The following is a 63,205-nucleotide window of genomic DNA, read 5'->3' on the forward strand; positions in this document are numbered from 1 at the left end:
CCTGTCCTGTCCAGCATCATAGCAGCAAAATGATGACCTGGTTGCTGTATCGTGCTAAACAAATTTGCTCTGCCAAGGGGAGGCCTATGGGTACCGCCATCCCCAGCCACCCCCCATCACCTCCCACCCAGATGCGGCCGACGGGGCATCCCCCAAGATCAGCAGCCCCTCATCAGCGCAGCCGCCCCAGTTTCCGGCCCCCAGGGCAACCACCTCCCCTACCCGCCCCTGGCGGCACCCTGAGGAAGAGGGGTGTGAGGTGTCCCCATTGTCCTCCTCCTCCTCCCCGCTCATGACTGTTTGTAGTGAGTGTGCTTTTTGCAAGTAAAACTGGGGAGCAGTGACCATATTGTGCTGGGAGCAAGGTCATGTTAGTAGTCCCGCCCTCCATCCACCACATGACACGCCCCCCAGAAGTTGTTTGTGTGTTATGTTGGTGTTTTGATGTCTAAGTGTAATTTAAACCGAGAGGCGAGTCACCACAGGGTGCAGCTAAGGAAGCCACTTGCCCCCCCGGCTAACATATCCAATAAAGGGGCTAGAGGTTTGTCTATGAATCTCTTGTACAAATCTACAGGAATGCCGTCAGGCCCTGCTCTTTTTCCAGATTTCATGTTATCAATGGCTTGTCCAGTTTCTTTAGAAAATTTGTGAATCTAAGTTTACACAGTTTTCTTCTGGAATAATGGGTAGCCTATATCTATTTTATTTAAAAAGATTTTTATATCATCCAATGAAGTTGTTTGTGTGGTGTATAATTCTTTGTAATAATCCTTAAAGGCTTTGTTGATTTCTAATGGGTCTACGAGAGTCTGCTAATTTGATATAATTGAGGTGATTGGCGATTTAGCTTCTAGCTGTTTTATTTGCCATGCCTGCAATTTGCCTGCCTTATCACACTGTTCGTAAAAGGTCTGTTTCAAACGTAGAAGACTTGAGGCAGCCCTAAAAGCAGAGTGTTTATCATATTAAGCTCTCAACATTAATTCTTTCTCCAACTGTGAATTATTATCATTATTATTATGTATTGTTGTTTGAAGAGTTTTTATTTTGTTTTCCAACTTTAACCTAATTTCCTGTACCTTTTTTTATTTAGAACCTATATAGCTGAAGATATGATATGATATGTTCTACATTTGGTCCATAAACATTTGTTATGTTAAGTGTTTCTGACAACAAAGAACCTTGAAGTATTACCTTCCTCTTTTGTCTTTAATAATATTTTTAATTTGAAGTGGAACTGACTCATGAATTAATGTCATAATCCCTCTGGCTTGGGATGTAAACAATGCCAAATACACAGTCCCCCTCCACCTCCTCTTTACTCTTATATTGTCATTGATAGGATGAGTTTCCTGCAAAAGTACAATTTTAGCATCCATTTCCTTTAATTTATTCATAACCTGTTTTAATTCTTTGAAGACGTTGCAAACCCCTGCAGTTCCATCCATCCATCCATCCATTTTCTGGCGCTTATTCGGGGTTGGGTCACGGGGGCAGCTGCCTAAGCAGGGAAACCCAGACTTCTCTCTCCCCGGCCACATTTACCAGCTCATCCGGAGGGATCCCGAGAGTATCTAAACCAACATGGAGTAATAACGCCACACAGTGTGCTGGAATGTGTTCACCAGCTTTGCATCAATCCATTATTAAACCAATCAGGCGTCAGGACCCGCCCACTGACTTTGATGGACTAGGTTAACATAAAATAAATTCATGATGCTCTGCAGCACAGGACCATGAATAATTAAATAGTGAATAATTATATATGTTTTTACATACATTAATCAATATTTTAATTAATTAATGATACATGTAATAACACATTAATGTATTTAATGATCATTTTAATTAATGAATGAATCATTTAAGGAAGTATTTAATGATATATTAAAGCAATTCATTGTGTTACTTTACCTCTTCCATAGTTTAATCTTGACACTGGTTAGATATCTGAACCTGATCCATCTGGCTGTGTTACGACCAGCAGATGTTACAGCTGTCACCAGCAAACCTCAGCTGATAAATCATATAAAATAAATGCAAACAAAAGGCTATCTAACTGAAACGGGCTAAAGTTTTGCATCAACATCTTAATTTAATTTCCTCCTCAACATGATCCGAAACAGCTGACCTTGGAACGCTTCCCACTCCCTTCCACTTCCAGACAACTCAAACTTTCTCTAAAACGTTCGGTACAATACATTTAAATAAATGAGGAAAGACTTTGCAAACAAATGGCCGTTAAGAGAGCTTTGGGAGAGCGTTAGGAGAGACTTTGTACCGAAGGACTGTTCAGCCGTCTGCAGCCTCATTTTAACCCAGAGGACTTTAACAGGACTGGACAGTCCACTGGTTTAAAGGAAGGAGGGATACCATCCATTTTTAATTTTACTGACCATCTCTGCAAAGTTAGTGTCATGACAAGTTCTCATGTAATCATCATATTTCCCTAACACAACGGAGTCCCCTCTAGATGATAATAAAATGCATTATTAGACATGGTTAATTTTGGATGAACCCTTCAGTTCTTGTATAAATGTCTGGTCTTTTTCTCTATTTTATTCTCTTTGATGTGTTAAAAAAAAATGTGTTTTATATTGGTGATGTGTTCTTTGGTGTCTTTATCAGGTTCATTACTTGTTGGGCTTCACATCAGAGGTAAATTTATTTTGGTCAATTTTAATTTAGTCAATCCTTATTTTTGAATGAGTGTTTTTTTTTTATGCATTCCTTGATTTTTTATTTATTTATATTTTATATTATTCATACTATAAATATAACTCCATTTGGCATCACCATTATTTCTCTGATTATAGTAGAAAAAATTCAGTATGCATGTGGGTGTTTCTCTAAGTATGTCTAAGTGTATGATATAAAATAATAAAAACAATAATAAAAAATAATCCGTTGTATGATAAATATGTGTAACATTTCTAATAAACCAAACAGATTAAAAATCATATCAAAATTGAGCGAGTTATGGTGATTTTAATCATTGATAGACCTCTGCCTCCGACTAATGCAGGTAGTAGACAAGGCCCAAGATGGCGGCCGCGTTTACGCATCGTTGCAATGGACAGCAGCGTCAGAGACGACATCTACGTGCATATATCTATGACGCGATATGGAACAGTGACGTGACATCCACGCTTTGATTCAGATCACGGAACATTGTTTTGCATCAAATGTTCCACGTCAGTTTCCGTACGGACCGGAACACCGTTTCTATCTCGCCATCACTACTGTTTGGCTTTGAGTTTAGATTTTGGTTTATTGACTGAAAGTCATGTTTTCTGTTTGTTGGTAAGACTTAAAGCCTATTTTGCTTTTCCTTTAGTTATATTTTGTTAGTTTATTGGTAAAAGTAGAATGTGTTGGGCTAGTTTAGGTTTGTAGTAATTTTGGTTAAATTTTAGATGTTTGAGCTGCTTCACCTTTTGTTAATAGGAGATTAGTTGGCCAGTTTATGTTGACCCTTTTGTTTATTTTCGGTTTACTGGTTTGTTTTAAGTTGAGTTTAGAAGATTGCTGTTATATTGGGATTTTTATTTAAGCAGCTTCGCTACCCCCAAAACGTGATTCACCGCCATTGTTTTTAGTATGGTTCCTCATTTCCACTTGACACAATAAAATCTGTTAACTCCCGGCTTTACATCTGTCCACATTTCTCTTTTTTTTTTTTTTTTTTTGTTACTGGGTCGTAACAAGGAGCGCTGGATTTAAAATCATCACAGGAGACAGCAACTTCAAACACAACTGGCATATGATAAGAAATTGCATCATCACAGATCTCCACGTTAGACACAGATAAACCATATGAGAAGACCAGGTCTAATGTGTGTCCATGTTCATGTGTGGGACCAGACACACGCTGCACCAGATTAAGAGTCAATAAGGCTTAAAAAGTCCTTCATCAACAGCCTTTCATGACAACACACATGAATAATAGAATCCCCAAGGAAAAATTACATGGTCATACTTTGGTACAATTTTAGCCATAAGATCAGAAAAGTCTTTCACAAAGTCCTTCATGTATTTGCGTGGTCAGTAAACTGCATAACAGTGTACAGCACTGGGTCGGAGCAACCACCTTAAATAAATACTGGTCTGACTGGGTTTAAGGATCAAACTGCAGCTGTTTGCTGGTTGAACCATCTGATCCAACTCGTCTTAACATTTGAGCCCATCTGAATGTCGTGATTCTCAGAAACTGTAGAAGCAAAAAGATTCACAACACAAATAAAACCTGATTCTGAGAGTTTTACATATTAATACTGACAACTACTTACTGTCTGTTAGATACACGACTTCGATGGAAATCAATTACATCTCCCTTTGACTGGTTGCTCTTCATGGACACAAAGCTGGATACAGGTCCAGGTTTAGGTCCAGGTCCACATTCTAGCTTCTGAAGGAACCTGATAGAAAAGCAGAAATATTATTAAATCTCAGAGTTCAGCCTAAAACCCATCAGAGACCTGCTGAAGTTCATAACAGATGTTTTCAGAGGAGCTCATGTCTGATAATTTGGCCTAGTTGGTTGATTGATCAACTGACTAAGATTTACAGTCGCAGAAAGATTTAAATTCATCAGAAGTTGCATTTAACCAATCCCAATTAAAATCTCCTGCCATTCAAAGCTCATTATATTTTAATTTAGAAAGAAGATGCTTTAAGAATGATAAAGCTTCCTTGGAGGCAGATCGAGGTTTCTAACAACCAACTACAGTTATAGAGAAGGATTTGGCTATTTCCACATTCAAGGCCAAAATCTCCATTTGCTTGAAAATATACTCAGACAAACAATTGAGGCATCAAATCTTGATTTAACATAAATGGCTACACCACCACCTTTTGTAAGCCTGTTAGTACGATAAATATTGTATCCAGTTATATTAATGTCATCATTTATAACAGGTTTTGTCAGTAACGTCTCAGAGATTATCACAATGTCACACAGTACATCTGTTGATCTAACCCAAACTTTGACTATGTCCATCTAGGTTAATAAACTGTGCACATTAAGATGAACAATTTTAAGACTGGACACTAATTTAAAATCAGCAGGACTCTGGATACATTGCAGCTCAGGTCCAGGGTTAGGTTGCACATTTCCAGATAGAAGTAAGAGTAAGACGATCATCAGTCATTGAGGCAGTCCCTTTGTAAGTAGAAGCCAGGCAATGCCTTTCATTGAGTGAGACAGTGAGACCAAATAAAACATGAACATTTTGAAGCTTAACTAATTCCTTTTGCATATGTATCTGTAGTTGCTCAAACAAATTAATGCCACTATAGTAACCATCCCTTAAATACAGCACATTGTTAAGGGTACTCACCCAGGAATTGTGGTTTGCTGTCATATCCCAGACCAGCAGTAAACATACTGTATTAAAGTAATAAAAAAGGCCACAGTCTTCCACTTACAGCACATCAGCAGATAATTTTGATTAAAAAAAATCAAACTGATCTAGTGTGGTAGGCTCAGGCCTGTTAGCTCTGGCTCCAGGGGGATGTAACTGGGACAGACTTTTCAGCCCAGACTCCCAGCTGATACAACAGGCTTAGGCCTTGCAGCCCAGGCCTTAGGCGGAGATAGCAGGCTCAGGCCTGCTTGACCATGGTTCCAGGAGAATGTAACAGGCTTAAGGCTCTGGTCCCAGATCCAGAAGGAGGTAGCAGGCTCAGGCCTGTTAGCTCAAGTTTCAGGAAGAGGTAGCTGGTTCGGGTCTATTAGTCCAACTCAGAGGTAATAGTGAAGCATTCTTTAGACTCACTAAAAGTCCACAATCCTATTATGGATTTTAAAAACATTCCCATAAATCATTAAAAAGGCAGTTTTAAAATATATAAATGCAGTAAAATCCATTAAAAACAGCCTAAACCAGAGAGAGACACTGAGCAGACAAAACACATGCTGCCATCTTAGATTATGTAGAAATTTCCCTTCACATCTTCTCCTGAAAGCTGCAGCAGATCTCAGCTGATGAAGCTGATGTGTCTCTGCTTTGATCGTTGGCTTACGGACCAGGAGGAGACAAAACTGAAAGACTTTGGTGACACAGCTGATCTGAGGAAGCTGCTCAGCTGTTTTCAGGGAAGAGAGCCACCAGATGTGTGGCAGCTTCCACAGCTAATGATCTCTGAACTGACTGGACTTTCTCCAGCTGATGAAGACCTTGGAGCTGAACTTTAATCTGCTGCATCACAGACAGCTGCAGCTGCAAAGACTGTGTGAATACATTTTAATACTGACAACTACTTACTGTCTGTCATGTCCAGGACTTTGATGGAAATCAACAGAACGTTTTTTCGATTGGTCGCTCTTCATGGAAACACAGCTGGGTTTAAGTTCAGTTGTAACTTCATGCCAAGGTCCAGATCCATGTTCTAGCCTTTGAACCATCCTGATAGAAAAGCAGAAATGTTGTTAAATCTCAGAGTTCAGCCTAAAATCCATCGGAGACCTGCTGAAGTTCAAAACAATTGTTTTCAGAAGAGCTCATGTCTGATGAAGAGGAGCTGAATGTTGACTGACAACTACTTACTGCTTGACAGATCCATGATTTTGTTGGAAATCAATTAAATCATCTCTTGACTGGGCGCTCTTTATGGACACACAGCTGGGTTTAGGTTCACCTTTAGGTTTAACTTCATGTCCAGGTCCAGATATGAGTCTAGGTATAGGTTTTGGTCTGGGTCTGGGTCTTGGTCTAAGTCCAGGTCCAGGTTGGTTCCTGTGAATCCAGATGTTTGGTGATGTGAGTTGTGATCTCTGACATGGAGAAGAGTCATGGACAGTTAGAGATGGACATCTCACCTCTGAGTGGTTTTAGATGGAGGGACTCCCTCCTCTCTGTCCTGATCCATGATGTCGGATTCACATCAGCTCACACACACTTTCTACCTTCACCTGCAGAGGAAATACACATCATTCATCTGAACATCAACTGAAATCCTCCTTTCCATCATCTGCTGCTCCTCCTCTGATTGGCTCTGAGTTTCTGCTTCATATCAGAGTCAGATGGATGCAGTCAGACAGCAGTGAGGAAGAGGAAGCTGCCTTCAGCTGCTGGACTTCTATCAGCAGGAAGTTTTACTCCCCAGTTACAACCACTCGTCTGTTCTTAATCAGCAGATTCAACATGGATTTAAATTAAAGTTCCACCAAACATCTCTTTTCATTTCTGACCAACATGTTGAACATTTTTCAGAAAACTGACGTTTTGTTTGTAAAATGTTTGGAATAAATTCCAGAGATGAAGCTGATTTTTTGTGATGAACAGCATTTAGTTAAAAACCCTTTCAGATATTTAGTTTACCCACATGTGTGAGCAGTCAGTAGATTTTCTGCTGATCAGCAGATAAATGGACTGATTCTCACAGCTTTAAATGAGCTGCAGAGTAAAGTTCATGTAAACATGATGGAGGTCAACACCTTGTTGTTGGTAAGACTGACTTTTATGTACTAAACTAAAACCTGGAGGACAGTAGCCCTCAAGGGTCAGAGTCTGTGATCCCTGATCTGCAGATGGTAATGTCATCCACAGACTGAAAGAATTAGGAGGAATCTCTGTAAGCATGGGACAAGGCTGGATACTGGTGATTTCTGCATTAAAAGAAGACATGATTCTCTACTGGAAACTACTGCATGGACTCAGGAAGACTTTCAGAAACCACGGTCTGTGAACACAGTTCACCCTGAAATCCACAAATGCAGTTTAAAGCATCATCATGCAGAGAAGAAGCCAGATGTGAACAGGATCCAAAACCAGCTTCTTCCATCTTCTCTGGACCAAAGCTCATTTACAATGGTCTGAGGCAAAGTGGAAACATGGATGAAGATGTGAACTAGTTTGTGGAAAGCATGGACGGCGTGTCCTGCAGACTAAAGAGGAGAGGGAGCATCCAGCTTGTTATCAGTGGACAGGTGAAAAGCTGCATCTCTGATGGGATGGGGCTGCATTAGTGCCTATGGCGTGGGCAGCTTCCACATCTGTGAAGCTCCATCAATGTTGAAAAGTACATGGGGGTTTTAGAGCAACATCTGCTCCCATCCAGACAACGTCTCTTTCAGGGAAAGCCTTGCAGATTTCAGCAAGACGTTGCTGAACCACATCCTGCATCCATCACAGCAGCATGGCTTCACAGGAGAAGAGTCCGGCTGCTGAACTGGCCTGCCTGCAGTCCAGACCTTTCACCAGTACACAACATCTGGAGCATCATGGATGGATTATACACTGTGCTGAACATCACCCTGGAACTACTTTTTACACCATGCTGAACATCACCCTGGAACTACTTTTTACACCATGCTGAACGTCACCCTGGAACTACTTTTTACACCATGCTGAACATCACCCTGGAACTACTTTTTACACCATGCTGAACGTCACCCTGGACCTACTTTTTACACCTTGCTGAACATCACCCTGGAACTACTTTTTCCAGACGTGTTGCTGCATCAGATTTACTATCACCACATGGTGAAATGTCTCAGTTTCATCATCTGACATGTTGTTTATCTTCTACTGGGAATAAAATGTGACCTGATGAGGTTGATAAATCAGTGAATTCTGGTTTTCCACACTTTTACACAGAGTCCCAACGTTGTTGTAACTGGAGCTGTTTATGTGAAACAAGGTGGAGGTGGATTATAATCCAGGAAATAATGTTGCAACAACTTAACTTAAAACCTGAAAAACCTGCCTGACTGTTTTTACTGTGAACACGAAGAGAAAGTCAGAGTTCAAGTTGTTCTGTAGAGCCACATTCCCGCCTCATTACACATCAACAAAACCACAGTTTGATCCTCAGAGAAATAACGATCTGATCATCATGTAGATTTGTCTTCAAACAGCAGAGATCAAAGTTGGAGCTGAAATCAGAAGTGAACACGTTCTCCAAACATTCCAGAAACAAAGAGGAAAGTTCACACTTACAGTTTGTTCAGAGAAGAAGAAGAAGAATCTCCACTGATACACAGGTGAGCCGCTTCCTGGAATGAGTCTCATTTCTACCTGTGATGGAGGGAGGACAGGTAGGAGGAGGACAGGTAAGAGGAGCAACATCAGACCATCCTCCTCCTCTTTACATTTTACAGCCTTACAGAAACATGGCTGACATGTTTTAGTCAGTTTAATCCTAAAGTGTCAGATTTTTCTCATCAGTCTTGTTTTCATCTGGAAATCCACACATCACATGTCTGGTTCTTCCTCCTGTCAGTCCCAGTCTCTTCATTTCCCACATCATTTAACTCATCTCATATGAAAGTAGAATGTGATCAGATTGGTAATTGATCTTTGGGGGGGGTGTGGGGAGGAGGGATCACAGTTTGATCCAGACACCTGTACAGCCACATTGGCTCTACTCCACCACTTCTTCCTTCTGGATCAGTTCCAGCAGGAAGTGATGTAATCAGCAGATTGGGTACATCTGGTGGATGTGTGGTTCGGTTCAGGCAGCCATGTTCTCCTGCCTCTTCTTCTGGATGATGGATCAGCTGACTGGGAAATGTGGAAAATATCCTTCTATGTGAGTGTGTTCAGAGGATGAAGAGGGAAACGAAGTTACAGTTTTTACCACCATTCCCTGAAACCTCCACCATTTTCTCACAAATACAAACCCAACAAATTCAAACTACGTTCACAAAAGCCCGACTTTACCATGAAAACACACAATCACCTGGAAACCAGTTCAGAGCCAAACAATGATGGTGGAGATGTTCCACCTGTATGCTCTGAACCAACAGGTGGTCTGATCACATCATCACATATGTGTGTGTTCAGGTGGAAGTTGTGTGTAAAAAAATAATCCCATTTATAAAGTACTTTTCATACATCAACACAAAGTGTTTCCATGACAAAGTATATACTTTCTCTTTCTCTCACACGCTAAGCACATAGAGCATGACAGGGGGACATCTTACATCAGCTGAATTCCTCTTGCTGCTTGGACATCCTGCCCACAGGTTTCTTCAGAAAGGTCTCAAAGACTCTGGAGACAGATCTGTTACAGATTATGAACTGGTCTTTAAAGGGGCCCCGTTGTGCTATCTGGACTTTTTTTGAGTTTTCTACAGTGATATAGTGCTAAATACTCATCTGATTACACTCATCCAGGAACAGCAACAGTTCCTGTCTCAAGCTGCATGTCATATAACTCAGATGGGCCCCCACCAAAGTTCTCATATCTCCAACCGCGAGTGTGAAGCCCTGAGTCAGACCTTCCAGTCATTCTAAGCCAGGGAGTTGCACCTTGTCTAAGAGGGGGAAGTTTGTCTTGCATCTGTTGTAAATCTGCAAATTTCCAGGGTTTATATACCGGAGGTTTTCTGAGGTCAGTGCTGGCTTGGATGAGGGGAGCCTCAAAACGTGGGTTGCTTTTCATCATTGATCTGGTGGTCATTATGTGGGAGGATGGAGAGGTTTTCTGTTATCATTGTACCTGTTATGACCATGTCTCTTTCTTCACCTTCAGTATGTCTATACTTTTGATTTTTTCATTCCTCTGACCTTCTCTTGTTTAAAGCTGAGAACTTATGGAGAGACTCCTGATGCTCTCTGTGTTGCTCCTGCAGGATCTGTAGCATGGTATGGAAAAGTTGTTCAGTCTGCAGAGCTGTCTGTTCTAACACAGCAATGCCATGCACCGTTTCCTGAGCTCTCTGTTTCAACTGTTGCTATTCACCAAAAAATGGGCCACATATCTGGAAAAACTATAACATACCAGGAGTTCCAGCATGTGTTCTGTGGGAAGCAGGGAAGACGGTAATACAAGAAAAAGAAATCTCTCTTTTATATCACATTTTTAAAAAGGAAAACTCAGAAATGTTAGAATTAGAAGTAAGAATTTAATTATTCGAGAATGTCTGCTGTGTTTTTGCAAATGAACAAATCATGAACCAAATAAGGAAGGCTAGTCTTGAATTAAATTAAATAATCTATAAGATAACAGAGTTTCTGCTACAGAGATTGGAGGAGTTTGAACATAGTAATAAATCTGGAAGATTTTTAGTTAACTAAATAAAAACAAAAAATCTACTATTTCATCTGTTAAAGATCAGCTAGTAATATCATGCATGAATGTTAGGAAAAAACTCTCAATGAACGACAGACTCTCAGATCAGGGAGAAGACGCAGCTGTTTACTGCAGCTAGGAGTTCACACAGAGTTTGAACACACAGGTTGACAATGTTGAACTGGCTTCCAGTCCAGGACACTTTCCTAAATGTTATCTCTCATCCTTTGGTGCAGGACCCCAAGAGTGAGGTTTCACGTTGACCGACCACAGCAGGAGGGAAATAAAGTGCTTTGATGTGTTTTTACAACTGTACACAATCTCAGAGGAGCCCTTAAAGTAACACAGAGTCTTGTGAAAACAGTTCTGGTCACTTCATTAAATGACTAGCTGTGTCTCTATCTCATCAATACAAGATTTTCCATCAATGACCCAGCTACAATAAACACCTTTAGAGATTTCTATAAATCTCTATATACATCCCAACTAGATTCCCTAGTGATATCCACCATTTCCTTATCAATATAAATCTTCCAGAATTACAGCAGGAACAAGTTGTGACTTTCGGGGTTCCTGGTTGCTGCCTGGGGCAGGGAACGGTTCGGTCTGCTGGCTTGTGATTTCCTGGTTTCCTGTGTTACTGTACTTTTGAGGGGAGAGGGGGGTACATGTATCTGGTGGAACCCAATAAATGTGTTTGTGTGTGTGTGTGTGTGTGTGTGTGTGTGTGTGTGTGTGTGTGTGTGTGTGCGTGTGTGTGTGTGTTGGCATCTGTGTTAAACGCTGGTGTAGGGTGAATGTATCTGGATGTTGGTATGGATGGACAAACTGGATGAAGTGGAGGTGTGTGTGGTTGTCTGGTGATGTGGCGTTCTGGGGCTACCTGCCTTCTGGCCCACTTGGACTGCTTCCTTAGAGTTGGGTCAGGGGGAGGGGAGCCTGGGGGCTGGATGAGATTAGGGGTATGGATCGGGACTGGATGGATTGGGTGGAGTGGGATGTTTCTCTGTTTAGCATTGATAGCAGTTGTGGTTTGTTTTCTACCTTTTTCTATTCTCTATACTCATCCTATTTCTCCTCTATCCACCTTTTTTCATCTGCTGTTTCTCCAGTCCGGTCCAGCCGTTATAAGCAAAAACATATTTTAACATAATAATGAAAGGACAAAATAATCTGTGAACAGACAGGAGAAAGCGACCAGAAGGAGAAGTTGTTTTACCTCAGACAAATGAAGGCTGGGTTAGAAAAAGGTCACGCAGAGACTGACGCAGCTGGAATAAATTTTACTGCTTTCACCAACAAACAGGAAACTGTTTTTCATCTGTATTCTGCTAATTTTCTTCCTCAGTGCTATAGAATGATAGGAGTGCTACAAAAACTAAATACATTTGGAAAAGAAGGAAACAATTGAGGAAACAGAAAAAAAATTGATACATAAAAAGCTTTCTGATTATTTTCACATAATTTCACTTTATTTTTATGCTTTTCTTTTCTATATTATTTCCCCTTTACACAGTAATCTTCTAATTTATCCATTAAAATTGGCTAAATTCACAATAGTCACTCAGATAACTGGAAATTGAAAAAATAATAAAAATGTTCTAATTTATAATTTAGTCAAATAAGACTTTTGCTTTTGAATTTAGAAAAATTAAGAACAAATAAAACTGTTATGGACAGATTAGAGCCCTCTGCTGATGGGCAGTGGGCCAGTTGTCAACATCTGGAAATGTCTTTTTAAAGGAAAACAAAGCTGACAACCATCAGGAGTTCCTAAAAAGTAACCAAACAAACAAAAAATAAATAAAAAACAAAACAAACATGTTTCACAACAACCAGAAACACACAAACCTTAACCGAAGCATCTCTTGGTGTATAAACCCACTGGACACCTTAGTGAGTGCGTCAGCATGCAGAGGATGAGGAAGGAGGAGGGATCAGAGATGAGTGTGATCCTGCAGATGTGACCACGCCTCTACGGAGGATAGAGGCAGACTAGAGCGGCCCAGAGACCCGGGTCATTAGCAGCAGTCCTGGAGCACCAACCCAAACCCCCCACCATGAAGACCACCCCCCAGAGGGTGGCAGAGGAAGCCCCACGCCCCACTTTTCCAGCTACACACCCCTTCCTCCCCTCACCCCATTCCCTTATTTCCTGGTTTATTTTCCAGATTTATTGTTTTGTGCCACTCCTATCATTCCATACAGCACCAGCTGAACCACAAACAAACAACAAGAGTACTAGTGAAAAGCCAAACAGCTGATCAGGGATCATTGTTCCAAAACTCTCTTTCTCTCCAGATTCTCCAGTGGGAGGTTAATCCTCCCTCTCTGGTGGCTGCAGGTGTTATTATCTTGTTTAACAGGGATGTAGGGCTGCACGGTGGTGTGTTGGTTTCACCGCAGCTTCAGAACAGGAAGGTTGTCCTGGTTCAACCAGGCTGCATGTCAGGGGCAACATACAACCGTATAAAACTCTACAGAGTCACATTTTAAACAAATATCCCAGTTCAAGCACTGAAACTGATGTCTCATAAACTAACACGTGAATACATCACATCTCTCTTTTTTTCCTGCTTCATATTCTCTCATTCTGTTTCAAAGTTTCTTTCTGCAGGGATCAATAAAGTTTCTGTCATTCTGATCATTTTATTTGCTGTTAAAGCAATAAAAGAAGCTGGAAATGAGAAAGACTCACAGCAAACGCTGACGGACTCAGTCCTGCTTTTCCTCAGAGATTGAAGAGTTTGGTGAGTGGATCTGCAGAGCTCTGCCAGATGGAGGACTTCATTACATCTCTGCTGCAGATACTAACTGGAACGCTTTAGGAAGACGCTCCTCTTTGTTCTGGTTTCCTGTTCAACCTGAAGGTTCACCTCTGTGGAACATTCTGCTTTCTGATGGAGAGAAGATAAAATACCTGAACACACGACAGAAACAGAAAGAAGTCAGAGGCCATGTTTACATGAGTTTTCCCCTTTAATTCAGAATAAAAACTAAATCCTCTTTAAAAACATTTAAGAAGACCTTGTGTTCTGACTCCTGTCGGTAGTCAGCAAATGTAAGGGACCTCTGGTGGTGACTTGTGTCATTACACCATGCAGAACAGTATTGAACCACAGCACATGCAGGCTGAGTGCTCCACCACAGTCATTTGTCTGATGCTTGGAGTAGATCTGTCAGTGAGTATGACTGCTCTGTGTTTATTTAAGTTAGTTCCAACTTGTGAGCATCCTAATAGTCTCTGAAGCTTTGTATTTGCAGTTGTAAAACCGAGCTAATTATGCTAATGCTAATCGGGAGCTAAATGTTAGCATAGGTAGCTGCAGGCCGTGTTGCTTAATGTTGGGCCTCATTTCTGTTATGTGTCCTTGCACATTTGCTTTACTGCGTCTTATGCCTTATTTCTTTACCTGTGGGTGGATTCTATTGTTACAATGTTTGTGTTCATCTTATCAAATATTGTTGCCTAAAGATTGGTTACCTTGAATTGTCATTAATCTATAAGAAATAAGAGAAAGGTTGAGCTGGAACTTTGCACATATTTTAGTTGATGTTAATATACTGTATATTTTGATTTTGTGTTGCAGTTTTACAAACTTGGAAGAACTCAGTAAAATCAGCTCAACCTGGAGTCAAGCCTACTGAGTCTTTTGTGTTAGCTATCTGTCAAGCAATACTGGTGACGTATCTGCTAGGACAGAATACCTTGTAAACACATAATTCCCAATAAAAATCACAATTCTGTATTAAAATTAAATCTGAAAAAAATGGCTGTTTTATTCTGATTTTAAATCAGAAGTGAATAATTTGTAATAATGTACATTTATTCCTCTGTAAATGAACTCCAGTCATTCTGTGCATGCTTGTTTCCTTGTCCTGTCACGATGATGCACATATTACACACTCTGGCCTTGTACATGAAATGTGCTGTCCAAAATAAAAATAAAAAAAATGCTATTTACAAATGTTCAGTTCAACATTCAAAGAGAAATTAATGTGTTCATTTAAGCTAGTTCATGCACAACTCTGCACTTCAGCAGGATGAAAATCTGAACAAACACGTCTTTGTTGTTTTGGGACTTTTTGTATCCCCACCTGAAGAATTTCTGGAATTTTACTGCTACACCTGTCAGATGATCAGCTTCCTGTCTCACTCCACACTTAACAAGAATGACAAACACACCTCTGCTACATGTCGCCAGCCCTGAAACATTCCTGCCTTCTGTCACCACATAAATATGTTTCTAGCTCCGCTCCTGCTGCACAGTAAAAGGATCCAGGCAGGTTTTTAAAGATGGCAGAACCTCAGATAATAAATCATCAGTCAATATAAAGCAAAGAGCCAGAACTGTCCATCCTAAGACGTATCTGCTTCTAAAAGCTGGTAAACACATCATTTCATTCAGAATGTCGTCTCAGTGATTCTCCTACAGCGGAGGAGCTACATGAAGCCCTTTAACATATGTCCTGTAACAAAAGACCAGATGGCTTCTCAGCAGAGGTCTATACAAAAAAAAATACAAAAAGAGACAACCGGTGATTGCAATCAAATGCATTTAGGCTCAGGTGTGTCCATCTGCAGCGTGTGTCTTTGTTTAGAGTTCATGATCAGGCAACCATCCAAGTCCAACACACATAAAACACACAGCAATAAAATCATTAAAATACCTTTAAAATAAAATAAAAAATACCAAAATTACCTGATGATACTGTAAAAACTAGGCAATGTTTTACATCCTGTGACATTTTATTTAATTAATTTTGAAGTGTTTAATAAAGTTGCTATTGCTTCCTTCACCCCGCTGTAGTGCTTTTATTATTTTGTGACATGTGACAGGGAAATAAACCTGCCTTTTTTTAACCCAGTGGAATAACAAAGGAATAAAACATTCAGCAGCAACAGATTTTTAGAATATCAACAACTCAAATCTTGGTCACCCTGGGCAACCCATTGAGGCTGTGCTGCCCTGGTGGCTGACTGGGGTCCTGGGGGTTTAAATGTGTCCATACGAGGACAGGGACAGGGCTCTGCTGGTGGCTGTTAGGCCAGCGGGGTGCTGGCTCTCCGTGCGGCTTTGGTACCCGGTGCCCGCCGGCATGCTCGTTGTTGTCCTGTGACGCTCGGCCTCCCTGCCCAGTGTAACTGGGGGGCTTCTTTTGTTCTGAGCTGGGTGGGTGAGGATCTCAGACTCCTTCCTGCCTTCCACTGATGTTTCGGGGTAGGGTGTGGTCGTGGTCCCCTGGCCAGCACATGGTTCATCTCTATCGCTTGATCACACTTGGACGTGCGCACGTGCATGCACTCTGAGGTGGTCTTTTCTCCACCTGCTTTTGGCAAGTTGCTGCTGGTGGTCTTGGGTCTGTTCAACACTTTGCTGGAAATTTTGATGATAGTTCGTTGCTCTTTATGATGGACAATATTATTTTTATTATTAACTTGTCCAGGTGTACAGGTGACAGAATCCGCTGTGTTGGTCTGATGGACAGAACTTTCCATTTCTAGACTTTGTGTATCAGATCTGCATCCAGCTGCTGTCCAGCTGCAGTTTGGCTGAAATCAGTCTGTTGCCACATGCCGTCAGAAACTCTAGGCTGGAAAACATCAAGTACAATGTAGAAAAGTTTCAAGTAAACAGTCCTTAAAAAACACAACAACAACAAACTTATTAATGCACAACACGCAGCTCCAATAAAGCAGCGACACATCTGCTTGTTTTCCATCCTTCATGAGGACATGACTCAGCAGGTCTACCATCAATAACATGATTCAGCAGGAATTTACAGGAATTTACCACATGTACTTTATTAATTACTACATGAATCATGAAGGTAAATCCATGTCAGTAGTCAGTACAGCACGTTTACACATTGATAGAAAGAACAATGACATATAAGTGCAGACCTGACATCAGCTGACAGCTTCCCTCCAAAGGCGTCTCTTATTGGTTCAGGAACTCCGTTGGTCCCAGATTTCTGGAATTCAGATCCGTTCAGTTCATGCCCTCATTCAGCAGCTTCTGCTTTGTGCCACGTTTGATGACAGAACAGCTGGATGTCCCGGAAGAAGGACGACGTCCTTGTTTCCAGTATCATGATCCTGATTTTAGCCTGAAAATAGAACACATTCATTTTATAGTTAATATTTGATGTTTGTAGAAAGTTCCCACAGTTGTTAAATGTTAAATGAATCATGCAAACCTTCACTAACTAAATCAAACTCTAGCCAGTGTAAATACTTTGAGACATCCTCATGTTGCCGTGGTTACAGACGGAGCAAACGGCCGCTAGTTGTGTTAAACACACACTAAGCTCCAACAGTGATGTGACTGGACTGATGGAAGCAGTTTCCAGAACTCTTTATCTGAACTGACAGAAACATGTTTGATAAAACTCAGCCTAAAAGAAAAGTCACTTTTCTTTGTGTTTTACTAAAAGACTAAAAATAAAAGAGCAGCTTCATTTTACCAGCTTTATTTTTATCCCATCAGCTTGTGAATAAACTAATTATGTAATGTGTGATCCAGATAAGTGGTGGAAAGACGACTGTAACAGCTGCTCTGGTGAGGAGAGTGTGTTATTAAAATAGTCCCATTAACTGGGGCAGGAAGAATGTAGCAGACCCCCAACTGGACCGGGTCTAGAGTCTGCAGGTTATTAGGTGTGAACGCAGCCTCCAGCAAAGAAAGACTTTCTGTCCTCTGACAACATGTCATACAACACGTTATTCCCCAGCTGCCACTGCTGATGCTTCTATGACTCTCAGAAGTGTGTTTCTCTTTAATGGGAGCAGCAGCACAGCCTGCAGCTACATGAGCAAACACACACTACAGGACGGACTTAGTCCACTGGAACTAACACTTGGAGATTCTATTCACATTTTATTTTCACCTTTTCCTCGGTTGGGACGTCCAGCTGCCAAAGTGTTTGTGAGTCTTGTGTCTTAAAGACCGTGGTGACCCTCCGGTCCAGGTCTTGAGTACATGCCTGGACTGCTGAGGCTTTAGGTCTGAAGAGTTCTCTCATCTGATGCTGGACCCGGTCTGAGTTTTATTAGGGACGGATGAACCGTCCTCTGCTGCTCAAGAGACCAACACAACCATGTCATGATGAAAGATTTCTGAAACCACTGCGTCTCATTTCTTCCATCCATGTCAGGCGGGAACTAGAGACGACCTGCACCTGCTTCTCAGCCAATCACAGCGCAGCATAAACTGCCTGCCTTTTCCACCAAACTCCTTCTGTTTCCACCAAATCTTTCCTCACACACACACACACACTCTTCTTCTACATACATGTTCTATTCTTACATGCAGATATTACCGTATTAACTACGTCCACTGAGTTAGAGAAAATAAATGAAAGAGGGAAAGAAAATGTGAGCATGTGAGAGTAAGAATATTTGTACAGTATGTGAGAGAGAAAATGTGTGTATGTGTGAATAAAACTGTGTGTGTGTGAGGATGAATTATGGCCTATACAGCTCCTCATACCTGTCTGTCCACTTCTACCTCACCTGTCTAGTTTCCTCCTGTCAGCAGCATCTTTTCATCTCCTCCATCATGTCCTCACTGAGGAGTCTCATATTAAAGTAGAAGCAGGTCAAAGTGGTGATTGGTCTCTTAGAGGCTGGGGGTGAAAGCTTCTCACACACAAGGAGCTCAGACATTTCATTCATTTCCCTCATGTTTGATGAAGCTGCTTAAAAACAGTCAGATGTAGAGGAGAAGGGATTAGATGGAGACAGAAGCCAAACCTGACCCCCCTCCTCCTTTCAGAGTGGAGCCTATTGGAGAGCGATGGCTGAGACCAGGTCTGAGAAAGTGTGTGTGTGTGTTTTCATTGGATTCATCACTTTCAAAGTCAGCATCAAAGTGTCAATAGATCAATGGAAGCAAACACGGTGAACAGGAAGCTCCACCTGTCTGACAACAACAGGAAGTTTCCATTAGTGGACGTCCCTCAGTCATGTCCTGATCATCCAGACAGATGTGATGGCGCCCTCTTCAGGTTCTGTGTGGAAATGTTCTGACTGCTCGCTGTTACTGGGATGTTAGTGGAGAGGAGACGTTTGTCAGTGAGTTCCAGAGGAACCAGAAGGAGAGGAACCAGTAAAGACGGCGTGTTGGGAGGAAATGAATCCTCATGGAGTCTGAGCTGCTCTCATCGTCATGGTTACGCTGTCTCTCACAATAACAGATGAACAGCATGTCCTCCTCCTCCGTCTCCAGCAGTAGCAGCGTATGTGGAGCGTCCTGCTGGAACTCTGTCCTTCTACAGAGTCTCCTCTGACTCTGATCTTCCTCCACATCTTCATCAGCACCTTCATCATCCTCTGCTTCCTGGGTTTGGCTTCTTGTTCAGCTTGTTTTCTTCCTCAGTGTTTGTGTTGTGTAAAGAGTTTGATCCTGTCAGACATTATTAACCAGAGTTCAGTCTGGAAGCGTCTGTCTTCTTCAGAAACAGCCTTTCAGATTCACGTATGAAACTCTTCTAGATGATTCCTTGGATGTTTCCTGTTTTCCCTCCTTTAAAGATAGAAGCTGGGATTCTTCCAGGATCAACTGGACATGGTTTGTGTTTAGTTCTTCTCAGTTTCACTTCATGATGCTGGAAATGAAAATCCTCCCAGTGCGTCGCTCTGTTTGCCTCATTCTGTCCTTCATTTGACTTTTTCACTCTTTCACATGTTGAATTAGAGATTTTTTCACATCAGAAATAGTTTCTGAAACAAAAAGTCGAATGTTCAGTTTTCCCATTCTGTCTCCAGATGTTTGACTTTGGATTAAATTCTTCAAACTCCACATTTCAAATAAACTTTCATGAATCTGTTTTCAGTCAGCAGGTGAATTTTAAATGTTTGAGCTGAAAACTTTCACTGTTTCATTTAAATGTAGTTTATCAGCTTCAGTCAGCTTCATGTTTCTTTAAATGAAGATTTTGATGCTTTTATTTGAACATTCCTGACTTTCTTACAGGGATAATTGAAGGTTGGAGCTTCTACCTCACCTGGCAGTAAAAGCTGAACCTGCATGAACCATCAGGGAATTTAAAGATGGAAAAGCAGCTCATTTGTGCACATTGAAATAATTCAGACCTTTAAGGCCTTTGTGAAGTATTGATGCATGTAGCGGCTCAAACAGGGAGAGCAGCTGCTAATCCTGCCATCACCTCAACCAGAGTTTACACTTCAGAGCTAAACTACAAACTTCTGCCATTTCTACACAATCAAGCCAACAGTGATGCTGAAGCAGAAGAGCTCATTTCTGACAAACCTTTACACGGAAAAGAAGCAGCGACACTAAACCAGCAGAGGAAGTCTGAGGAAACCTTTTAGAAACACTCAGCTTCTAAAATCAGCTTCAACATGAATCACTGATGGGATTAAAAGATGTTTCCATCAGCAGCAGGAACAACAGTTTCCTGCACTTTGTTCTGATTCTAGCTGCCATTTTATCATAGAAAGAAGAGCCAGCAGGACCTGAGACTGGACTCATGAGACTGGACCGCTGTAGCCATGCACACACAGCTGGATGATGCAGATGTTAGAGGGAACGATGGAGACTCAGAGGAGAAAAAGCTTTGATCCTCTGAGTTCAGAGCTCATCTCATGGCTGTTTGAAGGCTCATCATGATCTAAAGTTGGACTTAAACCTGAATCCGGGTTCAGTGTGAACAGTTCTAATGATGCTCAGATGATGCATTAATCCCAGCAGGAAAAACATCTGGAACGTTCTGGCATTTCCATCAGATTCTTTCCTGCTATCAACATGTTGGTGCTTGTGTTGTGATGATGTCGTTTCAGACTGGAAACTTCTGGAAACTGCATCATGAAGATTCTTGTGTTCAAACTGGAACAAAGACGTGACAATAAACACATTTCATTCTCCTCCACTTCCTGTGTATGAGCGTGACGGCCAGCCACACATGCTAATATCTCCACCTCACCACCAGTAGATTTCCACTTTCATTGTCTCTGCAAGCAGAAGTCTAAACACGATACACACTATTTCACACACCTCTTTCCTTCCTTTCATTCCTCATACCTACAATATTGAACACACCTTCACGCTGTGAGGTCAGATTATGTTCGTATTCATGTGTTTCTTTTCTTTCAGGTACCTGGGTTCAGTCTCTCCTTCCTGGTGCAGCAAAGGCCTGGTCCAGGTCTGAGGACTGATAAACTACTGCAGCTTCATTGGATTCCACCACAACCCCCCTATGACACTGCAGAGTCATTGGGGGGGTTTGGGCTTCATTTTGAGGTTGGTTCAAAATGTAGTAGCCATTTTATTTCCCTCTTTGTGTTTACTTTGGCTTTTCTAAACTGGTATTTAACTTCCTGTTTGATTGTTCAGGAAGTTTGTTTCTGTTCATTTATTCCTTCATTTCTTTCACTTCTCTTTACTTCGGATTTTCACTCTACTTCTATTTATTTGGCCTCTTGTCAGGCTGTTTAGTTAAATCCTGGATGTGGTGACAGGTTTCAGGTTTTGGGGTAAATGAAGCAGTTTTGAAGCAAACCTGCATCCTGCTGCCTTACTGCTTGGTCCCTGACGGAGCATTAGAGGAGAAATAAACGCTGGGAGGCCTGGAAGTGGACAGGTGGGACATCAGCATGATTACAAATCCAAACTTTGGTCCTAGAGTCGGGAACAGATGGAGGAAGACGAGGAACTTTCCAGGGATAAATACATAAAAGCAACATATGGAGGCAAACACACGGCAGAAGAAGCAAATATGCAAGTTTGATGCCAAAAAACCCAAAAAGTGGAAGTGAACATCTAAATGAAGAAAAATAAAAACTTCTTAGTTTACTTTCTGCTTCCAAAAAGGCTCTAAAATCTACTTTCACATCCAGGAGCCGTTGCAGGGATTTCACTAAATATTTATTGTAGCTGGACATAGAATTTCACCTTAAACCAGATAATCTGAAGTTTTACATTTTTATTTCCAGTGTAAAATCCACCTTTATAAAAAGATAAAAACCAATGATTTCTCCCTCCAAAGTCATTTCTAAAGCATCTGTGACCTGGTCCCAATGACATCAGCTCAGTTTAGCTTTACAATGGTGGAAATACGCCTTCAGACAGTCTAGTGCTGCTTCATTCTGATCACATGTTCAAAGCGAACTCACTTGTAATTCCATCAAATGAAGCACAGAGCTAAAAGAAAACAGAGACGTCTGTTTGAGGCCATGAGGAGGTGGACAACTTTCCAGCAGCTGCTTTTATGTGTGAATCAAACACTTCAGGCTACTTTGTTAGCATGTATTCCTTCAGGCTGCCCACACACACATCTGAGTCTATTTAGTGGAAATACAAGTCTACTTTTCTTCAAGGCCTCAATACTGTGTCAAAGATTCCCACCGATATAAAATCCCCTGCAGGTACTATCGTCTCCCAGAGAAGGCCCCGTGGTCAAACCTCAGCTATGTGGAAGTTTCCTCTTCACTTTGCCCATGTGGGCTTTTCCCAGGATCTCTGCTTTCTTCCCAAAGTCCAGAAACCTGCATGGTAGGTTTGCTGCTTCCAGACTGGATGTTTTAATGTGGACATGTTTGTTTTTTAACTGGTTTTACCAACTGCAGCTGGAAGCTCCAGGCCACCATGACTGTAAAGCAGAATACTGATGTTTAACCCGTTCACACTTTGTTTCAACATGGCCTCCAAAAACCAGAGTTTAAGAAAAATTTAATACTTCACGTTTTTATCACAAGCTAAATGAAAATAAAAGCTGGTTAAATGTGTCTTGTTGGTTTTCAGCATTCTCTCATCAGTTGTAATAAACATGTAATAACTGTGTTAAAGCAGCGAGTGTGAAAGGGAGACGGCAGCTTTGCATCAGGCTGGAACGTGCTCATAATGACGGATCAAAGCTGGAAACATCACTGACAACTTGCACCATGCAGGAATTTACTGGAAACCTTTTAACTGCACATAGAAACATGCAGTTTAATAACTAATTCATCTGAGCTGAAACTGAGTCTAAATACAAGTTTTTATGACGTCTTTGAGCTGAATGGATCCACTGATTTCAGCATCAACTTTTCACTCAGCATTTCTTCACAGGGAAAAGTAAAACATGTACAGGCCGTCTGAAAACATACTTCTACCTGGATATAAGCAATAATCCCTGTTTACTGGTCAGAATGATGCATGCTGGGAAAAACATGACCGTGGCTGGACTAAAGTGAGGCAACCTGAAATATAAAAACATGTCAGAGTTCTTTAAAGGAAGCTTCAAAACTGAGCTTAAAGGTGCAGCGTGGAACATAAACAAAGGTCACTGACAGAAAATGTCACATATCATCAGAAACTGCTTCTATTGGCATCTAAACACTTTACTAAAATAACATGTTTTATTCTTTTACAATGAGACGTTTATATCTACGTGGCGTACGTCCACAGACATGCAGCTGCCACATTTGTGCCACCATTTTTACTACGGTGTCTCTGAACGGACAAACTGAGTGAAGTGAGAACCCTCTCAGCTTTAAAACTGCAGTAGCGGCTTTGTTTGATAGGGGCAGGAGCAGCGTTTGGGATAAGTAAGCTCTTAAAAGCACCATAGAAGAAGACAGTCCACATGTAGACAGTGTGGAAGTAGCTACTGTAGTGCAGTCAACGCTGCACCTGAGGCCACCAGAAACACCTGACCTGGACAGCACCAAGAGAGTCAACAATGTCGTCTATTGTTCACAATAAACCTGTTCTCTGATGTTCTCCAGGTTCTGTCCAGACAGGTCCTTCTTCTAGTGGTCCTGGTCTCTTGGTGGTCTTGGTGTCAGCACTCTTTCTGGGTCTGCTGCAGCTGGACGTTACAGGTAGATGTGATGGATCAGGCCGACCCAGAGTTTCTTTCCATCACACATGAAGAGAGTTCACACTCTAAACATGAAAGCTGGACATTTGTTCTTTTAAATAAAGAAATAAATAAATCTTTATTTGTATAGCACTTTTAACAAACAAGGTTTACAAAGTGCTGAACAGCACACAGCAAAGTAAGGTAATAAAACCAACAAAGAAAAGACACATGCATGAGTACATTTCCACAGACAAATAGAAGTCTGACAATAAATAAGTCAGAAATAAAGTAAAGAAGTAAATAAAAAGCTTATAAAAAGGCCAGTGGATAAAAGTGTGTTTTAAGAAGTGACTTAAAAGATGAAACTGATGGTGCAGCCTTATCTCCTCAGGCAGGTCGTTCCAGAGTCGAGGGGCTCGGAGCCAAAAAGCTGGGTCACCTCTGGTCTTGAGTTTGGACCCTGGCACAGCTAAAAGGGACCTGCCTGAGGATCTAAGGCTGCGGGGAGGCTCGTAGGGTGTCAGTAACTCTGTCATGTAGTCGGGTGCCAGACCTAAACGAGCTTTAAAAGTAATCAGTAAAACCTTAAAATCAATTCTAAAACTTACAGGGAGCCAGTGCAGCGAGGCTAAAACAGGGTCATATGTTGTCTTCTGCTAAAACCAGTGAGAAGCCGAGCTGCTGCCTTTTCAACAAGGTGGAGGCGAGAGAGGATTTATTGTCAAGACCGGAGAGGAGGGAGCTGCAGTAGTCGAGTCTGGAGAAAATGAGAGCATTAATAACTTTTTCTAAATCGGGCCAGGAGAGGACAGGTTTGATTTTACTGATGGTGCGGAGGTGAAGGAAACAGGACTGGGTGAGTTTTTTGATGTGAAGATGAAAATTAAGATTGGAATCAAGTATAAGACCCAGGTTTCTGGCAGAGGGGGTGATGTTAGAGGTGAGAGGACCAAGACTGTCTTCAATATGGGCGGTGGAGTGAGGAGGGTTGATGAAGATCATTTCAGATTTAGAACTGTTGATTAGTACAAAGTTTTGTGCCGTCCAACTGTTCACATGGTTGAAACTCTCGAACACAGCAGCTCGGCTTCCAGTGTCTTTGATAGAAATTAGAAAAAATAAATCACAAATAAAAGTCCAGCAAACAAAGAACTGAACACTTTTCCACAAGTGGTCCCGATCCTGGAAAACCCTGATCGTAAACACGGATCCTAATTAAATACACAGAACACTAATGAAGTACATTAACTGGCCATAAAATATCTGGTATCTGGACGTTTCCTGGTCATGTTGACTGGGAATAAATAATTCTCTACATGTATTTATTTACCAGCCAGAAGGGACATTTTAAATGGAAATAAAAGCTAACAATCCTTTACTCTCAAACATGTTTATTGATCCATACGCTCTTTAGTGTTTACTTTTAGGTGTATTGAGGACTGGAGCGTCCTGGGACAGAAGTAAACAGCCAGAACCCAGTCCTCAGTGGAGAACTGCTCCAGTCTGACACAGCTGCCCAGAATGAAGGAGATCAGGAGCTTATATAGAGGAGTCTTCCTGACTGGCCAATCACAGAGACAACGGAGCTGCTGGCGACCAATCCTGGAAGAGGGCGGAGCTACAGACACAGGATCTGCAGCCAATCACCTGCAAACACTGGCACAGTCCATTTACTAACTGCTTCATGAACATGGTGGTTCCATCTGCTCGCTGGGTGATTGCTGGCTGTTTGCCTCAAACATTAAGTTTCCCAAAGTCTACATGTTTGTAAGGGTCTTTTCAAAAAGCCGACTATGTGTAGGGCTGGGTCATGTGGCCTATAACTGATACCAAGATTTGTTTTTTTCGCTTTAGCGATACATAATATATATCTTGATGTTTTAAATCTCTAAAACAGTCGTTCCCAATCTGGGATCTGGGACCTCCCCCAAAGAGCACAAGGGGTCCCTGTTAATAGTGTCTAATAAGCCAATATGAGCTGGAACGCAGGTGTATGACACTTAAATAAAATATTCATTCATTCATTTATAAATTAAATGAAACCCAGTGTTTCCCTGATCATTATATTAGGGGGCGCCCCAACCCTCCAACATCAACCCCGACCAAAGAAAATCCATTTTATTTTCTATAATTACTCATTTAATAACTTGTATATTTTTCATGGAATTATTTTAATGTGTATTCAAATATTATTTTATTATTTAGGTTTTTTCTATTTTCCACCAGATCCCATAGATAGATAGATAGATAGATAGATAGATAGATAGATAGATAGATAGATAGATAGATAGATAGATAGATAGATAGATAGAAACACAGCGTTATGAAAAGTATTCGTCTTTGAAGAGACTGTGTCAGAAACTGCAACTATTCAGGAGGAGAAACCAACTTGGAAGACGTGGCTGCATTCCTGCAAGAGGAAATAGCCGGTAATGGACAGATGCAAGGATATCGATGGCTACACCTGCGTGTAATACAGAGAGGATATGTGGTAACACAAGACACAGTAAGACAGCTGATCAAGCTGTTTGACCCTGAAGACGTTGAACTCAGGCGGGCACGGCGCCTGAGACGCAGGCATCACCACAACAAAGGCCCCAACGCTCTATGGCATGTGGATTCTTATGATAAACTGAAGCCATATGGCACTGCCATTAACGGCTGCATTGACGGTTTCAGTTGCTATGTTGTGTGGATGGAAGCCTACAGAACAAACAACCACCCCAAAGTAATTGCGGACTATTTCATTACTTCCATTGAGCGCTTGAGAGGATGTCCAGAGCGACTACGTGTTGACAGAGGAACTGAGAACGGCCACATCGAGAACATGATGGTCTTTTTGTGCAGGAATCAAGCAGATAGTTTAGCAAGAGACGAAGTTTCCTCTACGGCCGCAGTACTGAAAACCAGCGGATGGAGTCATGGTGGAGAATCCTGAGGAAACAAAGTGCACCACTTTGGATAAACCTTTTCCAAACTCTCCAAGGTGATGGACGTTTCTCTGATGACTTCTTAGATAAAAGTCTTATCCAATTCTGCTTCCTAAATCTAGTTCAGGTAAGTCTCCAGACATCTGTCCTCTTATTCTTCTATAGCTTACTGTCTGTCATGACTGCCCCATGGCCAAAACACACCAACCAACATTTTAAAGGTAAAACCTGGTTTACAGAATAACAATGGGAATAGCAGCTAAATGCACGATGCTCTTCATGTGGTAATGATATAATAATGATGCACAAAGAAAAACAAAGCTGAAACATTTTTCTATTAAATAGAATTAAAGAGTAAAACTGTGATGGTGAGAGGAGCGAGCAATCTTACTAAGCAAGTGAAAACTACATTTTGACAATAAAAGTTTTGGCAGTTTGAGTGGCAAAAGAAAAAGATTATTTTGACCATAAACATGTTTGTACCTGTACGCGGGTCAGCACCTTGGAGAGCAGCGACTCGCAGAGTCCTGTCACCGTCAATTTTAACTTCATGTCTTTGTTCTGTGGCTTTATTACAAAAAATCCCACATCTGTTGGTTTTACGCAGCAACGGTTGGATTGTGTGTGTGTGATGCAAACATTGGTTTATATAAAAAGTTTTTTGTTTGTTTGTTTTTATGCAGGATGAACTTGATGAATTCACACAAGATAAGAACAAAGTCTGGCCATGGTGTTATTGGAGGTCGTCCTGTTCTCATGTACACACTTCCCGAGATGTATGGTGCCGAGGACAGCATGAAACCTGGTGACATGGTGGAGTTGGTCCTTTGCAAGCAAGAGTGTTCACCCAAAGGCCAAAACCCATGTGATGAAAGTGTGTTTGAGCTCTGCTGTCTTTTAATGCAGGAAAAGGGATGGATGCTCCTACAGATGCATCTTCTGCTGCTGAACTGTACACCTTATTAAGAAGTGAAATTATGATGAATATCTAAGGCTGGACGACTGTACCTGAGCTCTGGAGGAGCACTAATGCAGACTTCATCATATAAGACTCCATACAGGCCACATAATTAAAGCAGTATTCAAATAGACTGGATAAATGTGATGCTGTAAGATTCTATAACAAACTTGTACACAAAAAAAAGTAGTGCTGGGCAACAATTAAAATTTTTAATCATGATTAATCGCATCGTTACGCTCAAAATGTCTCTTTCCTTTAAAAGAAGGCCTACGGTTATATAAAGAAAATACAGTAAATGTTGGTTTACTAACACGACATCAGGGTTCTCCAACCTGCGACTCTGGAGCTGCAAGTGTCTCTCTGGACCTTCCACAATGTCTCTAAATACGTGGCTAAAATATTTTTTAAATCTATTTTCTTGTCATTAGGTTGGAAACCAGGAACTTTTTTTCTTTTACTTTACATCATTTTCCACAAATATCTACATCCCTTAGAAGAAAGTCTGTTTATCGTCTTTTTTTTTTTATAAAGGTTTATGTTTTTCTTTATTTTAAAACCTAAAAACAGAAATAAAAATGTGGTTCTTGAAAAATAACAAACATCCTATGGTGGCTCTTCATTAAAAATATATATTAAAGTTCCTTTTTGAAAAGTCTGGTAACATTTGTGTCTCTAAAGGAGTTTTATTTAGCTGGCTGAGGGAAAAATGGCTCTTTGGATTGGAAAGGCTGCAGACCCCTGCACTAAACACATAAACAGGTTTAGCAGCAGTTTTCTCTTTAAACACCAACAGTTAAAATATTTCTTCATATATATTTATAAAATCACATATTTATGAGAAAGAAGGATGAAATGTTCAGGATTTACTAACTAAAAGGTAAAAAGTCAGCAGGATGAATTTAAAGCTGTGAAGCTGCTTCCTTCTAAACACAGAAGGAACAATATGTGATGAATATCAGCATCAGGTGAACAGACAGAAAACAGGATGAGAATCTCACAGCTTCTAGATGGTGAGGAGAGAGAAATATTCACAATATGCACAATAACTTCCATCCATGCACCTTCACTGGTTCATTATCCAGATTTCTGCCTATAAATTCAACAACTGCACAGGTATACATACTTCATCAGTACCACCCCTTCATAATAAAAAATGTGACAGGGTGGTAAATTTCAACATTAATTTGCTGCCAGTTCACTACATGGTAAGCTAGCTGACTCAGCATATCTGATTTCAATCTGAAATATCATTTAGTTTTCTTTAATATTGTTCTTCTTAAAGGAAAAAAAAAAGTTTTCTTGATCTATTTTGCGTTTCGGGGTGGTGACATCAAACTTGACGGACCCCATTCAACCTATAATAACATCAAATATCAGATAATGTGGGAACTTGTCTGCTTTTGAACTTGGATCTGAGGCTCACATGATGTTATTTTCTTTTTGTGATGCTGTGTAAAATAAGAGTATATTCTTTACAGACTAAAAAGTAAGTGTGACGAGGGCATATGTTATACTAAGGAAGACATTCAAGTTGTAATTTTTTTTAAATAAAAATAATATTTATTCTTTTTAAAAAAGTAGTTCATAATATCAAGCATTTCCCTCTCATCCTGAAAACAATAACATTTTGTTTAAAAATATGTATATATTTCTTGTTGCAAGCATATTCCATGTGCTAATTAAAGATGATGAAAGATTGTATATTTTTCTTTTAAATGAGCATTGCCTCTTATTATGTGATTAAGAACACAAATCTTAACAGCTTGGAACTTTTCAAACACAGCTGGACACATTTTTATGGAATTTTAATGTCATCAAATGTTGAGGACTCAAATGGCTCCAGTTTCATAGAATAATCCAGTTACATGCCCTCTACTGGCTGGTGGTGGAACTGCAGTTTGTTAAATACTACCCTCTTGTGGCTGATGTTGGAACTGCAGTTTATTAGCTACATGCCCTCTACTGGCTGGTGGTGGAACTGCAGTTTGTTAAATACTACCCTCTTGTGGCTGATGTTGGAACTGCAGTTTATTAGCTACATGCCCTCTACTGGCTGGTGGTGGAACTGCAGTTTGTTAAATACTACCCTCTTGCGGCAGATAGAATATAGAATAGAATAGAATGCCTTTTATTGTCATTATACAAATATACAATGAGATTAAGCCAACCCCAATGTCAGTGCAAAGAGAGCAGTATAGAAGATAAATAAATAAATAAAAGATCTAAGGTATAAAATATTTACAGAAATAAACAGTTGTGCACACTCGAGTTATTTGCAGATATAAGTATGAAACCTATTCAAATCAAAAAATATATTGCACATTCAGAGTATTGTTGCATGTATCATGATATGTTGTATATGTCACATGACAGAATGTATTGCACATGTCGTTAGTGTCCAGAGTATTTCAGATTTGAAGTCCTACAGGAGTTCAGGGCAGTTATTGCTTTTGGAAAGAAACTGTTTTTGAGTCTGTTTGTTTTAGTCTTGATGCACCTGTAGCGCCTCCCAGAGGGCAGCAGGGCAAACAGATCAGAGCCAGGGTGGGAGCTGTCATTTATGATGTTTCTGGCTCTGCTGAGGCAGCGGGAGGTGTAAATGTCCATCAGGGAGGGGAGAGGACAGCCAATGATCTTCTGTGCTGTCTTTATGTAGCGGTTGGCACCATAGGGTGTCGCTGTGTTGATTAGGGCTGCTCCGCTATAAAAGGGGAAGTGGCACTGTAGAGGGGAGTGCCAGTTTCCTGGTTGGAGTGGTCAGGACGTCATTGGGCCACGTCAGCCTTGGTGCAAGGTGGTTTTTAGCAGCATCAGGTAAATATGGTTTTATATGTTGAATTTTATATGGTGGATGAGTTTTAAGTGTGGTCTGTAATGCAGGGCTGGGATCTGAGTGGTGTAGATCCTGGGAAAAGCATGTTGACTGAGTAATGGAACTCAACGCTGCAGGTATGTTGTGAGTATTGTGTTTGAATTAAAGTATTTTTTTGTAGTAATTTTGTATTTCTTTTTCTGCAGCTGTTGGGTACCGTTGCCTGCTGTCCTTTTAGGGTTTTTTGTTTTAAAGTTAGTCCGCTCCTGGTCCAATTGTTTGTGGTGGTGCTGATTGTACGGGCGGACTAACTGTTTAATTTTTGTTTGTTTGTTTTGTTTGTTTGGGCATCCCCCTATGAATGAGTTGAACCCTCCTGTCGGTAATCACCCGGAGCCGTTCTGCACCCGACTCTTGTGCATGCAGGCTTGGGTGTTAGTTTGCAGTGAGTTGTAGTGCAATCGTGTGTGGGTTTGTGCTTGCCCGCCATCGGGCCGGTGACTTAAGCGGGTTTTTCGCCTTCGTGGTGTGCGGTTCCAGTCGGGTGGGAGCAGGCGGATACCAGGTTAGATGACAGGAGGAGTAAATGGGGGATGACCCCTTAAAGAGCATCTTTCAGGTTGAATTTTCCACAATATGACGTTTTGAAAAAGTCAGAGAGACACTGTGGCATAAATAAAAGCTTCTTAAAATTTCATTTTTTGTAATTGCACTTAATTCAGCTCGTCTGCGATCCAGTGCTTTAAAAAACATAACTTTTCCTGTCACGTGATACGTGACGTCATGTAAGGTAAACGAGCCCATACGCCAGCGGCTATCAGCTCAGTTTATCGTAGGCATCGGCTGTGTTTTTTACTCCAGACTTCTAATAGTAAAACTAAAGATTTCTGGAACATCACCATGGTGAATACTTGTGTTTGTGCATCCTGCACAAATTCAAGTCTCTCTGGACATCGTGTCCACAGTTTCCCTAACAAGAAGAGCCCCACCTTTCGCTCCTGGGTCAGGTTTGTCCAGGCTAGGCGCCAAGACTTCACTTTCAAGTCCGTTCATCCCAAAAACTCCGTCATTTGCAGCGCACACTTTGTGGAAACGGACTATATGCCTAGTGACCTAACTGCGTTTAAGATGGGGTACAAGACCATGAGGTCAGTGCGTTTAAGGTCTGATGCAGTTCCCACTGTTCATGCTACGGCTAGCATGCTAGCAGCAGCAGGTGCCCCATCACGTCTGCCTTCACCGGGGAAGCCGCGGGCCGCCCATCGGAAACGGGAGACGAGCTGAGTAAGTTTTTCTCTCTGTTTTTTAACCTGTTTATAACCTTTTCTTATAAAACGGAATTGTCCCCTTTTTACTACTTATTATTGAGGACAGTTTCAACATATTTAATCCCGTTTTTCTTGTTGGAGAAGATCGCCGATGCTAATGCTAGTGAAAGTCAATGGGAAACTGCTAGCCTGTCATTTAAATAACGATCTTATCTATTCTATAGGACACCCGAGGAAAAGCAGTTACAACACACGTCCGAGAACCTGTACCAGTCGTTGTACATTGTACAAGTCATAGAACATGGTTAACCTTGTTCTATGACTGGTACAATGTCCAGAGATATATTAGACATATTTATGATGGACAAAAGGGCATAAAAAGCACACAGCTTGTGTTAGACCTGTATATCTGCAGGGATATGGTGAGGGACTTTAAAAGCACCAAATTCACATAATAAAAAGGAATTCTAATTATAGAGGGTTGCATCACTGATCAATTTTCATACTCTGATAAAAAAACAAACAAAAAAAAACGGAGTGCATACTGTATGCACACAGCATCACAAAACTTGATGGAGTACAAAGAGTGGGTCTAATATAAGTATGCTGATGAGTATAATGTGTGTGCTGACCATTGTATATTTTACATGCATGATTTAGTATAATATTTTGGTCAACATCATGTAGGCTGTAACTTGCCTGAAATTATTTGAGTGCAAAGACCTAAGTCTACTGACAAAAATATAGGCCTCTGCATACACATTACAAACATGATACTATACTTTCATGGGTTTTAATAATATGTTTGTGTTTTTATCAGATTCTTCAGGCAGTAGCTGCAGCATCTTTTGCAAGTCCAACTACTCATGGTGATGATGCGTGTATGGGTTCTGTCATCGAGGATGTCCAAGAGCTGTCAGAACCTGCTCAGACCCACGCTGACAAATCAACACAGTGCAACATTAAACGGCCATATCACTACCGCTCATCAGGTGATTATATAGATGTACAGAGTTAACTATGGAAAACCCAGCTATGGTAATTCAGAGCAGAACATTATTTACCACAATGTAGGTTCAATGTACACTCATGAGACGTCTCAGGTGAAGTGTTTAACATCTAAAAAAAAAAATGTTTCTTTGGATATTTTCCTGTTTTTCTATCTCTATTCTCTCTTTGTAATTCCTGTATGACTGTGTAAATTAATTGAGCTTTATTTACTTCTAGCAACAAGTTTAAATAAGATGTTTTGCTTCTAATAATTAGAACTTATTAAATAAATCCAGGAAGATGATCATAACAGAAAGATGACATTGAGATGGAAGCAAAATATTTTATTTATTATTACAATTTACAGAATAGGAAGACATGTCTTGTATGTGTTACAGGTCATGCATGCAGAGAACCCAGGATGCTGTCCCACACAAGTAATGCCTTCGGGTTGTGGATGGAGGTCTTCGACGAGGCTCCAAATTGCAGGAATCTCCCTGCAGCATATGCTCTCCTCCGCACTGCTCATGGGCTGACAGTGTCCACATAAACACCTGTAATTAGATAACATGCTGTTAAAGAATTTCTGTTGTTAAATGTAGATACAGTGTTGTAAATATATGTTCAACCATGTAAAGATTTTTATTTTTTTTACTTTTACATACAGGCTTTAAAAATTAAATGTTTATATTTCATCCGTAGTCATAGCTGCTTATAACATGCTGAAACATTTCATGTAATACATAAAGCTGAGATGCCCTTTTTTCTGTTGTCACTGGCCTTGCTGAATATAGGGGGAAGAGGGATTACCAATTGTGGGTGAGAGTTGTGGGCTCTGTTGTTTGGGGGATAAAGTGTTAAGACTGCAGTGCACATGGCATCATATGTGGAATGACCATTATTCAGAAGGGTTTACAATCCAGTTTTAAAAATAGTTTTTCTGTTTTAACAATATCTTTAAACCTCAGAATCAGGCTTTATTTATCATTGGGAAAAAAGTGCAAAATTATACACATCCTGAAAAATCTGAGACCAAGTGTTGGATTAGAAAAAAAGGTAAGTTTAGCGAAAAAACAAAACAAAAAAAAAAAAAAACAAGCGATGGATCTGCTCAGCCAGTGCGCAGATCCATCCTTCGTCATGGAACCAGCATCCTGGCGCAACAAATTTTCTTCCGTTTTTTTTTTTTTTTTTTTTTAAGCGTATTTAAATACCCCATTGAAATAGTCTGCTTCTAAGTTTAGAGAGTGCTGGTAAAACTAAGACATTACAGCACGTACATTCTATGAGGTATTTATGAGTTTAGAACAGCGTGGGCTTTTTTTGCGCACTACACGCACATCCAGTCTGACCAACTTCAGAAAAAAGATTATAACTCTGGTATTCCTTGATCAATCAACACAATTCAGAAAGTTGTTTATAGTCTAAAATGACTGTTTTGCGCTGTTAGGCTACCCGACGTGGATTAGATGATGGAGCCTTAGCGAGGCTACTTTGGGCACTAGCCTACGTATCATCAGATGATTTGATTAGAACAGCGCTTTTCTGTCTACAACTGTGTGAACGGGGTAGCCATTGCACAGCTTTTATAGGCATTATCTGCCACAGAACTATTTTATTTAACCAATGTTTTGTCACGAATCGCTAGTGACATAGTAGCAGCTTGAAGTTGTTTTTTTTTTGTGGCGAAACGTGATTTTTAAAACAAACCTGTCGGGGCGGGGCAGGACAGGGATGTCTTCCTATCGGCTGCAGTAAGTAAAAGGCTTTAAAATCTATTTGCTATTGCAAACACTGTATTTTTTCACTGGTCTGCAGCATAACCAGGTATTACTTGCCCAATTCAGAAGGCTAATGTGGAAGAAAATTTACGAAACATTTGTATCACTTACCATGCTGTTTGATTAATCCTCCAGATGTTTTCAGCTGCCCATGACTGAATCTGCTGCCTGTTTCCCGTCAACGATCTCCTTTGCTGGTTGTCAGTGACTCTGTTTGTAGCTTCAGGTTCAAAACTGTATGGATCACTTCTAAAAATAAAATTATCTTCTTCTTCCTCCATAATCTCACGCCCATTCCGTTCCGTTGTGTTAGCCATAACTGTTGTGTTAGCAATAACGTACATAACAGAGTCCCTTACGTGACGTCACTTCCGGCAAAACAGATTTTTACAGTCATTTGAGCAGTTTTTAATAGTCCATAACCGATTTCTTTATTTTCTTATTCACGGACTTCAACAAAAACTAAATAGATATTAACTATAAAATATGCATAATCCAAACCATTAATCATGCTCTTAACCTGCCAGTTGCTCTTTAAGTTTGTGTGATTAATAAATTGAGCTGAACTTTTACATTGTTTGTTTTTGAGTTATTTTACACCTCACCCCTGGTAACATTTACAACTCTCTGTAGCCTCTCCCTGTCTGCTACACTGCAGCTGCCGTACCATACTGTGATGCAGTATGTCAGCAGGCTCTCGATGGATGAGCGGTAGAAGTTCAGCAGCAGGTTGGAGTTTAGTTTGTGCTTCCTGAGGACTCTCAGGAAGTGTAGCCGCTGCTGAGCCTTCTTGGTGATTGACGTGATATTCTCTGTCCAGGAGATGTCGGCCGAGATGATGACACCAAGAAACCTGATGGTGTGGACCCTCTCCACACACTCGCCGTTTATGTAGAGGGGGGCTGGGTCTGTGCTGAGCCTCCTGAAGTCGATGATAATCTCCCTGGTTTTCTTGGTGTTGAGAGCGAGGTTGTTCTCAGAACACCAAGCAGCCAGCTTCAGGATCTCCTCCCTGTAGGCAGCCTCATCACCCCTGGAGATGAGTCCAACCACTGTAGTGTCGTCAGCGAACTTGACGATGAGGTTGTCATTGTGGGCCGGCCTGCAGTCATGGGTGTAGAGGCAGTACAGGAGGGGGCTCAGCACACAGCCCTGTGGGGAGCCGATGCTCAGCATGCGGGTGGAGGAGAGGTGGGGACCTAGTCTCACAGTCTGGGGTCGGTCTGTTAGAAAGTCCTTTATCCAGGCACATGTGAGAGGGGGGAGGCCAACAGTGTCCAGTTTTGTGCATAATCTGTCCGGGATTATTGTGTTGAACGCAGAACTGTAATCCACAAAGAGCATCCGGACGTAGCTCTGCTGCTGCTCCAGGTGGTTCAGCGCAGAGTGAAGAGCTACAGCTATGGCGTCCTCAGTGGATCTGTTTGCGCGGTATGCAAACTGGTGGGAGTCGAAGTCTGGGGGGAGGTGGTCCTTGATGTGCTGAAGAACAAGTCTCTCAAAGCACTTCATGATTACCGGAGTGAGGGCCACCGGTCGGTAATCGTTCAGGCTGGTGATGGGAGATTTCTTCGGCACCGGGACAATTGTGGAGGATTTGAGGCAGTGTGGGATGACTGCCTGATCCAGGGAGAGATTGAAGATCCTGGTAAGGGTGGGGGCGAGCTGGTGGGCGCACGCTCTGAGCACCTTGCCCGGTACTCCATCTGGGCCAGTAGCCTTCTTGGTGTTCACTGCCAGGAGCACCCGTCTGACATCGTGCTCCTGGATGGTGAGTGGGGTGGTGCGGGAGCCAGATGGGGATGTGGGTGGGGGTGTGGGTGGGGGCATGGTTGGAGCAGATGCCCCCACCCACACCACACACCCAGATGTTGGAACTGCAGTTTATTAGCTACATGCCCTCTACTGGCTGGTGGTGGAACTGCAGTTTGTTAAATACTACCCTCTTGTGGCTGATGTTGGAACTGCAGTTTATTAGCTACATGCCCTCTACTGGCTGGTGGTGGAACTGCAGTTTGTTAAATACTACCCTCTTGTGGCAGATGTTGGAACTGCAGTTTATTAGCTACATGCCCTCTACTGGCTGGTGGTGGAACTGCAGTTTGTTAAATACTACCCTCTTGTGGCTGATGTTGGAACTGCAGTTTATTAGCTACATGCCCTCTACTGGCTGATGTTGGAACTGCAGTTTATTAGTTACATGCCCTCTACTGGCTGATGCTGGAACTGCAGTTTATTTGTTGAGTCATTCTATGAAACGGGTGTCATTTCCACTTCTTAATAAATCTATTCCACAGGTATAAAATATTTTAATATTACCTTTAATTTTAATATTACTTATAATTATTCAGACCTGGGAGTCATTCTTGTACCACCCTGTTATGGACAACATGCACACAATGACCAATAATACATGAAATCATTTGTAAAAACTGTGTGTTTTCATACCAGTAAAGTGTCTTTTGTTAGACATTAATATTTGAGAATGTAATTCAAGTTTAAAACAACTGCACAGGTATATATGCTTCATCAGTTCCACCCCTTCATATTAAAAAATGTGACAGGGTGGTAAATTTCAACATTAATTTGCTGCCAGTTCACTACATGGTAAGCTAGCTGACTCAGCATATCTGAATTCAATCTGAAATATCATTTAGTTTTCTTTAACATGGTTCTTCTTAAAGAAAAAAAAAGTTTTCTTGATCTATTTTGCGTGACGGGGTGGTGACATCAAGCTTGACGGACCCTATTCAACCTATAATAACATCAAATATCAGATAAGTTTCTACCAACTTCTTTTGTCTGAGTACTTTTCACCAAATCACTTTTAAGCATCAGAAACTTCTTACCAATGTTAATTTGTTTAAGATGTAAAAGGCAAAACTCCTGATTACAGTTGGACACATTTTTATGGATTTTTAATGTCATCAAATGTTAAGGACTCAAATGGCACCAGTTTCATAGAATAAGCCAGTTACATGCCCTCTACTGGCTGATGTTGGAACTGCAGTTTATTAGTTGAGTCATTCTATGAAACGGGTACCATTACCACTATGTAATTAAAAAAAATGTCATCAAGGGCAAAAGTTAAGAAATCCAACAAAGGTTAGGTCAAACCACAAAAAAAAAAAAAAAAAAAAAAAAAATCCCACCTCAGGTATAAAATATTTTAATATTACCTCTAATTTTAATATTACCTAAAACTATTCAGACCCTGGAGTCATTCTTTCACGGACAATATGCACACAATGACTAATAATACATGAAATACTTTCTGAAAATTGTGTTTTCCTACCATTAAAATGTCCTTTATTAGATGTTAATATTTGAAAACATAATTCAACTTGAAAACAAATTCACAAGTAAATATGCTTCATAAATACAACCCTTCACAATTTAAAATGTGACAGGGTGGTAAATTTCAACATTAAATGGCTGCCAGTTCACTACATGGTAAGCTAGCTGACTCAGCATATCTGGTTTCAATCTGAAACATCATTTTGTTTTCTTTAATATTGTTCTTCTTTAACAAAAAAATCTTTTCTTGATCTATTTTGCGTGACAAGTGGTGACATCAAGCTTGACTTATGGCTTTATGACATTAATCTGACAACTGAAAGCATGTTTGTTCAAAAAGAAAAACAAATTCATCATGAGGATTCTTGCCCCCCTCCCCTCTTTCTGTTTCCCTGCAAATGACAGTTGCCAAGAATACCTGAACATAAATGTACAAATGAGCATTTCTGTCTTCAGGTGGATATTGAGAAGCTGGATTACAACCTGCCACTGTTCTTTGACGGATTACCTGAAACTAATCATCCGTTGGAGCTCTTGGCCTGTAAGGGAATCCATGAAATGCTGGAATGTGGAGGGTCCAAGATCCTTCCTGTCATTCCTCATCTGATTCAGCCCATCCGCAGTAAGTCTGAGACCTGTCAACTCTTACATTTTACCAAACACACATAACACATTGCCTCTATCTGTTTTTTTTTTTCTTTTGCATCATTTTACCTTGACTGTGTTTAGGTGTTATTTCTGTAAAAATGGCCCTGCTGTATGACAGCAGAGAGAGTTCAACAGGCTAGAGCATAACACCAGCTTGTCTGTTGTACAGTCAAGTTGATGAAAATTTATTCTTAATTTACTGATCATTTATCTATTTTTAATGTGTTTTACTAAGCTGCAGTTAGTAGAGCTCTCACGGCCACTATGTCCTGTCTTCATAAACTTTTGCATCATTTTTGCAAACTTCTCTATAATATATTAAATGAAAGACCGAATATAGCTGACGCGACATTCCATCTGAAATGAAATTATTTTTAAAATATACCTATTCAGCAAGCCTCCTCTGTCCTCTACATGCATGTGCTGACTAAACGGTAGTTGGTAACCGTGGCAACAGAAACTCAGACGCCGGGCAGCAGACGCCAGATCAGAGCAGCCTGCAGGCTTATTGAACATGTAGGAAACTATCTGTGGACTTTGACTGTTTGAAACAAAATGTTGCATCATCCTCTGGACACACACAAGCTGTAAGAGCTGAAACCGCCTCTGAAATGATTCTGTCACGTAACATAACTGCAGCCGACCGAGCTGCAGGTTCTATGTCAGAGACGGTTACCTTGGCAACGCGTCACAACAAAATAGTCCACTCAGCCGCTTCTTTTGAAATACTTACGATTTTACTGGTGAAAAACAACATTAACACATTAATAATTTATTTAATATTTTTTCTTTCTTAATGGACCATGGTATAAGCGGGATAATGCCCTCCGAGGTGCCATTATCATAAATTAATGGACTTCGCAGAGGCAACCGGTTCACGCCTCCGCGTCGGTGAATCCACCTTTAACTTGATGAACTGTTAAAAAAGAACACACACAGATTAAATAGAATTTTTTTCTTTCTTTTTTCATATCAAAGCATGGACATTTTCTCGTCAACTTCGGTAAAAGTCTAACCCACAAAATACCTCTGCTTAGTGTTTCCAACAAACATTTAAACAGCCTTTCAAATACAAAACGCAAAAAAAATCTAATGAACACTTAAATCACCAATACTTATTATACCATAATAAAGTTACCATAAGTAAAGGTTTTATGGAAAAATAACAAAACCTGTACAAATTCTATAAGAAATTAATGTGCATGACCACTTACATTTCCTATTTATTAGCAATGGGTCTATGAAATTAAATAAATATGCAGAAATGTAAACATACTGAATTAGGAAATGTATTACTGTTAACATGTTTATGAAAAAATGAACTGAACATTCACAAAAACAGTTTGTCTTGCAAGACTGTTGGAAGACTGAGATTTCTTAAACTGCAGGTTGTTTCCTCCTCAGCCGCCAAATGGAACAACTTTGCTTACTACCTCATTTGTAAATGCCTGTGCATGTTAGGTTGTAAGAATTTCACACACAATTTGTTTCTCCATTTCACTTAGTGTGCAGTGTGAATCCAGGAGACCTGAAGACAAGCAGCATTCAGTCTTTGGCCACAGTTTTTAAGTAAATAGCTCCTTTTTAAACATAACTATGCCATTCACATCTTATCTTTGTAGAAATGTACAAATAAAGAAATGAACAACCTTTAAAGGGTAAAAATGTCAGATGAAACTCTCCTGCATGACAGTTTTACCTTTAACTGCCAAGGAAAATGGACGCACTGCTATCTGGAGCCATTAATGCAGTTCTATTTTACAAAATAAAGTCTAAACAGTGTGATAACAGGACTAGGCCAGGGTGGGCTATTTAAAAGAAAGCAAAGTTATGAGCTCCATCCTCTCTGCAAAGAACAAGACTTTCCGTTTAGAGAATTCTCCCTAATTGTGGGCAATCACAGCATTTCCAGAACCAAAAACCCTCCACCATGCATGACACGTTGTATGACATTAACATGTTTTCTGTGTTTCACAGAGCAAATGATAACATCCTACAGCTTAGTGAACTTAGTGAACGCTTTGAACAAGCTTCATCTAAGGGCTCCATGTAACTTAGTAAGAGAAATATATCACTTAAGAAAAACTGGTCCTTGTCATTGCTTTAGAAACCCTGGCCTGGCAACAATATGGCTACAGCCATGGCTATGAAGCAACATACTGTGTCCTAGATAATGTCCATCACCTAAACATTGCTCTCAAGGATGTCATTGAACTCAGCACGGAAGTCTGGAAAAAGTTCCAATTGGCCGTCTAGTGAAATCAGACATGACTATAAACTCCACAGTTACACTGTCTGACACAATCAAATCTGACCCTGTGCAGAATCTCAAAAACGTCCCAAGTTTTTCTTCATCAAGTTCTCCAATATATCTTCTAAGATGATGTTCAAGCTCTTTTTGCTTTGCTGTCAAATCTGCTGGGAATCTCAACATCTTTAACACCTCCTTAGATGTCGCTTTAAGGTTTGCATACATCATTGTCAGCTGTTCATCATTTAGATTGATCCAAGGTTTTGTGATGTCCTTCCAGCAGCAACAACAAACATTTGCTTCTGCACAAGCTCCTTGTGGGAAATTTCTATTACAATGTCTTTAAGGGTGTCTGCTGAGACCCTTCTTCTGCAAGCATCATTGTCGAGGACCTCCAGAAGCTCATCAGGTTGGACAGAGGAGAAATCTTGTAAAGATGCCGAAGGATCTCTCGCTCTTGGTTGCTTACAAACTGAAGAAAGGCCTCTGTCAAGTCACTGGAAACTTATCCAAAAAACATCTCCTCCAAAAAGGGGGGCGGAGCTTAATGGGAAGATGGTGGTAATCTTGGTGTCCTCTAAGGAGAATTCTGCCAGTGGCTTTCCAGGTATCAGCCTTGAAATCATGTCTGATGAAGGTACTTTCATTGTTGTCCCCAGTGTGCAGCGATCGTAGAATTCATGCCAAAAAGCGGCCTGACCCACTACCAGCTTCCTCAGTGTTATCTGGGAGTAATCGCCTCACCTCTAGTGGACTGGTCAAAATGTCTGAATCAGAAAATGCTTCAATCATGTCATTAAAGCAATTTACATGATGTATATACAGTAAATATGTATATATATATATATATATATATCATCTTTGTGTGAGGAGTGTGAACAGGTGTATCAGGTTGATAAATAAGTGTGTCATCTGGCTCAAACTCAGCCCCTCGGTTTGGACCAAAGACAATTTTCAGAGTTATCATGAAGTTCTTCTCCAAGGGTTATTTGGTCTGGAAGAAAAATTGTATCCCTGTGAAATCTCTGGTAAGATCAAATGGATCTCTGAAGCAACTGGGAGATCAGATATGACGGTGTGGTTTGTAATGTTTGAGCGGACTGTGGCAACCTGTTCCTGGTCTTGATCTGAGTAAAGAGACACCTGAGACAGGGATTGGGTGTCAGAAACTTCAATCATCTCATCTGGACCCTCAAAGCTGGAACCATCTTGCCTTCTGACTGACTTGTAGAGGAATCTTCAGTGACTGCTTTTGGCTGAGTGGCAACGTAGAAACGCAGCTTGGGAAGTTTAACAGGGTCATAAATTGTGCCAATTGAGACGCCATCAGAAAAAATGTTTTGTTTAAAGTCCCAAACATCAAATCTGAAGTTAGATTCATGACTTTTACTCCAAGTACCATTTGGGAAAAAAAGATTCTTCCCTCTTTCAGAATCTCATCATCTCCAGCACTGATGTCCATAACAACCTTTCTTGTGCCACCTCCTTGTTTTGTCCTGACTTGCTTAGTTTCATGTTTCTCCTTGTGTATCCAGCCCATTTCAATTGTCCTTGTGTTTAGTTTTCGTCTGGATTGTGGTTGTGAAGTTTCCTCCTCCTCTTCACTTTGTCTCTTTTCTTTTCTTAACTTCATTTTCTCACCCAGTTTTTCAAAAAGACCCAATTTTTGTTTTGAAACTGGTTTTTGTAAAAATGTAAAAGTGGTTCTGTCTCCGTATGAGGGAACATAGTTGGCCAAAGCTGAATCATCCATAAGCTGAATGACATCCATGTCAATCTGGAAAGCAAAGGAATATCTTGAATGAGACAAATAATTTAATGAACAATACTTTTGAATCTTACTTGTTATTCTAGAAAACAAGCACAGCAGACAGGGAGGTCAACAAATAGCTGAAGAGGAAAATATTCAGTGTTTTAGCACCATGCCATCACCTGAACGGTAAACTGAACAATAAAAATGTCGTTAATGTTCCAGCTGAAGTTTGACATACTTGGACTCATCAGCTGCAGATGTCTTTCTTTTTCCTGCTCCCCCATTTTAGGATCATATATCATTTTCTTGCAGATGTAATTTTCATTTTCAGAATAAATTTGATAGAAACCATATTTTAGAAAAGCTCTAGACTTTCTGTCTTATTCATGGGGTTCGCCTTTTTTTGATGCTACTGTAAATGTGCAAAGGCTTCGCTGTGGTCACGATAGACACAACATGATATGGAAACAGTAGAAGGTACATGAACGGCTAAATGAAGATGACTCATTGATCTAAGTGGTAAATTAACTAATCATTTAACTTCATGATTTACCCAAAATGGAAACAAACATTTCTACTGCTCACATCCATCTCAAATCTCTCTAATAGGAATCTACAATTCTAAGGTTGCTTTAATTAAAAAGAGATTTCCTTCCTTAAATTCAGGAAGGAACAATTCATGGGGAAACTCTGGCAATCAAATATCACTAAGTCTGCTAATAATTATGAAGAAGTGTTTGCTTTTTATTGTGATATTTACAGCATAAAAACTCATATTTATATATGAATGCAGTCAATCTCTGCTCAAATACTTTTCACTTCTTGGTGGATTAGTAAATTCAAAATATAAGCAGAAAAAATGTTTTTCCTTAAAGTGAAATTCAAGTGAATTTTACTTTGACTAACATATAAGTACATTTTGAAAAGTCAGCTTATAAAGTGTAAGGAAAGACTTTTTGCTCTCTGACACACTGGTTTGTCCTTTCAAGTTCTAATTTTCATCCCATGTGGAGACTATCACTGGTATCTTCACACTGTTATCATAAAATTAAAGTCTTAAATCAGGACTTTCCAACATCAAGATATGTGGCTGAAAATAATATTTAAATAATCTGGAGATTCTTAAAAAGTATAGACTTTAAATTTGAGACGGCTAAAATAATAATCTTAATTATTTCCTGAAAGAAGGTAAAATGAATATACCTGGTTAGCCAGTATACAAGGCAGTTACCAAGCTGCCATAACACACCTTCTGCTCCTCCATTAGTGCCAGAGCTTCTTCTGGTAAACCCCGACCTCCAAGACAGTCCATCACGGAGATCCACATTTTACAAGGTCCAGTCTTGCGGCTTATGATACTATCAAAAATATCATAAACAAGTTACGTGAGGTTGACTTAAGGTAATCTTCAATAGCTGATCAAGTTAGAAACAATGGCGTGTGTTTAGCTAACGATACCTGATATAGTTCATGTCATTTCCACAGTTTAAACCTGTTCACAACGTGAAGAATCACAATAAAGAGATACGATGAGAATAAAACTCAACCGTGAATGACTTTCACATCAAGAAGCTGCTCACACACGTTGTATCTGGCATGTGGTCGTCCTCTGCCTTTATTTCTTTTTACTTTATCCACATTTCTACTTTATTCTCCACATTTCTACTTTATTCTCCACATTTCTATTTTATTCTCCACATTTCTACTGTATTCTCCACATTTCTACTTTATTCACATTTCTACTTAATCCACATTTCTACTTTATTCTCCACATTTCTACTTTATTGACATTTCTACTTTATTCTCCACATTTCTACTTTATCCACATTTCTACTTTATTCTCCACATTTCTACTGTATTCTCCCACATTTCTACTTTATTCACATTTCTACTTAAATCCACATTTCTACTTTATTCTCCACATTTCTACTTTATTGACATTTCTACTTTATTCTCCACGTTTCTACTTTATCCACATTTATACTTTGTTCTCCACATTTCTACTTTATTCTCCACGTTTCTACATTATTCACCACATTTCTACTTTATTCTCCTCATTTCTATTTATTCTTCACATTTCTACTTTATTCTCCACATTTCTACTTTATTCTCCACGTTTCTACATTATTCTCCACATTTCTACTTTATTCTCCTCATTTCTATTTATTCTTCACATTTCTACTTTATTCTTCAAATTTCTACTTTATTCTCCACATTTCTACTTTACTCTCTAAGTGATGCAGGAAGAAAAAAAATCATCCTCCACATGTTTTTCTCAGTGTGGTCCTAATACTCCGTCGTACTTTTCATAGTTGTTCTCATACTCAAAACCTTCAGATGAAATTTCCCCTCAGATTATCTCTCCTTCACGGTTAAAGAACATTTTTGAATGTGGTCTGTAATGAAATATTTCTAGCTTTGTACATTATTATTGCTGTTTTAACTCCACCAAATCACTGAATTTTACTGTTTTTAACTTCCAAAGTGGCAGATGTGTGTGTTCCTATATCCGACTCTGCAGACGACCCTTATTGCTTTTTTTGTTGTATATTTAATGGTTGCAGAGAATCTTGTGTTTCCCCAAAGCTCAACACAATCATTTAAATATGGTACAACCAGTGAACAGTAGGGGAGAGTGGGGTAAGTAGTGCCAGTTTTTACTTAAAGTGCCTTTAAATCAAGGGGAGTACAATAATGCCTCCAACTAAAATATGTACATATAGTTTAGGATGTTGTGCATCCCTAGGAACAATCACTTTGGATCTTAAATAAACTGTTTGAGAAATACAGCTTTAGAAAAAAAGTGGTTTTGTGGCACAACTTGCCCCTGGAGCGGGTAAGTTGTTCCATTAGAGAGAATAGACTGGGGTAAATTGTGCCATTGATAATTGAAGCAAAACATTAAAGGCCACTTTTCTGTAACAAAGCCTATAATCACCCCAAGCCCACCATTTTGAAAAAAAATGCATCCCCCAGATGTTTTGAGCTAGCATCATGCTAACTGTATAGACTCATGGTGTCGCTTACTAAAGTACTAAAACGTGTGTGAACTATTTTCAGAGTTGTCTATAATTGTTCAAACACAGCAATCAAAAAACCTTCATTGTAAAAATTCCTGTAAATGTAAAAATAGTTGAAATTAAATGCTTCCCTCTCAAGCCGTGTGTCTCCCTTCTTTGGAGGATGAGTGAAATGGATGCCGCTTGAAAAATATGTGGTCACATGACCAGTTTCTTCCATGGTTTTCTATATAACAGGGGGGCACTATTTGCCCCTTTGCACAAGTGACCCCACTCTCCCTACAGAATATAAAGTGATTTTTGACCTGAGAAACGTTTAGATTTGGTCAGAACTGCAGTATTTCTTGCTATTTTTTGTCTAAACAAACTTAATATGTGACTTCCAGCATTTTCTGTGGTTGATAATCACACCAAGAAATTTATAATCATAAACCCTTTCACTTATTACATCCTCTATTTTCACTTGTCTCCCAGCATCTGTACCACAGCTTCCAAACAACATCATCTTTGTTTTATTTCAATTCACTGCTAATTTATTTCTATCAAACCATCTTTTTACTTCCTTCATTTCCTGTGGGATTGTTCCAGAACCTGCTGCAAGTCTTCTCCAGGACATAAAACACTGCTTTCATCTGCAAACAGGATTAGTTTCATGTATCTGAGACTTTCCACATATCATTTATGTAGAGAATAAAGAGCTTTGGCCCCAACACGGACCCCTGGGGGTCTCCACAAACAAGGTCCAAACAATGTGATTGTGTTCACCAATCATCACATACTGCTGCCTTTTAGTTAAACAGCTCTGAATCCATGTCAGCACAAGCCCTCGTATCCCACACCGCTCCAATTTATTCATCAAACACCATGATCAATAGTGTGGAAGGCTTTCTGAGGTCAATAAATAACCTGCTGCAGAGAGTTTCTGATCTATACAGTTAGTAATTTCCTCTATTAAATGCGTCATCACCAGAGATGCTGATCTGTTGCTTCTAAATCCGAACTGACAGTCTGATCACATATTAGTTTGTTAATAAAGTTATCCAGTCTTTTTATAAAGAACTTTTCCAGGATTTTAGAAAACTGTGAAAGCCAGGAAACGGGCTGTAGTTTGTAAACTGGTGTTTGTCTCCTGAACGACGGTTAAAACTTTTTCTATTTCATTTTACTGGAAATGTTCCTGTATGAAAGGATAAACTGCAGATGTGTGTTAACGGTTTAGAAATTCCCAGAATAACCTTTGTGAGTATTACCATGTCACTTTCATTCCAGTCTGCTGGTGTCTTATTTCTGCATTTACTTACTATATTTATTATCTCATTTCCATGGACTTTACATGTAAACATGGAGCTGACGTTTCCTGCTATTGTTTCTTCATCATCATCTTCAGGCACCACTTTCATTCATTTCTCTGCAGCTTTGGTCCAACGGTAACAAAGAACTCATTAAAGCTGCTGCTTGTGTTTATGTTGCTCGTTTTTTTTTTTTTTTTTTTACCATTTTCAGTAAAATAATCAGAAAATGATGTTTCCTTAGACCCATAGTTAATAAAACCATATAATATTTTTCTAATCTCTTTTACTTTGCTTCTATTTTCCTCTGATATTTTACAATAATAATTGTTCTAGCATGTTCTCATTATGGTGCTTCATTTATTTTTATTCTTCTTATATTTTACTTCTGCTTCCATTGTTCTACATTTGATAAAGTTAGAACAGCTTTATATGTGTTCTTTATTATAAAAACTAAACAATCTGGTTTATTTATCTTATTCTTCATCAGCATCATCATCATAAAGAAAAAGACTGAAGATGAGTGAAACAGACTTTTTAAATAATTTATTAAACGAAACAACAAAAATGAAACATGATGGAAAACATTAAAACTTCTAAAATAAAGTTCCAATGAGTTACTAGAATAAAATAAAATAAAAACAAAGACTAAAAAATACAATGAAATTTGAGATAAAATATCAAAACCACATCAATTAAAATAAGAGAAATTCCATTATATTTATTTTTCATTAAACAAATATTTTCACACAAAAAGTTTAAAATAATCTGATTGAAAATAAAGATAAAATTTATATGTGAAAGTTTTAATGAAAATTCTTTAAATTCTACATTTCAAGTAGAAAGTCAAACATTTGTGGTGAAAAATGAAGCAAAACATGAAATTTGTGACGTGAAAATGAATCTTTAATTCAACATGTGAAAATGTCAGAAAGCCCAAATAAAGACAGAATGAAGCAAACAAACTAAGAGTGAAACACTGGGAGGATTTTCATTTCCAGCATCATGAAGTGGAACTAACTGCAGCTGACATGAAGTGAACACAACATCCTGATATTCAGTGTGAAGCTTTGACTGGAAACAACATGTGGATCCTGGAAGAAGCACAGCTTCCATCTTTAAAGGACTGGAAGAGGAAGAAGTTTCCAAGGAATCATTTAGAAGAGTTTCACACACAAACTGATTGAATCCATGAATCTGAAAAGATGTTTCTGAGTGAAAGAGACAGACATGTACAGACTGAACTATCTGTTCACCAGTCAGAGTTTCTCTGCTACCATCACACTCTTTACACTCAACACAGAGACACACACGAACCAGACCAGGACCAGAATCCAAATCCAGCATAGAGAGGATGAGTGAATGTGGTGATGAAGGTGTGGAGGTGGATCAGTGAGTCAGAGGAGACTCTGTAGAAGGACAGAGAGCCAGCAGGACAGTCCACATACACTGCTACTCTGTTAGAGACAGAGGAGGAGGAGGAGGAGGAGGAGGAGGAGATGCGTGTTTCTATGTTATTGTGCCAGACAGAGTAACCTTCATCATCAGAGCATCTCAGACTCCAGGACTGCTCATTAAATCCAAACCAACAGTCTCTGTCTCCTCTCCTTCTGATTTCTCTGTAACTCACTGATATAGAAACGATTCCTTTCCACTCGACCTCCCAGTAGCAGCGACCAGTCAGAACATTTTCACACAGCAGCTGAGACCATTTAAATCTGTCTGGATGATCAGGATATGACTGAAGCTCCTCCACAAGTGTCACCTTCCTGTTGTTGTCAGACAGTTTGAGGTTTCTGCTCACTGTGTCCATGTGGATGGTGAGTGGACAGGAATCTGATGGAGAGAACAAACACAATCCAGCTGCAGTTATTGATCTATTGACCCTTTGGTGCTGACTGATGAATGAGTGATGGGACAGTGTGAAGATGGTTGAATGTGATGAATCCAATGAAAAACACACTTACACTTCCTCAGACCTCCTGGTCTCAACCATGGTTCTCCAGCAGGCACCACCCTGAAAGGAGGAGGGGGTCAGAGCATGCTAACATGGACATTACATGGCTCTCATACACACTTTGTTCTACACTGAGAAAGGAACAGTCCAACATCTGGACACGTCCACCTGATTGGAGCATCTCCAGACTAGAAGGAGCAGAATCAGGAAGCTGATTGGTCCACACCCACACCAAGAAAACTGCTTTGTGGAAGTCCCAGTTTCTTCTTTCAACCATCTTCTCCTTTTCATCTCTTCACAGATGAAGAACTCTGCAGAAACTCCTGATCTAACCAAGAGCTGCATCTTCTCTCTGCCCTGAAGTCTTATTGATCAGCTTCTGACAATAATCTCCTCTGCAGAGCAGATTGGCTCAGATTCTTTGTTGTGACTCAGCTGGGAAATGTTAAAGTGACTTCTTTTCCTGCACATGAAGCTAAATGACTGTCAGAGACTCTGTTTGAGGCCATGATGTGTGTGTTTGGAGCTGTGACGGCTTGTTTCCTACTGACCACTAACAGCTGCATCATCATCACACTGAGGATTTGTTCCCTCACATTATTCCTGCAGATCCTGCTGCTGTGTGGAGACAAACACATTTCTTTCTAAAGCAGAAACAAATCAGAGGGATCAGCAGCATCAACTCACCACACTTCTTCCACATCTGATCCAGTCTGCTGATTAATTTCCAGTTTGAAGTGCAGCCACATCACCAGCTTCTACTGACTCCAACATCTACACTGTTATTGAAGCTGATTGATCATCTGATGGATGATTGAATTAGTAATTACTGAATCAGCAGCATGGGATCATCAAAGCTCTAAAGTCCTGAGTGAAGAGGAGAGGTTAGACTGCCTCTGGTGGTCAGACATGGAGCTGCAGCTGCTGAAATACAGGATGTGACAGGATTCAGGAAAGTCTGTCTCATCTTTCCTCAACATCAGCTGTGAACATACTGAGTCCTTTCACGTTAACCAGGAAACCTGATGTAACATCATCATCTTCATCACAACACACACACACTGGCATCTCCATCACCTCCTCCAGCACCCGATCCAGCCGTTATCACATGACTGAAGCAGCATTATCAGTGGTTATCAGTCCATTCCAACGGGACAGTAGGGCTCTACTCCGCCTCCTAGTGGCTCCAGTAGGTCCTTATCATCTATTTACACCACTGATCAGCAGCACTGATACAGGAAGACTCCTGATCCAGTCCCACAGGAATCCAGTCCACCGGCAGGTCTGAAATCTTTAGCATGACGCTGCATTTTCTGGTAAAACAACCTACATTTAAGTCATGTGACTGCTGAGTGAATACTGAGTGTAAAGTGACAAAGTCTGGACAGAAATCCAGTGACTCTCAGTCATTTTCATTCATGTCCTCATTATGAGTCCAGATCATCAAACACTAAGCCAGACTTCAGGAGCATGAAGAAGTAAAGAACTTGTGTTTTCCTGTCTAACTCCTCTTTTCAGATCAGATCAGGGGGAGGGGCTCCACTGACTGTCTCCATCATTGTGATCAGCTGTGTGCAGCTAATTGAAGGAAACTGATAAAAACTGCAACGACACTCATGTGTGACGTTGCACGGAGCACCGGCACCAACAGAAGACGACATGAATGAAAGAATCTAGAGGGAACGAGTCTTCAGGGACCAGAATACTTCCTGCTCTATATGTGTCTCATCTAAATTCATGTTGTGGGTCTGTTGCTGTGATTCAGCATCAGGAGCCTCCAGTAAGTGGGAGAATCACTGAGCATCATCATTCATGGGAAGCTTTTCATCCATCATGTGTTTAAATGTATCTATACAGAGGTAGGAATACAGGTCTGATCAACACGTGCACATTTCCACATGGACTGATTTCTAAAGAGAACTTTACAAGAACATGACTGTTCACACGCTTTTATAAATATCTGTGCTAAGCTAAGCTAAGCTAACATTTCCTGGAGCATCTCTGTGTCTGATCCAGGGTCAGAGGACAGAAAAGATGTTTCTATGACAGAATGTCCCTTTAACCTGCAGAGATGTTTCCAGACTGAAGAAACTCTGAGCAACAGACAGTTATCACTGTTGTTCCTGCAGCTGTTCTCCTTGGAGACTCTCCTACTCACATATCTGCTGTGAGCAAAGGAAAAAGGCTCCTACATGTGTGATGGTTCATATAACACTCATATCCAGCATGAAGCAGGACTGAGTGAAGGACAGAGAAAATGTCTGCAGATCTTCCTCCTCTATCAGACATTGTGTGGCTGCAGCAGCGTCTCCATACCTGAGTCTGTGTGGATCCTTCAGTGCAGCCATCAGCAGCTTCATTCCTGAGTCTCCTGGAGGTTGTATCTCAGGTCCAGCTCTCTCAGATGGGAGGGGTTGGAGGTCAGAGCTGAGGCCAGAGAAGCACAGCCTTCCTCTGTGATCAGACATCCTGACAGGCTGCAGAAAACAACACGTATGATAGAAACTCTGAGAGAACTGCTGTGAAACTAAAGCTGAACGTCATCAGATGTTCAGAGAAACTGGACCTGTCTCATATTATTGGCTTTGTGTCTTCACTGTTTTTATGCTTTATTCAAACCTGACAAACAATAAACAGACAGTGAAAGTAAATCCAGTCCAGTTTGTACAAGATGCACATGAAGAAAGAAACGGAAGGATAGAGGAAAAATAAAGTAGAAAATAAAATACAGAAAGTAAACAAATAGAAATAGAAATGAAAGAAAAACTGGCGTGACAGACTTCATAATATTCTATATATAATAATAGTATTTGTGAGAGTTTATTGGCTGAAAAGCTGTGAATGAATATTAATTATTGATCTGCATTTCTGATTAGAAATCAGTTTTTAGAGACTTAAAGTAAATCAGCTTCAATCAGAAACAGCTTAAATGCTGCTGTTGGATTGTGAAATGTACTTTTATGGATGTGGAATTTTCCTCCTAAAATATAAAGATGGACAAAAGTGCATAATTTTTTTCTTTGGTTCAAACCAAGTAACGATGTTCTTCCTTCTATGTTCATTTCATGAGTTGTTCTGCACAGAACATCGTTCTCACCTTCTTTCCAACATGCTTTACTGTCTGGAACCAGAAAACAAGCTGCTTTTAATAAAGCTTTATTGCTTTACAACATGTCTACAAACATGTGGGAAAAGCCACTATATCCATGTTATCCGTGTTCTATGTGTTAAGGCGGCTCTTGAACTCAGAGGAATAACATAAAGGAGAACAGAAAGGGGAATAAGAACAAACAGCAGGTGGGTCTCAGCCTAGTAACATGAACAAGTCCATCCAGGAAAGAAGTCTTTGGCTTCTTTTCATTTTCTACAAAGACATTCTGAGAAGATTTCACTTCATTCTTCCAACCATTAAAGTGGGTTTAGTTCTGGCAGATTTACATCTATCAATAAAATGTTTGGCCAGCAGATCAAGTTATTCCCAAGAAATTCCAACTTCTTCTCCTTTAATGTTCCAGCAGTGACTCAGCACATATTCAGAGGGGCGCTGGGATATTTTCTGAGTGAAGCCACTTTGAAAGACGTCCGAGATTCATACGCTTGTTTGCAGTAGAAAAATAAGCTCTGTTGTTTCCATTTCTGTCTCACAGAATCCACATGAGTTGTTCTCCAAGTTAAATTTCTCATGTAGGAAGTTGTGTGATGGGAATATTCCATTTAGGATTTTAAAAGACACTTCTTTAGTTGTAGGTAGAAGTGGATGAGACAAATATCTTTTCCTTCTTTTCCTGATGTTTCTGTATCATCGTCCTTAAGAATGTCCTTTCTTTTTAAGTGGAAAGGGTAATAGTGGCTGTTAAGCCGTTTCCAATGAATCTGTTATTGAAGTCAAACTGTTCAAGTGTCGCCGCTGATCCAGAGCGGCTTCAGTTCTACTGGAATATCAGAACACTCCCTGGTTTGTTGGATCATTCTTCTCACAGTAATGGGAACTGCTTTTAACTTTATTATACTCTTGAATTGTGCAGTGAAATTTCAGTTAATTACAGGAATCTGGATCATTTAATAGTTCACCTGTATCGTCCATTAGGTGGGTGATAGACCAGATTCCCTTTCCATCCGAGTTCTTAAGAACATTGATTTTCTATTCCATAGGATGTATCGGTTGTTCCAAAGGGGTGTATTGTGTGGTGTAACATGATGGCAGAAAAATAGCTTCCAGTAGAGGAGAACTTGCTGGTGGAAATCTGATCATTTGCAGGTAGTTTGCGTACATCATCGTCACATCGTAGTACAAAGTCAGTACCTCCCATTTTTTTGGAAAACTGCCCTGGGAATGCAGAACCAGAAGGAATCTCTGTGTAAAGGAATTTAAGCATTTAAGTTTTTAAAGCTCCTTTCATTACAGCAAAGTCTATGGCGTGTACACCAGAGGCGTTTCTAGCCCATTGTGGGGGCTGAAGCCCCTGTAGTAAAGACTGGGTTGTGGGTGTGTAGGACTGAGCCTCTGTGACGGTGGGAGGGAAGTGACGTAGTAGAGTTGGGGTTCGTTCCGGTTTTTAGCCACGAGTGAAGCAGACGAGTTCTGCTGTAGAAGTTCTCCTCTGCCTACGTGAGACTTCCTACAGAGGTTTATGTCAGCTGGTTCATCATCCTGAGTGTTAAGTCGATGAGGAAAGTGAGGATTTCCTGTTGGCTCAGTTCTATCTGATACGAGTGAAGTTCAGCTCTGACATTTACCCGTAACAGGGCGGAGTCTCTGTTAGGTGGATGTATGGGTGTTAGTCAGCAGACACTTCCATAAGTCTGCCTAGATATCCGTGTTCTTCCACGGTGCAGGTGAGGGTTTCGTGAGGTGAGGGAGGAAAGGTGACAAAGGTGCCATGTTCATGATGGGAGAGCGTGAGCGACACATGCTGCCGTGGACGTATACCGCCACCAGGTGGCGCCAACGCTCCATCTGGATTAGTCCAGCCAGCGAGACGCTCCTTAATAGTAATGCTGACATTATGTGGGGACCAGTTTAGCTGCTTTGGGGTTCTTCAGGCAGGGGGATGTCTATCCTCAGACCTGCTGGTTTATATGTTACTGTTTAGTGCAGGTCTGCTTGAGGGTATTGTGTGTATCATGCTTGTGTAACACAGCCTGTAATATTGAGTCCAGTTACTGACTGATGTCTGCTTGTTGTGCAGGACTGGTATGACACTGCTGAGCTGAACTACTGTAAATAAACGGAGCTGGACCCACAGTTCAAGATAAAGATACTCCATCCGCCTCCTCCCTGTATTCTGACCCATTACACCATCTTGTTTACCGTTAAAGCACCTAAACCAACTGGTTTGCTCATCTATCTTACACTAACAACCCCTAAACTGAATCCAGCACCCCTAACATTTCTAGCTCTTTATTAACAAACTAGAAATGTGTAAAAACCATACTGTGCTGGTTGAAAAATATTATTTTAACAAGAAAAATATTATTCTTGTTTTCTCTAAAATGGTGGTGATCCCGCCTCTGCCTCCCACCTCGGGCTCTGAGCTCTCCGCACAGAGCAATGCTGCTCTGTACTGAATTAAGTACGCTTACATTATACATCTGTTTTTATTGGTGTTTACCACTGATACCGTTCACGTCTGGCAACACGAAACCGATTTATACTAGAAATCATCATTTAAAATATGAATGCAGTAATGAAGACGCTAAAACAGGGATGCAGAAAACATTTTATTTAAAATTTTTATTAAAACATTTCTCTCTTGCCGCCTCCTCTTTCCACAGCAGCGTCCTAGCCCTACAGTGGTGGGTGAATACCTCAGTGCCACTGCTGGCTCGGTAGTTTGATGCACAGTGACTACGTGAACACAGAACTGGCAGGTGATATAAAAGCAAACATTATTATGTACTTTATGGGTACTTTGCAGACGTTATTTAAAGTGATGTACAATCAGCTAACTGCTTTGTCAGCGTACCATGGAAACGGACCGGTTCTCTAACCAGCGGTGTTTCCTAATCAGTTTTCAGATCAAGGACCATTTCGTTTACGCCAGAGACCCCGCAGTGCTTAATCTGGAGGTTCAACAATCATGAAAACATGCGGAACCTATAGCATTAATAATTTTTTAGCACTTATAGCCCATCTACATCCGCGAAAATCGGCTATAAAACTGCCACCATTTATGTTTGCTAAACTCTACTGCAGCCTTCAACAAATGATCAGATCCATAACTGTCATCAGGGATAGAAGAGATAAGAAGCTGCAGTTTATATTAGAATTTGATCAAAATCCTTCATACTTACAACAGTAGAAAATAGCCTCCGCCTGCATCGGTACCGCTGAGTTGGTGGCTGCCAGCTCTGAAAAACTGGTTTTGAAAGTCCCTCTCCTCCGCTACGTCAGCAACATGGTGTCCGTTTCAGTGCGTGTAGTGTCCATCGTCTCTCGCATTAGATTTTTGGCCGCAGTTTAGGGCAGCATCTGGGTACTTTCAGTGCACTGAGTTTTTTACTGAATTCTGTTGTCAGCGCACTAAACACTTAAAGTAGTGTTCGAAGTATAGAAGTGCGCAGTTTGGACACAACCTTTATGTTGGTAGGTAGGAGTTAGCCAACATTTTTCTAGCTAAGAAACGTTAGAAGTGGGTCGGTACCACTGTCCTCTGTTTGAACTGGAATGAGAGAAGCTGCTGTTATGTATGTGCATGTGTTCATATAAAGCCAAGATGCTACTGACCAGCTAACTGACTGGATGCACATAACATTATAACCCTGGTTTTGTGTGTGTGTCTGTGTGTGTGGTGCGCATGTACAGACAGACAGACTCATCATGGACATAAAATGTTGTTTTTGTAAAACAGAGCCAGGTTCAGGTAATGAGTGTGAGATCAAATGGGTGTCTATCAGGAATAAGTAATAAGTTGTTGTAAGTGTATCAGTGTTTTTATCTCATATTAGATATAAAACAATCATTCACATGTACATCCATACTGTTTGTGTATGTTGAGGAGTTGCTGTATCAAAGTTACAACTAGAAAAAGCTATTATTAGCACAACAGCACGTGTTGTAATGCTTCATGCCTGAATGATTGGACTGAAATGCTGAAAGATGGTTGAAGATGGTTTAAAATGGTTGTTGAAGAAGTATTATGAAGCTGAATTGTGACAAGTTGAAGAATTAAAGCCCAAAACTGGAGTTTAAAGGTGCTGAAAGGGTGAAAGGTTAACTGAACTGTGTTTAAGATTGCTGAAGATGGCTGAAAAGGGCTGAAATATGGTTGCGGCAGAAGTACAGTGAGACTAAAAAGTATTTGATCCCCTTGCTGATTTGTTGGTTTGCCTACTAATAAAGGACATGATCATTCCATACTTTTAATGGTAGATGTATTCTAACATGTGAGAGACAGATATCAAAACGAAAATCCGGAAAATAACTTTAAAGAATATATATTAACATTGATTTGTATTTCATTGAGGGAAATGAGTATTTGATCCCTCAAGCCAAAAGCACTTAATACTTGGTGGCAAAGCCTTTGTTTGCAAGCACAGCGGACAGATGTTTGTTGTAGTTAACCACAAGGTTAGCACACATATCAGGGGGAATTTTGGCCCACTCTTCTTTGCAGATCCTCTCTAAATCATTAAGGTTGGTGGGCTGTCGCTTGGCAACTCGGACCTTCAGCTCCCTCCATAGATTTTCGATTGGATTGAGGTCCGGAGACTGGCTGGGCCACTCCATGACCTTAATGTGGTTCTTCTTGAGCCACTCCTTTGTTGCCTTTGCTGTATGCTTCGGGTCGTTGTCATGTTGGAAGACCATGGATGTATTATAGAACTGGATAACGGACTGGATAATGGCGGCACGCCGATTTTTCCCAGTGGCCACTCGTGGTACTGCAACAAAAAATCCCATGGGGCCCAAAAAGCATTTTTCCCATAGGCCACAATGGTAAAAGACACGGCTGTAAAACTGTTGACAGGACGTCTTCAGCTTTAAACACAGCTAATTACTAATCTTTCTATTCAATATTTTTAATTCATGGACATTTAATCCGTCAATTATTTTTCAAAAGGCCATAAAAGCCACAGAAAAGTCTCTATTTCTCCGGTGACGTCACGGCTGTGCACATGCACTGCCGAAGCGCGGTCATGCTGTGTCGGGAGCGAGGAGGACGGCTGTTGACTTCAATATGATGGGAAAGCTGTTCGTAAAAGTTAAGTTAAAGTTAAGTTTCTTTTTTCTGATATCGAGTAACTTAATACATTTGTATTCTTAATGTTTGATATTACATGCATGATAGTTCCTGTTTTTAAACGTATTGTGACCTAAATCCTAATTAGCTCTAGGTTGTAGTTACGACGGCAGAAAAATAACAGCTGGTAGGTAGCATGGATGTATTATAGAAGTGGAATCCGGCAAAACACAAGAAAGGAACATTTTAAGAGACGCAATTGATAATCTTGGTGTCATCCAGGGAATAGCAGAAAAATAAAGAGAATATGCATGGGTAGCACAATGAAATAATGCATTAACAAGGACTTCTAACATTTATTACAAAAGACGTGCCTGAAATTATTCATGAATAAAGGTAGGAATTGTAAGTCATCGTGAAAATTTGACACGGGATTATACAAATATACAATATAGACTGACTTATATTGGGCTATTACGAATCCCATATAGAAATTCATCAGATTAAAACAAACCATCATTTTAACAATTACTACACAACTTTTTCCACGTATTATATCATTACTTTACATCGAGGTCCGATCGTGTGCCGTAGAAAATCATCATCTGAGTTTGTACAGCTCTCATACTGCAGATTAATGTCGTGACCGCGCGTCGCTGGATCAGGTCACTGGGCTGCGCATTGCTCGTTCACAGTGACGTGAAGCATGATGGGAGGTGACACTACTGCGCATGCTCTATGGGCCCAATATGCGGAAGTAACCCGGAAGCCTGAGAACTTTTTCGGCGTATGCGCTGGGTGAGCAACTTCCATAGAAATGAATGGGCCGCCATTTTCAGTCCGTTATCCAGTTCTAATACATCCATGTGGAAGACCCAACCACAGCCCATTTTCAACTTCCTGGCAGAGGGGAGGAGGTTGTCCCTCAGGACTGCACGGTACATGGCTCCATCCATCTTCCCACTGATGCAGTGAAGTAGCCCTGTGCCCTTGGCAGAGAAACACCCCCAAAACATAATGCTTCCACCTCCATGCTTGACGGTGGGCACAGTGTTCCTGGGGTCATAGGCAGCATTTTTCTTCCTCCACACATGACGAGTAGAGTTTAGGCCAAATAGTTCAATTTTGGTCTCGTCTGACCACAGAACCTTCTCCCAATCACGTACATCTTTGAGGTGATCATTGGCATACTTTAGGCGGGCCTCCACATGTGCCTTCTTAAGCAGGGGTAACTTTCGGGCACTGCAGGATTTTAATCCATTGCGGCGCAAAGTGTTGCCAATTGTTTTCCTGGTGACTGTGGTCCCAGCTGCCTTGAGGTCATTCACTAACTCCCGCTGTGTGGTTGCAGGCCGATTTCTCACAGCTCTCATGATCACTGCCATCCCACGAGGTGAAATCTTCTGTGGAGCACCAGACCGAGGTCTATTGATGGTCATGTTATACTTCTTAAATTTTCTCACAATTGCACCAATGATTGTTACTTTAATACCCAGCATCTTGCTAATGTTTTTATAGCCCATTCCAGATTTGTGCAGGTCAACAATCCTGTCTCTGAGGTCCTGAGAGAGTTCTTTGGTCTTACCCATGTTGGAGAGTTTGGAATCTGTCTGATTCTGTGAACAGGTGTCTTTCATACAGGTGATTAGTTATAACAGGTGTCTTCAATTCAGGTAACAAGTTGATTGGGAGTGTCTAACTGGTCTGTGAAAGCCAGAACTCCTAATGCATACTAGGGGATCAAATACTTATTTCCCTCAATGAAATACAAACCAATTAATATATATTCTTTAAAGGTATTTTCCGGCTTTTCTTTTTGATATTCTGTCTCTCCATGTTAGAACACATTTACCATTAAAAGTATGGAATGATCATAACTTTATTAGTGGGCAAACCAACAGAATCAGCAAGGGATCAAATACTTTTTACTCTCACTGTATATATGAAGGTTAAGTCAATAGGTGAAAGTATTTAGAGCTCAAACTGATGTTTAAATGTACTTAAAATGGTGGAAAGTTTACCTGGAATTTGCTTAAGATAATTGAACATGGCTGAAAATGGCTGAAATCTGCTTGTTGAAGTATAAGCTGAATTAATCATGAAGCTGAAGTGAATAGTTAAAGTATTTAAAGCTGAAACTGAATATTAAATGTGCTGAACTGGTGGAATATAGAACAAATTATTGTAAAAGGCAGAAAGAGCTGAAACAGTTGAATTGGCAGCTGAAACACAGTCCATGTAACTGAGCAGCAAAGGATATGATGGGAGGACAGAGGAGGAAAGAGAGGAGGACATGTGGTCTGTTGTAATGAGAAGGACAAGGAGGAGACAGGAAAAAAGATAGAGACATACCTGGACTCATTACAAGGACAAAACCAGATGAGAAGTCCATAATCTGGATCAATAAAACTGAATGAATTAGGTCAAAGGTCAGCTGGCTCCTAACAGCTGAGAGAACTCAGTGAGTTGTCATGACGACAGCCCATAACAGGCACACAGAGAGGAGACCAGAGCTGCACTGTTCCAATCACTCTGCACACCTCCCGAACAACTCCTCTTCTTTAAGAGAAAACTATATGAGATATCAAAATCATTTTTTCACCGTGAGCGCCAGTAAGGTCTGGGGAACGCAGGGATGTGATTTATTTTACTGTAATCCGAACAAAATTTAAATGGTGGAGAGTTAAAAACACATGAGAAATGCATTTTCCTCTTAGAATCCAGATTTAAATGGAAGTCTATGGGAGAAGAAGTAGACTTATCCTCACTTGGAGAGGCATAGCTCAAAATCAGTAAATCCCAGCTCTGTCACGCTTGGTTCTCTTCGAAGCCACTCATATTCCTCCGTTTTGATGTATAATTTATGTCTCTACGACGGAAATTGTAGGAGTTATAAGAGTTTGTTTTGAGTATCAGAACAGGCTGAAAAGTTAGAGTGGGGCTAGAGTGGAGTGAACGTTCTATAAATGATTGATTTTTAAACTGTCATATTTTAATAACGGTAAAAGATATCCATCCATTCCTCTTCTGCTGCGGCTCAGCATTTAAATCACCTTTATCAGATTTGATGGTTTAGTCACAGACTTTACCAAAAAATGCTTTGCTTTTCTTTCACAAATGTGGGAATTAAATAGTGTTAAAATATATAAAACGGTGAAATTTCTCTAGCCTGGCCGGGCAGCTGTCTGGGTGCTTAGCCCCCCTATACCTCTGATCCTAGAACCGCCCCTAAAGCTGAAATTAATGCTGTTAATCTGTTGGATTATCTTGTCAGAGATTTCTAGTGAGAATGCAGGATAAATAACCTGATAAACTTTCCATCTTAGTTAGGAGCACTCTTCCACATATAGTTGTGTCCCTTTGAAGCCATGAATTAAGAACAGATTTAATTTTTGTGGTATATTGAGATTTGATAGTAATTTGGTTTGAATACAAGTGTGAGTGTACTTGTAATGATACATGTTTTATATGTTGTTCTGGAGTTAACCAAGAGAGGGCGAACTCGCTCTCTTGTTACTGTATTATCACCCTGATTAGAGAGGAAAATAAGTTGAAGTTGTAAGCCTCATGGGTTTGTGTAATGTGTGCACCAAGCTTCAGTAAAATGTTCATTAACTTCGAGGTGTTGTGCAGAGTTATTGCGGCCACTATGCAACATCTTTTTGGCGACGAGGATGGGATGAAAAAGATGAAAGAAGGGACAATACAAACTAGACTTTCTCGGTTCTTGTTTAGTTACCGGATCACACCTCATGCCACGACAGGTTTGTCACCTGCCGAGTTGATGATGTCGCGTAGACTTAGGTCTGCACTGGATTTAGTTGTACCAGATGTGAAAACCAGAGTGCAACAAAAGCAACTCAAACAAAAGGAGAATCACGACACACACAGCAAACAAAGAAGTTTTGCACCTGGAGATGATGTTCTCATCCGGAATTACTCTTATGGACCAAAATGGATTCCTGGAGTTATTCAAAGCTTCACAGGCCCCCTATCCTATACAGTTAGTATTGGTAGTGGTCAAGTCATGAAGAGGCATGTGGATCAAGTTCGAGCTAGACTTCCAGATCCAGAACCAAGTAACAGGCAAGAGAACAGTTTGGTGTCGTTTCCAGACAATCGCCCCGATGCTGACGGTTTGATGCCTGCAGGGATGACAGAACAAACCAGTTCTTGTCCTGAGGAAAAATCGCAGTTACCATCTACCCTGGACATTCCGATTCAAAAAGACTCACCCGTTGAGCCAGAAGTGAGACGTTCAACCAGAGAGAGACGTTTACCTGTTCACCTTAAAGACTTTATTTGTTAATGTGTTAAGATTTAGTACCATGCTTTGTTAATAAGGCACATCCAGTTAAAATGCAAGTTTGTTTACAATTACACCTTTAGTATTAAGGTTATTTGCTAATCCGTAGTGCGGGTTGTTCGCTTAAAGGTGGGGGAGATGTGGTATATTGAGATTTGATATTAGTAATTTGGTTTGAATACAAGTGTGAGTGTACTTGTAATGATACATGTTTTATATGGTGTTCTGGAGTTAACCAAGAGAGGGCGAACTCGCTCTCTTGTTACTGTATTATCACCCTGATTAGAGAGGAAAATAAGTTGAAGTTGTAAGCCTCATGGGTTTGTGTAACGTGTGCACCGAGCTTCAGTAAAATGTTCATTAACTTCGAGGTGTTGTGCAGAGTGATTGCGGCCACTATGCAACAATTTCTTTTATATTTTGTACATGCTCTCTTTTTCTCTTGTTTCTTGTATTTTTCTGATTGTGATACCCAAATATTTTACTCCATTTTTAATTGTGATGTTACAAACTGACTAAGATGTTTGGTCATGTAGAGTAAATATCTCACATTTATCAGTATTTCATTTTACAGCTGGTGTCTTAGAAAACTGGTTCATAAATTCAAGTACAAGGGAATTTCTCTCTCAACTTCTAAAAACAATGTTGTGTCATCTGCAAATTAGCTTATCAAAATGTTTCTGTCCAAAATGTTAATACCTTCAACCCCATTGTTTGTAAGACTGATAGCCAGCAGCTCAGCAACCATTATAACCAGTGAGGGTGAGGTGTTGCATCCTTGTCTGATCCCCTCCTGACTGGAAACCTCCGACATTTACCAGGCTCCAAAGCTACACACACTACAGCTGTTGATGTCATTGTGTAGCATATCAATTAGATCAATACATTTATTTCCAAAGCCAAATTCTGTGAGCGTCTCCAAAATGAAAGGATGTTCAGCTGAATCAAAGCTTAGTTGGTGGTTTTGAGAAGCAAGATTAGTATTTGTTTCCAACAGCGCTAAAACTGTTTGGCTTTTGTGTTCTTCGTTTTTTTGACTGACAGCCTTTTTTTTTGTTATCTTTGTTTGGTGTTAGGTAATATGTAAAGCCCTTTTGGCTTCTCTTTCAGTTGTATTAGTTAAAGTTGTTAATTAGCTAGTTGTTAAAGTTAGAATGTGCTGGGCTAGGTTAGCTTTGTAATTGTAATTGTATGTAGAGTTTTATATCAGCATAGCTACTGAAACTGTTTCACTCTTCGTTAACTTAGATTAGTAGGCTAGTGTCCATCCTCTCGTTTGGTTATTTATGGCTGATTTTGAGTTAGACCATAGCGGTTATTTTGTGTTTTTGCTTTGAGCAGCTTCGCTAACCCCAACACTTTTCATTTACCACCATTTGTTTGTTCTCCATTTCCACTTGTTCCAATAAGATCTGTTTGCTTACGTCATGAACATCTGTCTGCAGTTCTCTTCTTTTGTTACACCTCTCATACCCCTGAACTGGGTCGTAACAGCATTCCTTTATTGTATGAAATATAAGGAGTCTAACGTCATTCCAAGATAATTTATAAAAGTCTGCTGTAAGACCGTCATGACCAGGGGATTTGTTGGATGCCAGTTTCATAACAACTGCGTCTATAAAACAATGAGTTACACTTTCCAGATCAGTTTTACAAAAGGTACGTTTGTTATCAATGTCTCGAAACCTTGAGATAAATGTGTTAGATGGGTTTAAGTTATGTAGTTTCTTTAAGCGTAATTCTCTGATTCTGTTTGAGATACAGAATTTAAAAGGAAAGAGCCACGTTTTATGCAAATTTATATTCCTAAAACAAGCATCCCAACAGAATTTCCCTCTCCGTGTTATTTTACCAGCATTATAGTAACATTCTGATATTTATTTGTGCATTTTTTTACTTAAGATGTCAAAACTATTTATTTAAAGTGTGT

General features: G+C 40.3%; 1 protein-coding gene and 4 long non-coding RNA genes across 8 annotated transcripts in view; 2 read left to right on the top strand and 3 right to left on the bottom strand.

Moving 5' to 3' along the window:
* LOC121654585 overlaps positions 1-13,838 on the bottom strand; it is a 16,312-nt gene extending 2,474 nt beyond the window's left edge. Inside the window, exons 1-6 of one of the 3 annotated variants that reach the window (XM_042008797.1) lie at positions 13,721-13,838; positions 8,946-9,023; positions 6,824-6,916; positions 6,552-6,740; positions 6,270-6,410; positions 4,293-4,421 (exon numbers count right to left, since the gene is read on the bottom strand). In XM_042008797.1, the coding sequence (XP_041864731.1) occupies positions 4,293-4,421; positions 6,270-6,410; positions 6,552-6,740; positions 6,824-6,873 (509 nt within the window). In that variant the 5' untranslated portion in view covers positions 6,874-6,916; positions 8,946-9,023; positions 13,721-13,838. The remainder of the gene's footprint in view (positions 1-4,292; positions 4,422-6,269; positions 6,411-6,551; positions 6,741-6,823; positions 6,917-8,945; positions 9,024-13,720) is intronic. The other 2 variants (XM_042008802.1, XM_042008808.1) reach the window with 2 other exon arrangements.
* Positions 13,839-16,520: 2,682 nt separating this feature from the next.
* Positions 16,521-17,923, bottom strand: LOC121655487. Of its 2 annotated transcripts, none has more exons than XR_006013219.1 (3): positions 17,901-17,923; positions 16,928-17,133; positions 16,521-16,617 (listed from the first exon to the last, which is right to left on the bottom strand). It is a non-coding gene; the product is annotated as an uncharacterized LOC121655487 (long non-coding RNA). The 2 variants fall into 2 exon arrangements; XR_006013220.1 differs by lacking the exon at positions 17,901-17,923 and adding an exon at positions 17,224-17,262.
* A 14,948-nt stretch (positions 17,924-32,871) lies between these two features.
* On the top strand, positions 32,872-33,554 carry LOC121655682. The gene is made up of 2 exons (XR_006013270.1): positions 32,872-32,903; positions 33,189-33,554. It is a non-coding gene; the product is annotated as an uncharacterized LOC121655682 (long non-coding RNA).
* Positions 33,120-34,816, bottom strand: LOC121655399. The gene is made up of 2 exons (XR_006013188.1): positions 34,683-34,816; positions 33,120-33,344 (listed from the first exon to the last, which is right to left on the bottom strand). It is a non-coding gene; the product is annotated as an uncharacterized LOC121655399 (long non-coding RNA).
* A 3,771-nt stretch (positions 34,817-38,587) lies between these two features.
* LOC121655506 lies at positions 38,588-58,766 on the top strand. Its single transcript, XR_006013226.1, has 5 exons — positions 38,588-38,599; positions 43,902-43,905; positions 46,358-46,368; positions 54,632-54,638; positions 58,488-58,766. It is a non-coding gene; the product is annotated as an uncharacterized LOC121655506 (long non-coding RNA).
* Positions 58,767-63,205: the final 4,439 nt, after the last annotated feature.

This window comes from Melanotaenia boesemani, chromosome 2 (genome assembly GCF_017639745.1).
Source record: "Melanotaenia boesemani isolate fMelBoe1 chromosome 2, fMelBoe1.pri, whole genome shotgun sequence".
Taxonomy (NCBI): domain Eukaryota; kingdom Metazoa; phylum Chordata; class Actinopteri; order Atheriniformes; family Melanotaeniidae; genus Melanotaenia; species Melanotaenia boesemani.